This window comes from Gossypium arboreum, chromosome 11 (assembly GCF_025698485.1).
Source record: "Gossypium arboreum isolate Shixiya-1 chromosome 11, ASM2569848v2, whole genome shotgun sequence".
NCBI classification, from domain to species: Eukaryota; Viridiplantae; Streptophyta; class Magnoliopsida; order Malvales; family Malvaceae; genus Gossypium; species Gossypium arboreum.
In genome coordinates this window covers 126,519,233-126,591,321 of record NC_069080.1, presented here as the reverse complement: position 1 = coordinate 126,591,321, position 72,089 = coordinate 126,519,233, and the positions used below count along the sequence as shown (strand labels likewise).

The 72,089-nt window shown below is 33.4% G+C and overlaps 4 protein-coding genes across 10 annotated transcripts in view; all 4 read left to right on the top strand.

Annotated features, from left to right (window-relative positions):
* Nucleotides 1-10,485, top strand: part of LOC108472116 (disease resistance protein RPV1-like) — a 16,156-nt gene extending 5,671 nt beyond the window's left edge. The window contains exon 3 of the mRNA XM_053021386.1: nucleotides 10,371-10,485. Coding sequence (XP_052877346.1) covers nucleotides 10,371-10,485 — 115 coding nt within the window. The remainder of the gene's footprint in view (nucleotides 1-10,370) is intronic.
* A 16,954-nt stretch (nucleotides 10,486-27,439) lies between these two features.
* Nucleotides 27,440-40,181, top strand: LOC108452939 (disease resistance protein RPV1-like). Its single transcript, XM_053022094.1, has 10 exons — nucleotides 27,440-28,156; nucleotides 28,714-29,815; nucleotides 30,002-30,289; nucleotides 31,207-36,486; nucleotides 36,572-37,484; nucleotides 37,737-37,805; nucleotides 38,077-38,167; nucleotides 38,867-38,982; nucleotides 39,545-39,593; nucleotides 39,693-40,181. The coding sequence occupies exons 1-5, from the start codon at nucleotides 27,672-27,674 to the stop codon at nucleotides 37,073-37,075; spliced, it is 7,659 nt and encodes a 2,552-aa protein (XP_052878054.1). The 5' UTR covers nucleotides 27,440-27,671; the 3' UTR covers nucleotides 37,076-37,484; nucleotides 37,737-37,805; nucleotides 38,077-38,167; nucleotides 38,867-38,982; nucleotides 39,545-39,593; nucleotides 39,693-40,181.
* Nucleotides 40,182-43,559: 3,378 nt separating this feature from the next.
* Nucleotides 43,560-47,235, top strand: LOC108452940 (trafficking protein particle complex II-specific subunit 130 homolog). 6 transcript variants are annotated; one of them, XM_017750758.2, is made up of 7 exons: nucleotides 43,560-44,410; nucleotides 44,508-44,598; nucleotides 44,804-44,888; nucleotides 45,586-45,775; nucleotides 46,000-46,237; nucleotides 46,571-46,661; nucleotides 46,774-47,235. In XM_017750758.2, the coding sequence occupies exons 5-7, from the start codon at nucleotides 46,028-46,030 to the stop codon at nucleotides 46,947-46,949; spliced, it is 477 nt and encodes a 158-aa protein (XP_017606247.2). In that variant the 5' UTR covers nucleotides 43,560-44,410; nucleotides 44,508-44,598; nucleotides 44,804-44,888; nucleotides 45,586-45,775; nucleotides 46,000-46,027; the 3' UTR covers nucleotides 46,950-47,235. The 6 variants fall into 6 exon arrangements, 5 of the variants coding, with proteins under 5 accessions (XP_017606247.2, XP_052878057.1, XP_052878059.1 ...); XM_053022097.1 differs by lacking the exon at nucleotides 44,804-44,888; XM_053022099.1 differs by lacking the exon at nucleotides 46,000-46,237.
* A 15,520-nt stretch (nucleotides 47,236-62,755) lies between these two features.
* LOC128284231 (disease resistance protein RPV1-like) lies at nucleotides 62,756-68,473 on the top strand. Of its 2 annotated transcripts, none has more exons than XM_053022096.1 (4): nucleotides 62,756-63,766; nucleotides 64,669-64,981; nucleotides 66,779-66,893; nucleotides 68,232-68,473. In XM_053022096.1, exons 1-2 carry the CDS (start codon nucleotides 63,218-63,220, stop codon nucleotides 64,912-64,914), a joined length of 795 nt encoding a protein of 264 aa, XP_052878056.1. In that variant the 5' UTR covers nucleotides 62,756-63,217; the 3' UTR covers nucleotides 64,915-64,981; nucleotides 66,779-66,893; nucleotides 68,232-68,473. The 2 variants fall into 2 exon arrangements, with proteins under 2 accessions (XP_052878056.1, XP_052878055.1); XM_053022095.1 differs by having other exon boundaries at nucleotides 66,750-66,893.
* Nucleotides 68,474-72,089: the final 3,616 nt, after the last annotated feature.

Genomic DNA, 72,089 nt, shown 5'->3' with positions numbered 1-72,089 from the left:
TCTTCTCCTTGTTTGCGTGATAGGTGGTTGATTCATCTTCCCGTAACTAAAGTTGATATCTTTTAGCATAAACAAGATTTCAGATCCAACGGTCTACTCAGGAGCTCCTCTGTACTCTTCAGTACCGTCAAATAGAGTCCTCTGAAATCTAAATTTATGATTTTCATCTAACCACCGACGATGGCCCATGTAAGAGAACTTCTTCCCATTATACAACCACTTCGAACAAGTTTGCGCAGCACAACAACGACAGGCATAATGTCCTTTAGTACTCCAACACGATAAATTAGCATAAGCCGAGAAATCATAAATTGTCCACAATAACGCTGCGCGTAAATTAAAGTTCTTCTTTCTCAATACATCATATGTCTCAACACCCGACCATAATTGTTTTAACTCTTCAATAAGTGGCTGCAAATAGATGTCAATATCATTTCCGGGACCTTTCTCTCCAGGGATAATCATTGATAAAATAAATGAAGATTGCTTCATGCAAATCTATGGAGGCAAATTGTAAGGAACAAGCACTACAGGCCAAGCATCGTCTGAAGTACTCATGATTTTAAATGGACTAAAGCCATCACCGCTAGCCCAAGCCTCACATTCCGAGGATCGCTTGCAAAGCTTGGAAATTTCTTGTCAAATGATTTCCAAGCTAAAGAATCCAGGATGTCTTAATAATCCATCATCGGTCCGTTGATCATTATGCCACGTCATAGATTCTACTGTCTTTGAGGACATGAAAAGCCTTTGGAGTCTTGGTATCGGGGAAAATATCGCAAGACCTTGATGGCTTCTTTCTTAATCGTGCCCCACCTTCATCCGTATTCACATCTTCGTATTACTATTCATCCAACGAGACTTACATAAACATGACAAGATTGTTGGTTTTTCCGATCACCCCAAGACAACATGCGTCATTTGGGCAACTATGAATTTTATCGTACCCAAGGCCCAAATCTTTTATTAGTCTCTTCATATCTTGACAAGACTGGGGAATTTTTGCAAACGGAAACATCTCTCTTAGAGACTCTAGCAGCATTGTAAAAGAGTTTCCGGTCCACCCTCCCAAACATTTTAAATGAAATAGACGAATGCAGAAGGACAATTTCGAATATTTTGATCCCTCGTAAAGTTCTTCATTCATTTCATTAAGTAAATTGTAGAACTTAGCCGCTTCTTCATTTGGCTCCTCATTAGGTGCACTTGTTCCCGTTTTGCAAAAAACATTTCCACCAATATTACAATCCTCAGATATAATAAAGTCAGGTGGAAACGATTGCTCACCATGACTACGCATATTAAATGCATCCCGCAACATATCTTCCATGTCATCTTGTCTAACATACTTGATGGTAATCGATGATCGGGATAAGTCGGATTAATCGTTGAAGAAGTTCCACTAGATGTACACTCTCCATGGAAAATCCATTTTTATACCCCGAATAAAGACATCAACAATTAGATGTTCGTGAGACAACTTCACGAAAATGCCGTAGATGTTGCCACACTTCTTACACGGGCAAAGAATCATATTCTCTTGGCTTGCATTTTGAAATGCAAAATTTAGAAAAGTTTGTACTCCATTTTGATAGGCATTGCTTACCCTTGACAATTTCATCCAACTCCTATCCATTTTGTAGTTCTTGAAATCTAAAGTTGACAACATATTACAGCTTACTTAAATGTTCTCAATTGATTTAAATCATATCATTATACTAAATATCAAGTCTCTAATGGTATAAACTAATTTAGGCAAGTTGCGGATTTTCGACTATAGATTTATGTATTATGTAAGTTAAGTAAATTTAAGTAAACTAGTTATATATGATATGATATATATTTAAGTATTATGTAAGTTATGTAATTTATGATATGATATATATTTATGTAAATTATATATTTATCTAAGTTATATAAGTTATGTGAGTTATGTAAATTATGATATAAAATATATTTAAGTATTATGTAAGTTATGTAAGTTATATATTTATCTAAGTTATATAAGTTATATAAGTTATGTATGTTATATAAGTTATGTAAGTTATATATGTTACATAAGTTATGTAAATTATGATATCAAATATATTTATGTATTATGTAAGTTTTTATTTCACGATGTGGAAAATCACATGGATAATACATATCAAATATCAAGTATCTACAGGTAAGTAAGGGATTAAATAATATTTAATTAAATAATATTTATAAAAATTATTTTAATTAAATAATATACATGTCGTTCGTTTTTATTTGACAAATCACATGTGCAGTTAAAATAGTCCACACTTAATTTAATTTATGTTTTACAAGTCATCTTTTCTTAAGTACATATTAAAGCACTGTGTGGACATCCGTATTTAGCTTAAAAACTATGATTTAGTTTGAATAAAAAGTTTAACTTAAATGGTAAAACGGACGATAATATTTGTGATAAAACGGAGAATAATATTTGTGATAAAACGGACGAGAATATTTCAATAATAATTTAAATTTAAGTTAAAAACTATATAAAATATTTTATTAAATATTTGTATATTAGATGGGACATATTAAATTGAAACATACAAATTTTTTAAGATTCATCATACGTGGCGTTGTTACACCTAGGGAGGATCCATTATATCTTGCAGCTCGATATAAGGCAACCCGTCAGGTTTCCAGCCTATATACTTTGAATCTTTAAAATATTTAAAATAAGGTTGGAGAGAAGGTCATTTGTTGTTGTAATTTTGATAAAAAGTAGTTATAACTTTTAAAGAAATTTAAAAATATTAAATATTAAAATAAAGCATTATTAATATAAAAAATAGTAATTTGAATATAATAATATAAAAAAGAATCGTAGTTTAATTTTTATAACTAAATTGGAAATAAATTAAGGTTATATAAATATTCAATAGTAAATGAGCTCGATAGAACTTTTTTCAAGTCTTTTGAATTTTTAAGATTCATCATACGTAGCGTTGTTACACCTAGGAGGATCCATTATATCTTGCAATTCGATATAAGGCAACCCGTCAAGTTTCCAAATTTATATACTTTGAATCTTTAAAATATTTAAAATAAGGTTGGAGAGAAGGTCACTATTGTTGTAATTTTGATAAAAAGTAGTTATAACTTTTAAAGAAATTTAAAAATATTAAATATTAAAATAAAACATTATTAATATAAAAAATAGTAATTTGAATATAATAATATCAAAAAGAATCGTAGTTTAATTTTTATAAGTAAATTAGAAATAAATTAAGGTTATATAAATATTCAATAGTAAATGAGCTCGATAGAACTTTTTCAAGTCTTTTGAATTTTTAAGATTCATCATACGTGGCGTTGTTACACCTAGGAGGATCCATTATATCTTGCAATTCGATATAAGGCAACCCGTCAGTTTCCAAATTATATACTTTGAATCTTTAAAATATTTAAAATAAGGTTGGAGAGAAGGTCACTATTGTTGTAATTTTGATAAAAAGTAGTTATAACTTTTAAAGAAATTTAAAAATATTAAATATTAAAATAAAACATTATTAATATAAAAAATAGTAATTTGAATATAATAATATCAAAAAAGAATCGTAGTTTAATTTTTATAAGTAAATTGGAAATAAATTAAGGTTATATAAATAGTCAATAGTAAATGAGCTCGATAGAACTTTTTCAAGTCTTTTGAATTTTTAAGATTCATCATACGTGGCGTTGTTACACCTAGGAGGATCCATTATATCTTGCACTCGATATAAGGCAACCCGTCAGTTTCCAACCTATATACTTTGAATCTTTAAAATATTTAAAATAAGGTTGGAGAGAAAGTCAGCTATTGTTGTAATTTTAATGGACAAGCAAGCTACACGGTAATAAAATTAATTCATACCTATTCATACTTAAGTTGAATCAAATAATAATTAAGTTGAACCAAATATTTAAAATTAATTTGGAAATAAAATAGTTCTACTCCAAATAGAACTAGCAATTAAATCTTTACAAAATCGCAACCCCAAAATATTAAGTTTTCCAAAATCATCATGATAAAACTATTATTGATTAGAATTTTGAAATAAAGCCTACCTTAATAAAACGTGCACGTCTACTCCACTCTCACCAAACAAATGAGGTGGAGTCAAAAAAGTAATATTTGTTAAGTAATTTAAAATGAAAAGCATAGAAATAAGGAAAAATTTTAGCAACGAAACTTGTACGTACCTAGAACAAATGCCAATGGCTGTGGTGTATTTAGTTGCACCAAATATTAATTCAGGTGCTCGATAGTACCTAGAACAGATGTAAGATTATAAGAGTAGCACCAAATATATTTCAGTTTAAGCAAATATAGAAACTTTACCTATATCAGTTTTGCAAGTGCCCACTTGTACCAGGATCAAAGACACTGCCAATGAAGCTATACACCTTAGCAAAATATTGCGAAACTGCACAGTAAACACATAAGTTGGATAGAAACATGAAAACAGACCAAAAGAACATCTAAAAAACAAAAATGGAATCACCATTAGTATGTAAACATGAAAATGCACAGCTTTAAACAAACCAACTTTGCATGTGCAGAATCATACTCCACAAAACTCATAAACATTAACTTCTCCTAACGAATACCAACTTTATGTTTACAGAGGCCTTGATCAAAACTAACATAATCATTGATTTATAACTTATCTAATAAGAATCACAGAATATGCGAGAAAGTACCGAGCATTTAGTTTCAAGAGAACCATGTATTCAAGGAAAAGAGCGAGAAAATGATCAATGTATGCAAAACACGGTCTATATTTCAAAACTGAGTAAAGCTTTCATCTAGTACCAAATACATACATATATAGAGACACAAACACACAGCATACATCTTTCATTACCTAAATCTGCTTCTTGCAAATAAAAGATAAGTAAGCTTCTACATGATTCATACTAGATTGCTAATCCTAGCAGAAAAAATGTATGATTCAGTTTCTAGAGATGTTGAATCTTTCATCATAAACATAAAAAACATAAAAGGAAAAACATGTTGAAAGAAACATAAATGTTAGGGAAGACAATGTTTACCTTGATTGAATTGGAAATATTCTTGAGGGTTTATTTGGAGATGCTTGGGATTAATCTCTAATAATATCGAGAGACTTCCCTACTCATTGCATTTGAAGAATGAAGTCATTTACGGTCGACAAAACAATCAAATGAGTTCTAAAATAAACAATATTTAATGATTGGTATAATATTAATTATATTTGCTAATAACAGGTGGGAATAAACAAATAAAATGATAAAAAAAAAAATAGAAGCTACAAGAATTACTAAAAATAAAGCTACGTCAACAATGGTATCATGAGAACGAAAATTAAAAATCCGAATTAAGTAAAAAACAGAGAAAATATAAAAGAGAAACAAATAAGGGACAAAGGGTGGTTTTGTTGGAATAACTGAAGTTGCTTGGATTTTCCACTAAAAATCATAGTTAAAATTCTAGGAAAGACAAGAAGTAACATCACCCTAATGAAGACCATTGTGAGGAGAAATAGGACCAAGCTCAATACCATTAAAAGACAAGAAGTTACATTGTATACATATTATCATTGCAATTTGGTATAAATATTTCCTATTATCCCAAAGAATGCTAACTATCACAACCAATATTAACATTAACCACGACAAAAATTTTTCTACTCTGCTCAAGCTCATGCTCTCTTCTTGCTGACTTATCCTCAATGCAATTAGAGCAGGAACGTAAAACCTAAGGAAACATTATTGTTGCTCCAATAAATTTGAAAGTCATCCATATATTTGGGATCATAGTAGATCCAATAAGCTTAATCGAGAACGTAAAATTTGGGCTCATCCTTGGAGCCTCTATCTTCCCCTCAATAAGCTTAATGAATGCAACAACAAAGCAAACCACAACGAAAACAACAATGAGAGCTCTTGAAGCGGTACCAAGTCATGCTCAATGAATCAATCCTATCTAACATGCAAAGTGGAGCAAGAAAACAACCATAACAACCAAAACCAATAACTTCCTATGATCCCAAAAACATGTCCTAACCACTTATCGAAAACCCCAATATGACGAACCGAACCGGACATAACATCACCCATAATAATCAAATAAACTATCGGGACACCAAAGATTGTTGACAATTATGCAAATCTCGAGACAAAACCCTAGCAGTTCTCCCCATTGCAATTTGCACAACTTCCCCATAAGATCTAGCTTTACAAGAAACGCAAACCTAATCAACATCTCGACACTAATTTCGCATAAAATCCCAACCAGGTTTATCTAAAAATTCCTAAAACAAGCCCCGAACCTTCATAGTAGCAGCTAAAGCCATGATTCCAGCACCAATAATTGTGGTGGTTAAGTTAAAAACAAGACTAGAAACACTGCACCGGTATTGGGTTTACTTAAAACAAGGGTATAACCATCCAGATCAAACCCATTTCAAACCATTTCAAACAAAAAAAAAGGCAAGTAATACATGAAAAATAAACAAACAAAACCACGTAAGGAAAATAAAACAAAACAAAACAAACGCCCCAAGTACGAAAGTTGAGTTGCTTTAACACGCAAAAACTGAAGGATTAGATTAATTGGTTTAGACCATAGTTGAACTAAATTCAGTGTTCTATAAGGTGACTTTTGGTTTAAGTAATATTTTCAATTCAATAGGTGACCTTACCGCCAGTTCATCATTGATTTATATTTTAAGGAAAGAAAAGAAATCTTGTTGAAGCTTCAAGGACTCAACGAATAAAGTGAAAGAAAAAGCGATATGGCTTAGCGCTACGTAAAGTTTGGGATCGATCGGTGAATAGTTGACGATGAAGAGTTGGCTCTTCCGGTTCGGTTCGATTTAAATCGAGTGAGAGAGAAGTGCTTTGCTACTTTTCATAACATTCTTAAATTGAGCTTTATGCGAATCAACTAACCCCGATTTGTCGATAAAATGAATCGATAGGGCTTTCTTCTTGTATGTTTTTCAGTTGATGATCATTGGGCTAAAACCCTAAATATGAAGCATATCACCGTCGACGAGAGGAAAGGGAAAATAATTAGGGATTTCGGGGATGGGGGAACAGATTAAGGGAAAAAAGGGGACTTGGGAAAAATGTAAGAGATTTCGGGTTTGGGGAATTAGGGGATGATCTGGGGAAAAAGAAAGAGGGGTTTTCTGTTTTAGGGATTTAGGGAAGGAAGAGACGAAATGGGGGAAAATTACTTAGCAAAAATCAAAACTGATTTCGGGTAAAGGGCTTAAACCACAGGAGAGAAAAAACGACGCCGTTTCAAATAAGGAAATTTTGTGGCGTTTTCAGAAACGCGCCGCTAATGAGCCCTTTTGCGGCGTTTTCAGTAAAGCACCACTAACGCCCTTTTATCTACTCTACAAAACGACGCCGTTCTAATACGAGTTGTGGCGTTTATATTAGAAACGCTGCTAAAGCCGCTACTATTCATAGGAAACGATGCCGTTTTACTCTAATGTATATTGAAGTTTTATGGCGTTTTCTAAAAAAACACCGCTATTTCCTATCTTTTGCGGCGTTTTATGTATAAACGCCGCTAATACGTGAATATTTTATAAAAATTGATCAAAATTTAAAACTATATATATTTAGAATTTCTTTTAATTTATATCTAAATAATGTTACTGTGATGTACAAAATATATATTTCAATCTTCAATATATTAGGTTTAGTACAAATTGTAAGAATATCATAAAATTCTAAATATTGGTTCAGTCTTCAATAATAATATACCTTAAACTTTAAACCTCAAACTATAAACTTACACTCTAATTAAACCCTAACTATAGTTAAATTTTATTTTGATTTAATACACATTTTAAAATACATATTATGTATGCATATAAATTAATTAAATAAAAACATGATGCTATTTATTATATCAAAATTAATTAAATATTTTACAAGATCTAGATCAAATTACAGTTCATGTACACAATTGCACACTAAACCACTTTTCATATATATATTTATATATTTTTTAAAATAATAATTTATATATATTTATCTTATATACATTTATCTTATACATTAAAATCCAAAATTATACTCTAAATTTAAAACCCTAAACTTCAGACTCTAAACCCTAAACCTTGGACCACAAACACAAAACCCCTAACCCCAAACGTTAAACCCCAAAACCATTCGGTAACCCCTAAACCAACCATAACTCCTAGACCATAAAGCCCAATGTAGCGACGTAAAAACTTTGGTTTCGGGTTGCTAATTGTGGCGATTAAAAACTTGGAATTTAAAATTTGATTTTAGATTAAACCGGGAGTCGCCACTGATCTTTTTACTAGGTGTGATCGGACACCTATTAAAATTTTTTTCTTTTTAAAAAAACGAGAAAAAGGCCGAGTTAAGTTCTACGTTAAAAAGCCAGAGAAAAATTAGGGTTCGGGAGTCGGTTACGCGCAAGGAAGGTATTAGCACCCTCGCGACGCCCAAAAATTGGTATATCATAAACACGTGTTGTCTTGATGTTCAAAAATACGAATTCAATTTAAAATTCAATCGTGATCCGATAAAAAAAGACGAGAAGTTTGGAATTTTTAATTTTTTTTTTAGAAGGATATACCGTCTTAACACGAGCCGATTGACGTTCACCCAACATAGCGATGAAATCAACGACATGGTGTTAAATTGATATATTGCCTTATGTATTGAAATTAATAAAGCACGAATAAATACTTTAAAATAATGAATGACGGGGAAATATATAAAAATGGGCGGGAACGAAAGATGATAGTCGGAAATACATTAAGGCATATAATTCATACAACACTAATATTACAGACAATGACAATGCGCAATATTAAACGTAATAAGAATTAATCATGAAATAAAAACAGTGAATATATATAAATATATAATAATAGTAAGTATGGTGACGAAAACATAATGTTTAAGATACGTACATGGAAATATATAAGCAATACATATAACTAATACTATCGAAAAATATACATTGTAATATATATAAAAAATATGAATATAATATAATATATGTAATATAATATAAAAATATAATAATATAACATTAAAAAACATAATACATATAAAGTATAGTATTAAAAGAACACATATATAATATGCGAAGAATATATATAATACTAAAGCCTTTGGGTAATATATACACATGAAAAAACTAGCGATAATATTACCTAGATATACACAAATGTATTAAGTATGTACACGTATTTGTAAATATATAAATATATAACAAAGCATGAACTAATATTAATAATAATAATAATTATAATAATATTATTATTAGTGGAATGTAAAAGAAACAAACATAACATTAATAAAATACTATAATAAGATGAATAAAAAACATTAAATATGAAATTATGTATATATATTTATACGTACATAATAAAAATATATACTAATACATGATAGTAATAATAACAATACTAATAATACCAATAATATAAAAATAACAAGGATATTAAATAAATATATAAAATAAACGAAAAGAGGACTAGAATTAAAATAAAAGCGAAGTTGTGGGCAAATTTTAAAATAAAAGACAAACCTGAGGATCTATTTGAATGCGCTTGCAAACAATGGGGTCAAAAAGCAATTTTTCCAAGCCTTTAAAATCTTTCGCTTGGCGAGGACTAAATTATATAACGTAACATATTTTTGGGCCAAATTAAAATAGCGAAGAACCTGATTGGGAATAGCAAAATGCGGAAGGGCCGATCGCGAATTAGCCCTTCCGCTTCAAAAACACGCGACCACTGGCCGGACGGGTTGGTCGACCGACCCGCATCAAAAGCGTCGTTTTACGCTTTAAAGGGGGTCCAAAACAGTGCATTTTGGACCCCTATATAAGCTAATTTTTTGTTTTTTCATTTGAAGCGTAAGAAAGAAAAAAAAAGAAGAGGAGGAGAGAAAAGAGGAGCGGGAAAGAAGAGAGGGGGGAAGCTCGACCACGGGCCGGGCCACGGACGGCTCGGAAGCTTCACAAGCACTGCCAAACCATGCGTGGTAAAAAAATTATTTTTTTTGTATTTTATTTTATGTTTTAAAATATTATTATTTATTTATTTATATATATTTATGGGTATAAAAAAAACAGATTTAAACCGAAAATAGAAATAGAAAAAAAAAATCACCTTAAGGTTTTGATTTCTGATTTTTGACTTGTTGATTCACTGATTTTGGGTATTCGAATCTCTGCCTTTTGATGTTAAAATCGTAGTATCAATTGTTTGCTTTTGTTAAGAAATCGAAAAGAAAAAAGAGACTTTTACATTATTTTCTTGGGTTTTATAACCCTTCTACAAATATTAATTTATTGTTTGCGTGCTTGTCGATTGCAGGTGTGGTGGCGGTGTTGGTGGTGGGGGGTGTCGACGGTATGGGACTGTTGTAGTGGGGTATGGGGTTGCTTCATGGTTGCGGCACAAGTGGGGAGGCAAGTGGGATCTTGAGTAGGCTAAGGTTTCTGAAACCCTAAGTCTGGAGTTTGGGCTTCTGGGCCTGGGTCAAGTGTTGGGTTTTGGGTAGTTGGGCTAAGGTTTGGGTAGGGGTTTTAGTGTATTGAAATGGATCAATCGGGTTTGGGTTGTAAAATGGGTAAATGGGTTTGTAATGGGTTTAATTAAAAATGGGTTTGGTATTAGTGGGCCAAAATTGGCCTACTACAGCTGCCCCTCTTTGCTCATTGTCGTGTAACGGGAATGGAGCAAAGACATAATGAAAGGCCAATTTTGCTTGGTCTTGCTGAGTCTTGACTTCATTGGTGCTCTTCTTGTTCAAATAGTCTCCTTCCAGTCCCTCGCATCTTGCAGCTTTAGTTCATTCTACAGTGACTTCAAAGAGATAGAAACTTGTATCTTCAATCTACTCGTATCTTTAGGGATGTAAGATCTGTCATGATCTGCTCTTCTGCAATTTCAGAGAGATGAGATCTGATATCTTCAATATGTTCCGCTACAATTTCTGGGAAGTGAGGTTTATGGTCTTTTCTTCTGCAACTTCAGAAAGGCAAGATCTTATATCCTCGATCAGCTTCACTGCAACTTCAGGGAGACCAGACTTGCAGCTTTGACCTGCTTCACTGCACTTCAGGGTATCCAAATCTGGTGTCTTTCATCAACTCCAATCTTTATTCTTTGCTTGGCATATGATCCTCTCGCAACATGAGTTGATTTTTGAAACAAAAATAATTAAGAATACCTCAGCGTGACCTAAGGCTCGTCTCACTTCTCGCAGTTTGAGTCAAAATTTGAAACATAAACTAAAAATACTTCAGCGTGTGGCTTGAGGCTCGACTCACCTCTCGCAATATGAGTTGATTTTGAAAAACAAAAGGTATAACTCAACTCTCGCAATATGAGTTGCTTTTTGAAAAACAAATTAAAAGGCTCAACTCACCTCTCGCAATATGAGTTGATTTTTGAAAACCCGGAATTGGAAAGTAGAAATTGAAAATACCTCAATGTGTCCCGTGACTCAACTCACCTCTCGCAATATGAGTTGATTCTTTCAAAAACATAATAATGAAAATAGAAATTGAAAATACCTCGGCGTGACCTGAGGCTCAACTCACCTCTCGCAATATGAGCTGATTTTGAAAAAGTAGAAATTAAAAGGTTCAACCCGCCTCTCACAATATGAGTTGATTTTTTTGAAAAACAAAAATTAAAATTACCTCATCGTATCCTGAGGCTCAACTCACCTCTTGCAATATGAGTTGAAACTAAAACACAAAAATTGAAAATACCTCAGCGTGCCCCAAGGCTCAGCTCACTTCTAGCAATATGAGTTGATTTTGAAAAAACAAAAGGTATAACTCATCTCTCGCAATATGAGTTGATTTTTGAAAAACAGGAATTAAAATGTTTAACCCACCTCTCGCAATATGAGTTGATTTTTTTGAAAAGTAGGAATTAAAAAGCAGAAATTGAAAATAGCTCAGCACGTGAGCCAAGGCTCAACTCATCTCTCGCAATATGAGTTGATTTTTGAAAAACAGAAATTAAAAGGCTTAACTCACCTTTCGCAAGATGAGTCAATTTTCTAAACATAAACTAAAAATACCTCAGCGTGCCCCGAGGCTCAACTCACCTCTCGCAATATGAGTTGATTTTGGAACATAAATTGAAATTACCTCAACGTCTTGAGGCTCAACTCACCTCTCGCAATATGAGCTGATTTTTGAAACAACAGGAATTAAAAAAAACACCTCAGCGTGACCTGAGGCTTGACTCACCTCTCGCAATATGAGTCAATTTTTTTGAAACATAAACTAAAAATACCTCAGCGTGTGACCTGAGGCTCAATTCATTTCTCGCAATATGAATTGGTTTTTGAAGACATGAATTAAAGATACCTCAGAGTACCCAAAACTTATCATCTGGTGGAACTCATGTGTCTTTTCCTTTGATTCAATACAACTATCATCACGTCCTTTGCTCTATTGGATTAACTGTATATGCCATGCATGATGTTATCATGATATGCACATGTTTGTCTTAAATGCCTTTATGCCTACATGATTATGCAGTGTTCCTTAAGCATGTTTGTCGTATGTCTTTTTCATCTCGATTCTTGTGATGGTCCGCATTCATTACTTCGGCTCTTTACTTTCTCTTTATGCCATGTACACGTCTTCGCTCCACGAGTAATTGACGTTTCTCAGATGTCACTCTTTTTCCCCTTGTTGAACTTTGTTATTGCTTTGAGGCTCTTTATCAAATTTTCATCCAGGTAATGCTTATCATTTCTTTTGTTTAGAGCATGTCATTTCACTATTTATAATTAAATAAACACATAATGAGATGCATGAAAATGGTCAGGTAGGGACAAAAAGGATATCTCATACTCCTTTATTTCAAATGTGGCAAACAAAGAAAGTTAACCAATGATAGTACAAATGTGCACAGAAAAGATCGTATTCAACGGATACAAATGCTTTAGATATTCGACACATGAACTCTTTCCGTTCCTCAATCAAGAATCTTTTAGAGTCTGGCTCCTTGCGTAGAAGATTTCGAGCTTTCAGAGATGCTTCAAATACTGTAGTCTCACTATTTTTCGTACAGTTTAAAATGCCTTGCCTTGTAAGCCGAATATTTGCTTCATTAGAACGCCCTCTCGAGTTTCCATCCTAATCTTTTGTGTTTAACCAAAGCGCCCTTTTCGGGTTTTCGCTCTGATCCCCTTTTTCTTTTCTTTTTTTAGATGCCTTTTTTGGGTTTTCATCTCAAGCATAATATTTCTTCACTGCATCTGAGTTCACTGGATTTGGTAGCTCCTTCCCATCCATCTCGGTAAGGATCAAAGCTCCGCCTGAGAATGCCTTTTTTACAACGTATGGTCCTTCCCAATTTGGTGCCCATTTTCCTCGCAGGTCTTTTTGTATTGGGAGAATCTTCCTCAGCACGAGTTCTCCTTTATGGAATTCTCTTGGTCGTACCTTCTTGTCATGGGCTGCGATCATCCTCTTTTGGTACATTTGCCCGTGACAAATTGCCCTTAGACCTTTTTTTTCAATGAGGTTCAACTGATCATATCGAGCTCGAACCCATTCTGCTTCTTCTAACTTTGATTCCATCAATACTCGCAGAGAGGGGATCTCAACCTCGATAGGTAGCACAGCTTCCATTCCATAGACTAGAGAGAAAGGAGTTGCTCCGTAGATGTTCGCAGATGTGCGATATGCAAACAAAGCAAATGGAAGTTTCTCGTGCCAATCTTTATACGCCTCACCATTTTCCCAATGATCCTCTTAATGTTCTTGTTAGTCGCTTCAATGTTCTCGCTCATCTTTGGGCGATAGGGCGAGGAATTATGATGCTTTATTTGGAATTGCTCGTACACTTCTTTCATCATCTTATTGTTCAGATTCGTGGCATTATCTGAAATGATTCTTTCAAAGTAACCATACCGCAAATGATTTCCTTTTCAAAACTTACAAACCGCAATCCTCGTCACATTGGCAAACGAAGCGACTTCTATCCATTTTGTGAAGTAATCGATAACCACAAAATGAATCGATGTCCATTTGATGCTTTTGGAGAAATTGGCCTATAACATCCATGCCCCACATAGAAAAAGGCCACGGAGAAGTCATGACGTGAAGGGGCAAAGGGGCTACATGAATTTTATCGCCATAGATTTGACATTTGTGGCATTTTCTGGCAAAACTAATACAGTCGCTTTCCATCGTCAACCAGTAGTAACCGAGTCTCATAATCTTTCCGCCATATGAAACCATTGGCATGTGTCCCATAGATTCCTTCATGGATATCTTCAAGTATCTTTCTGGCTTCGACATCATCCACACATCTCAAAAGTACTTGATCCTTTCCTCTTTTATACAGGATATCCCCATCAAGAACAAATCCCGCTGCCATTCTTCTGATTGTTCTTTTGTCATTCTCATTCGCTTGTTCGGGATAGCTTTGATTCTTGATATATTCTAAGATATCATGGAACCATGGCCGTCCGTCTGTCTCTTTCTCAATGCTACAACAAAGGTGCGGGGACCTCGATATGCTCATTTTGAGGGCATTATTTCGCTTCTTTACTTGCTTTGAACAGTGAAGCCAAAATGGCGTGGCATCACCAGTTGGTTCTCTTCTCGTGGGAAGTAATGAAAAGTTATTTCTTTGAATTCCTTGATCAATCCACCACTAAATCATTGACTTAATCAATTTTGAGTCCCTCACTTCCCACTCTCCACGGATTTGGTAAATCACTAGGGCTGAGTCCCCGTACACCTCCAAGATCTCGATGTTTCGTTCGATAGCTGCACGAAGCCCCATGATACAGGCCTCATATTCTGCGATATTATTGGTACAGAAGAAGTTCAGTCTTGCGGTGAACAGATAATGATTCCCGTCTGGTGACACCAGGATTACTCCAATTACATGCCCTAGAGCATTTGACGCACCATCAAAGCACATCTTCCATGACTTCTCTTTTGATGACTCGGATTCTATTTCTGTGATACACATTAAGTCTTCGTCTGGGAAATCGAATCTTAAAGACTCATATTCCTCCGTCGTTCGAGTTGCTAAGAAGTCAGCTATTGCGCTCCCTTTTATCGACTTCTGACTTACATAGGCAATGTCATATTCCGAAAGGAGGATCTGCCATCGCGCCATTCTTCCTGATAGTGCCGGCGATTCCATCATGTATTTTATTGGGTCCAGCTTTGAAATTAGCCATGTCGTGTGATACAACATATATTGTCTGAGTCTCCTAGCTACCCAAACCAGAGCGCAACAATATTTCTCAATGGACGAATATTTTGCCTCATATTCATGAACTTTTGCCGAGGTAGTAGATCGCTTTTTCTTTCTTTCCCGACTCGTCGTGTTGCCCCAAAGATGCAACCCATTGAACTTTCGAACACGATCAAATACAATATCAATGGTCTTCCAGAGTTGGCGGTACTAGCACCGGAGGACTAGACAAATATTGTTTTATCTTATCAAAGGTCACTGGCATTCCTCGCTCCATTCTCCGGGTTATGTTTTCGAAGAAGCCGAAAGATTGGGTCGCATTGGTTGGTAAGTTGAGCGATAAATCGGGCGATGTAGTTTAATCTCCCTAAAAATCCTCTAACTTCCTTTTGCGTGCGCGGAGGTGGTAATTCTTGGATGGCTTTTATTTTATCTGGGTCAACTTCGATACCTCTTTCACTGACAATGAAGCCTAGCAACTTTACCGAGGTAGCCCCAAATGTACATTTGGCTGGATTAAGCTTTAGCTGAAACTTTCTCAGCCTCTCGAACAACTTCTTGAGGTTCACTACATGCTCTTCTTCCCCTCGGGATTTAGCAATCATATCATTGATGTAGAACTCTATTTCTTTATGCATCATGTCATGGAATAACGTTACCATAGCCTTCTGATATGTTGCCCCAGCATTCTTTAGCCCGAATGGCATCACCTTGTAGCAGAACGTTCCCCACATTGTTATGAAGGTAGTTTTCTCCATATCCTCAGGGGCCATCTTGATCTGATTATATCCCGAGAATCCATCCATGAAAGAAAACAATGAATGTTTTGCTGTGTTGTCCACCAACGTGTCAATATGTGGCAAGGGAAAGTTATCTTTTGGGCTTGCTCGATTCAGGTCACGGTAATCCACGCACATTCGTACTTTGCCATCCTTCTTGGTACCGAACTATGTTAGCCACCCATTCGGATATTTAGAGGCTTGTAGGAAGCCGACATCAAATTGCTTCTTGACTTCCTCTTTTATTTTCAACAAAGATTTGGTCTTATCCGTCTTAATTTTTGGCTGGATGGGCTTGCATTCGGCTTTAATGGGAGCTTATGGACTACTAAATCTTCATCTAGCCTGCATGTCCCGGTATGACCATGCGAAACGTCTTTGTACTCATGAGTAAAGTGATCAAACTATGTCTGGTACTCTCTGAAATAGAAGTCCCAATCTTCACTTCTTGTTTCCTCTCTTCAGTGCCCAAATTTATTGTTTCCACAGATTCTTCATGAGGTAAAATCTGTTTATCCTCTTGTTCGACCATTCTTAACAATTCAGGAGACGAGACATAATCTTCAAGATTTTCTTCTGACTTCAAATTCTCCTAACCAAACAAATTTTCTCAAAATCAATTTCAAGATTCAGAACGGGCTTATTCATGTCGTCAATATCTGAGCACCTGAAAGTTGAATGGAAAAGGAAGCTATAGAGGGACATCCAAGTATTGGAAACAACAAACAAAATATTATGTTGTGGTAATGAGGCAAATGTAAGGATAGGCTATGAAATGAGAAAATGATTAGTGATAATGCGAAAATCGTGACAAAATGCATCTCCATTGATATTCATGATAAAGAGCGAATGCAAGCTCTTACAAAAGAATTCTATTATATCTAAAGGACACAATAGAAGGTTAATGTTTAGCATTACTCTGAAGACTTATAAACTACAAGAAGCTCCTCGACAGTCCAATTGTTCAACATGAAACCAGGAGGGCAAGGGCGTATCCTCGAGACATCTTTACTTGCACCAGCCCCTTTGTCAATGACATTTATACTGACATTCTGAAAACCCTTTTCAATTAACCCCAGCATGTTTCGTGGATCATCTTGTCCAGGGTACATTATTCCCACAGATGTAAATATTTTTGACAAAGGAGGGTACTCTATTGGTTCCCATTCTGGTTCTCGGCCCAAAGTTCTTGCAATTCTTCTCTCTTGATCCTTCTTCCACTGTCTTTTTCTTTGGCGCATGTCAGGCTGGAACCCCAAATCGTATCGGGCCTTGTGATGCACTGGCTTTAAAGCCCTAACTATACCTTATAGATGTCTCCCTAAACCTCTTCTCGCACGAGCTCCCCTTCCTACGGTCAACTTGACACCCATTCTAGTATTTTTGACGCTTTGGCATCGAATCTGTTTCCTCAATGACGAAAGTGGCATTGACGAATTCAAGGGATCGAAAGGAACATTCCACTGCGTCATTGCTTACTTCCAGGTATGGCGTATCAGCAGAGATAGATGCGACAATGTCTTCTTCGCCCTCGACTGTGACCAAACAGCCATCCATGATAAATTTCACCTTTTGATGGAGGGATGATGGAATTGCTCCAGCAGAATGGATCCAAGGTCTTCCCAAAAGACAGTTATAAGAGGGTGTAATGTCCATAACTTGGAACTCGACATCATAAATGTAAGGGCACACTTCCAAAGGGATTTCAATCTTTCCCATGACTTCGCGCCTCGTCCCGTCGAATGCCCTTACCGTGGAATGACAGGGCCTTAAGTAGGACAAATCCATCGGTATTCTGGAAAGCGTGGCCAATGGCATAACATTTAATGCTGACCCATTATCGATGAGTACGTTTGGTATTATTTATCCCTTACAACGAGTCGTGATATGCAGCGCTTTCACCAAGCCTCTACCATTTGGCGGTATCTCATCGTCACTAAAAGAGATGAAATTGTCCGCATTCAGATTGTTTATCCACCTATCAAGCTTTTCGACTGATATGTTGTTGGCCACATAAGCTTGATTTAACACCCTCAGTAAAGCATTCCGGTGTGGCTCTGAATTCAACAGTAAAGATAGAACTGAGATTCGCGCTGGCTGCTTGCTCAATTGTTCCACCACACTATACTCGCTGTGCTTAATGAATTTCAAGAATTCTTGAGCTTCTTCCTCATTCACAGGCTTTTTAGTTTCTTGCACGGGTGGGATTTCTTGCTCGACTTGGACTTCGTGCATTACTGCTTTCCCTTTTTGTTTCAAGCCGCTACTTTTCTTTATCGGTTCAACTTCTTTAGAATAGCACCGTCCACTGCAGGTAAAATGACCTACTTTCCCAATGTCTTTAGTTGTGGCTTCAAGCTTTTCACCTTCAGGTGTAACAATGTTGATATCGTACTTCCACGGTACTGTTTTATTGTCCTTATAAGGGAAAGGAGATGGTACTTCAATTATCATTTTTGGTTTCACCGGCTCTTTCTTCGCGTCATAATAGATTATTAACGGTCGGTCGGCGCTATATGGGAAACCTGATGATTGATTGTCAGAGGCACATATTTCTCCACTATCGACCTCTTTGGCTTTACAAAAAATCCCAATCTCCTTATTGTCCATCATACTTTGCAGTAAACTTCTGAATTCCTCGCAGGACTGAATGTTATGCTCCCTAATACCATGGAGCTTGCAAAAACTGTGACCTTTTGCATCTTTTCCTTTGGATACTCCGTTAAAACGACAGAGCAACCCTTTCTCACTTAGTATCTCCCAGATTCTCTGCAGAGGTGTTCGTACTTCAGAAACCCATCTTCTATTTTGTTGTTTATCCTCCTCTCCTACTCCGCTCACATTCCCTTCTGTGTGGTTTGGGAATGGATTCCCGGTCGTACTGCCAGTACCATCAAATCGCAAAATGCCCGCATCGATGAGCCCTTGAACTCTCCTTTTGAAAGCGAGACAGTTCTCAGTAGAATGCCCTTGGTTCCCCGCATGGTATGCACAACTAGCGTTTGGATCGTACCATTTCGGGTATGGAGGTTTAAGGGGGGCCATGTAATGGGGAGATATCAATTGTTTCTCCAAAAGTTTTGGGTATAATTCCCCATATGACACAGGGATGGGGTAAATTGCGGTCTCTCGGGATTATGCCTTGCTGGTCTTGGTTCGTTTCTGGGTTGGCTTTGGGCGGGTACCGTGTTTTGTGGGAAAGTGGTGATGGGTCTTTGGTTGTTCGTGGCGTATACGGGGTAGGACGGATGTGGTGCTTGGTAATAAGGGGCTTGAGGGGGATAATAGAAATTCGGGGTGGATAATTTCGAGGTCGGGGTTGGTTAGGATACGAATTAGGAATATAACGACTCCCAGTTCCCACCATGTGGGCCTCTGGCTCTTTCTTCCTTACGGGTGCTGCTTTTCTTGAGCCTTCTGATCCTTCCATTCTACCGCTCTTGACGGCATTCTCTATGAGTTCACCGGATATTACGATATTCGAAAAATCCTTCGTAGCACTTCCCACCAGCTTGTCATAAAATGGTGCTTTCAGAGTATTGATGAAAAGGACTGTTATCTCAGTCTTAGTTAGTGGAGGCTCCACTTGGGCTGAGATATCTCTCCATCTTTGTGCATACTGTCTAAAGAATTCTGCTGGTTTCTTCTCCATCATTTGCAAGGTCATACGGTCTGGCACCATATCCGATACATGCTTATACTGCTCACAAAATGCTGACGCCAAGTCCTTCCAGGATCGAATCTTTTCTCTACTAAGTTGATTGTACCATCGAAGGGCTGACCCTGTTAGACTATCTTGAAAGCAATGTATGAGCAGTTTATCCTCGTTCACATAACCGGTCATTTTTCGGCAAAACATGACCAGGTGCGCCTTTGGACATCTCGTGCCATCGTATTTTTCGAAATCAGGCGCCTTGAACTTCGGAGGGAGAACTAGATCAGGCACCAAGCTGAGCTCTTTGGCACTTAATGCAGAGAAGGCTTCAGTACCCTCATTGCTTTGAGTCTTTCCTCTAAACTCCTATACTTCTCTTGAGCCTCATGATCGTCTGTTCTCGACTTGGCTATTTCCACTGGATCGTCCGTTCTCAACCTGGCTATTTCCGCTGGGTCATCCAAATCTGGAACAATTGGATTGGCAGGATTAGCCCCAGAATTTGATATGAATATTCCTTGCCCTAAATGAGTATGTGGCATCGGCCGTTGCTCGGTCTCGTGGGTTCTCCTTGGGTGTACCTCTTTTGTCTTCTTGTGGCGTGTGGTGGAGTGAAACCGGGGGGATAGAGCGGGTCTTGATTGTGATGAACTCTTGATCGAGATTCCTCAATGTCAGGGCTCTGTATGGGTCCCTTTCCTTTAATTAAAGCTGACATCATCTCCATCATCTTGGCCATTTGATCTCTTTGCTCGAGTGATTCCTCTCGAGATCTCACCATTAGGTCTCTCGTTTCTTGTTGCGATTTGGCCAGCTGCTCTTGTAATTCTTTTTGAGCCCTTTCCAACCTTTCAATTTTTTCATTGAATTCAGCCTCCATTACTCTAGCTTGTCGGCGCATTTTGTACGGATGACGTGGTTCCAGTCTTGTGGTATTACAACTGCGAATTATATATTTTATCTTCAGCGACCGAGTATGGGATATGCAATGTATGAATGAATGCATGAATGACTGTATGAATGTCAAAATGTTAGTTATGCAAATGATGCAAAAAAAATTGGTGTTGATTTTAAGATAGCCCCTATTTAGGCATTTCATTTATCAAAGGAGTTCATTACAAAACACTTTGCCATCTCCTATTCAACTATTGCACAAACTTCCTAGCTATATTTCCATATTTCTTTACTCGCTCTAAGAATTCTGATATGCTCGATCGTTGGCTTGGCGGGAATTGGTAACTGAGATCCTCCGCTTCATCTGATAATTGTACCACGTGCACGGCTACCCTACGAATCTCATTGATCAAATAGTTAAGTTGCATTTCTTTTTCTTGGAGACCCTCTTCGTAAGCATGAATGTCTCTATCATATTGAGTACTCTTTTCTTCCAAATCTTTCAATAGAGTATCTAATTGCTGTTGACGATCTTTCAGCATACCTTCTAAATCCCGTATCCTTTCTTTTAGCTCTTGACGTTCAGATCGACCAGTCATTACCTCAGCAGACATGGCTTCACATTTGGCGTTCTTTTTCCTTAGTTCTATCGTAGCCAACACAACCTTTTCTTCCTCTTTCTTGGCTTTTCCTTTCCAAAACTCCATTCCACCTTTGATGTTACTTATCTCTTCCTTCCACTCTACCGACGACTTACCCAGCCCACTATTCTTTATTATGCCTCTTAATTTCTTATTTTCCAAATGAAGGTCCCTTAAGTCGTTTCTCACGATCTCGGCCTCCCTTTGTACTTTTTCAGTTCTGGACCTTTCAACCTGAACTTCAATCTTCAGCTGATAGTTTTCTTCTTGAAGGGTACTGAGGTCTCTGGACATCTTAGCTTTTTCTCGCTCGAATTCTTGTCTTGCCATTTCAAGCTCAGACGGCATTTCCTCCGAGAAAGGATTCTAAACAGTGCAACTTGTTGACGAGATCTGCTGACTTTTTACCCGTTGCTTCCTCCATAGGTCATAATCTTGGGTTAGGGTTTCAGCATATAAGGGCAATTCCATTAAATGAACTTTCTTCCAAGATTTTGCAGTGTCTCGGACCCTCTTCATATATCCCTCACCCATGAAAGCAAACTCAGATTGCGCTAGCCCTCCGGTGGCGGGTATGAATTGTTGTGCAGAAAATTGTCTTTGGACTAATAGTGGAGCGTATCCAACTCCTCCCCATAACCCGAGTAAATGTACCCAATCTTGGCTTCCACATTTGTATAGTAGGACTGAAGGACGGATCCATGGTGCTCTCCACGTTATATCCTTGGCCTGAAGATTCTGAAAAACTGAGACCCAATGTTCCTCAGTGACCTCTTTTGGCCATTCTTTCTTGAGATAAGCTTCCAACGGGGAGAATGCTTTAGAAAACATATGGAACGGGGTACGCTTTACTTTCCAGAAGTGACTCAACATCCAGACATTTAGTAACTGCGCACATCCAATGAAGCGCCCTTTTCCCATTTTCCTACAACTATTTAGTGATCTGAAGGTCTCGGCTAGGATAGTCGGGACAGGATTGATTCCTTGTTTTAGCCTTTCAAAGAAATCAAATACTGCAACTTCAAGATGTCCGAGGACTTTTGGGAAAATAACCAAACCGTAAATAGCCAAAGCGAATAGATTCACTCTCTTCAATATGTCAGGATGATTCAGAACCAATTCTCGTAGGCTAGACCATGGAATGCAAATGGTTTCATTCTTCTTCTTTATCTGTTTCTCAGCCCATGCATCAGTCACGTCTGTCAGTCTTACTAACTTTTTCTTAAAGGTCATCGGCTTGGGCTCCTTCACATATATTTTGCCGAATTGTGCATTGTCGATGCGGAGTAAAGCAGTATATTCTTCTATGGTTGGAGTCATGTCTTCTTGATTGAAGGTGAAGCACTGATACGCTGGGTCCCAAAATCGAACCATGGCTTGAATCAACTGTTCGTCTACACGGATGGTGATCAGGTGAGCTATATCTCCGTACCTTTCGGTGAAAATGCCCTTAGTATCTGAATCCCACTTGTTCCAAATTTGAACCAAATCTTCGAGGTTATTTTGGCGAACATTCACAGTTATTTGTTCGGGCAAATTGGCAGCACACCCTTCCACAAGACTATCCCCCTTGTCCCTCTGAATTTTTTGAGACCAGTCCCGAACCACGGCATTCTTCTCGGTTATTTGTGTAATTGACTCCTCCATCAGAAACCCGTTTTTTGGCAACCGACCTTTAATCAACACCTTCCTAATATGATGCCTATGATGCATGATGAAAATAAAAATAAAAATAAAAACAAACAAACTTGGTTAGTACACACAACAAATATAATTTGAAAAAGAAACTAAACTACCCAATCCAATTATTTTGCATAAACAGTGTAAATGAAAGGCAAAAGGCATTTTCCCCGTGTACTTATTTTGGTGACTATAAGCGGACAGAGGTTCGGCATGGCTCTAATTGGATAGCTCGTATGGTTCATTATATGCGTCTCGGTTCTAGACAATTTTCGAATTGCTCGTACTATCATCTCGCTAAGATCAAGACGAAGCCTCGGTCATAACCTATCACAGCTCACGAGTTCAATTCGAGGATTACATTTACTTATGCCTATGCGGAGGACAAGTTAACTCACGAAAGCATAAGTCATATGTAACCCGAAAGTATTCACTAGCTTTGTCATGGAGGGACGAGTTAACTCACGAAGGCGTAGCGTTTACTTTCACTTAAATGGACGGAGCCCGGGTAGAGAACTCATGTTATGCGAAAATGCAAGTGCACGGTGTGTGGGAAAAACTCATAAACCTTTACGTTTTATTTAAAAACTAAACCAAAACTAAAATCACAAAAATTTAAAGCTGAAAAACAACCGAATAAAACAAGTTAGAAGAAATATTTCCAACACGATACAAATGCATGAATTTTGAAAACGAGATTTTCGGATCACGACCAAATATTTACTTTGAACAAAGAAATTTGAAAATTTTGACAAAACGTGTTTAATTCGACTCGACTCGCAAGGCTATAGTCCCCAGTGGAGTCGCCAGTTGTAGCGACGTAAAAACTTTGGTTTCGGGTTGCTAATTGTGGCGATTAAAAACTTGGAATTTGAAATTTGATTTTAGATTAAACCGGGAGTCGCCACCGATCTTTTTACTAGGTGTGATCGGACACCTATTAAAATTTTTTTCTTTTTAAAAAAACGAGAAAAAGGCCGAGTTAAGGTCTACGTTAAAAAGCCAGAGAAAAATTAGGGTTCGGGAGTCGGTTACGCGCAAGGAAGGTATTAGCACCCTCGCGACGCCCAAAAATTGGTATCTCATAAACACGTGTTGTCTTGATGTTCAAAAATACGAATTCAATTTAAAATTCAATCGTGATCCGATAAAAAAAGACGAGAAGTTTGGAATTTTTGATTTTTTTTTTAGAAGGATATACCGTCTTAACACAAGCCGATTGACGTTCACCCAACATAGCGATGAAATCAACGACATGGTGTTAAATTGATATATTGCCTTATGTATTGAAATTAATAAAGCACGAATAAATACTTTAAAATAATGAATGACGGGAAATATATAAAATGGTAGGAACGAAAGATGATAGTCGAAATACATTAAGGCATATAATTCATACAACACTAATATTACGACAATGACAATGCGCAATATTAAACGTAATAAGAATTAATCATGAAATAAAAACAGTGAATATATATAAATATATAATAATAGTAAGTATGGTGACGAAAACATAATGTTTAAGATACGCACATGGAAATATATAAGCAATACATATAACTAATACTATCGAAAAATATACATTGTAATATATATAAAAATATGAATATAATATAATATATGTAATATAATATAAAATATAATAATATAACATTAAAAAACATAATACATATAAAGTATAGTATTAAAAGAACACATATATAATATGCGAAGAATATATATAATACTAAAGCCTTTGGGTAATATATACACATGAAAAACTAGCGATAATATTACCTAGATATACACAAATGTATTAAGTATGTACACGTATTTGTAAATATATAAATATATAACAAAGCATGAACTAATATTAATAATAATAATAATTATAATAATATTATTATTAGTGGAATGTAAAAGAAACAAACATAACATTAATAAAATACTATAATAAGATGAATAAAAAACATTAAATATGAAATTATGTATATATATTTATACGTACATAATAAAATATATACTAATACATGATAGTAATAATAACAATACTAATAATACCAATAATATAAAATAACAAGGATATTAAATAAATATATAAAATAAACGAAAAGAGGACTAGAATTAAAATAAAACGAAGTTGTGGGCAAATTTTAAAATAAAAGACAAACCCGAGGATCTATTTGAATGCGCTTGCAAACAGTGGGGGTCAAAAAGCAATTTTTCCAAGTTTTTAAAATCTCAAGCTTGGCGAGGACTAAATTATATAACGTAACATATTTTTGGGCCAAATTAAAAATAGCGAAGAACCCGATTGGGAATAGCAAAAATGCGGAAGGGCCGATCGCATAATTAGCCCTTCCGCTTCAAAAACACGCGACCACGGCGGACGGGTCGGTCGACCGACCCGCATCAAAACGGCGTCGTTTACGCTTTAAAGGGGGTCCAAAACGGTGCGTTTTGGACCCCTATATAAGCCAAATTTTTTTTTTTCATTTGAAGTAGAAGAAAGAAAAAAAAACAGAAGAGGAGGGAGAGAAAAGAGGGAGCGGGGAAAGAAGAGAGGGAGGGGGAGCTCGGCCACAGGGGTCGGCCACCGGACGGCTCCTAAGCTCATGGCCGTTGTTACAGCCACCATCGCACGATGGTAGGAGAGGTAAAAATTATTTTTTGTATTTTATTTTATGTTTTAAAATATTATTATTTATTTATTTATATATATTTATGGGTATAAAAAAAATAGATTTAAACCGAAAATAGAAATAAAAAAAAATCACCTTAGGGTTTTGATTTCTGATTTTTGACTTGTTGATTCACTGATTTTGGGTATTCGAATCTCTGCCTTTTGATGTTAAAATCATAGTATCAATTGTTTGCTTTTTGTTAAGAAATCGAAAAGAAAAAAAGAGACTTTTACATTATTTTCTTCGGGTTTTTATAACCCTTCTACAAATATTAATTTATTGTTTACGCGTGCTTGTCTGATTGCAGGGTGTGGTGGCCGGTGTTGGTGGTGGGGGTGTCAGATGGTATGGGACTGTTGTAGTGGGGGTATGGGGTTGCTTCATGGTTGCGGCACAAGTGGGGAGGCAAGTGGGATGCTGAATAGGCTAAGGTTTCTGAAACCCTAAGTCTGGAGTTTGGGCTTCTGGGCCTGGGTCAAGTGTTGGGTTTTGGGTAGTTAGGCTAAGGTTTGGGTAGGGGTTTTAGTGTATTGAAATGGATCAATCGGGTTTGGGTTGTAAAAGGGGTAAATGGGTTTGTAATGGGTTTAATTAAAAATGGGTTTGGTATTAGTGGGCCAAAATTGGCCTACTACACCCAAACTATAAAGTGTTCTTTAAAAACTGTTAACCCTAAACCATAATATTCGTAGACATATTTTTTGGAATTCGTGTGGCCAATGTTAGTGTAGTACAAATTAAAACACACATGTATATATGTTTATATTCTTATATTAAATAATATGAGTATATACAAAATAGCTTGAATCTTAGTAAAATCCAAATGTTCTTCGATTAATTTCTAGCTAGCTAATAGTATCATTTCCTTAAACCCTTAACCTAAACTTACACCCTAAATATATATTATAATCTTAATATATATTAGAAGTTTAATATATATATATATAACAAGGGACAAAAGTAATTCAAATAGAATCTTAATGCTTACCAAAACTCTAAAATAAATTAATTTTTTATCATTAATCATAACCTCTAATCCCTAATAGCATAACCCCTAAAACATATATATGTACCTATTATTTAAAATAATAATTTATATTTATCTTATTTAGATTTATATTATAAAAAAAATCCAAGATACACAGTTAAGTAGTTTACCATATTTACCTTTAAATTCCAAACCCCAAATCTCAAATCCTAAACTCTAGGCCCTAAACACTAAACCATAACCCATAAACTAAATTACTTTTTTGCGGCGTTTTTCGAAAAGCGCCGCTAAAACACTAGCCTATAGCGGCGTTTTTCCAAAAGCGCCGCTAAAACACCGGCCTATAGCGGCGTTTTTCCAAAAGCGCCGCTAAAACCTCTACCTATAGCAGCGTTTTTCCAGAAGCGCCGCTAAAACCTCGACCTATAGCGGCGTTTTTCCAAAAGCGCCGCTATTGTTCAGTTTGGAAAAGCGCCGCTATTGTTCAGTTTTTAGCGATGTTTGGGCCAAAAACGCCGCTATTGCTCAGTTTTTAGCGGCGTTTGGATAAAAAACGCCGCTATTACTCTGTTTTTTGCGGCGTTTTATTGCAAACGCCGCGAATGTAAAATATTTGCGGCGTTTTTTGTTCAAACGCCACTAAAAACGCCGCTAAAGCCTTATTTTCATAGTCTACCAAACAATATATTATTTCTTTATGTTATCACAAACCATTTACAAGACTGATATTTAAAAAAAAAATATTAGTGCTTCGAGATTTGATTATTTATTTTATTTATTAAAGAAATATGATTTTTTTATAAAAACCATACATCAATATTATCAATTCTAACTTTTTTAACACAGTAAAACGTATTTAATATATAATTTTAAAATTGTTTAATCGAATATGGTACTATCTTAAACTAGTCACTAATATTTTATGCTGCCCGCAAAGTTCACTTTCGGCGGTCTTAAAGATTCCTTTTTTTTTTTTTTTAAATTTTTTCAATGCCCATGTTCCTCACGCCAAACTGGAGAAATTTGATTAATTTCTAAGAAACCTATCAGCGTCATTGACATTAAAAACTGTTCATTTACTCATATTCCAATAATCTTTCATCAAATCCAGCTCAACCCAAATATGTTTTCCTCTAAATCTTCTGCTGCTGCTGATATGATCAAAGCAAGGACATACCATGTTTTCCTTAGCTTCAGAGGCAGGGATACTCGTGATGGTTTCGTGAGTCATCTGTATAAAGATTTGTGTCGAAAGAATATCCAAACTTTTATAGACGATGAGGAGCTTCGAAAAGGAGATGAAATTTCAGGGGCACTGTTGACGGCCATTCAAGCATCCAGGGTTTCAGTCATTGTTTTCTCCAAAGACTACGCTTCTTCCAAATGGTGCTTGGCTGAGCTGGTCAAGATCATGGACTGCAACAAATGGGTTGTTCCTGTATTTTACGGTGTGGACCCAAGAGATGTACGTAACCAAACAGGGAGTTTTGCAGATGCATTTGCAAAGCATGAAGAAAATTTCAAGCATGAGCCAGAAAAGGTGAAAACCTGGAGAAGTGCTTTGACTGCAGCTGGCAAATTATCCGGTTGGGATTCACAAGTCACTCGGTAATTGCAACTCTTTTTCTTTACATTCAATCCTTTTTTTAAATATATGCATATAATGATTTGGAAGCAGAGAGATTAAACAGACTTTTTTTTCAAGAAGTGATTCATTTATACTATCCAGATTCGAGTTGAGGGACAGATACTTGATATGAAAGACTTAACTTTTCCCTTTTTAATTTTTTTTTGTCATATATTGAAGGGCCATAATTTTGTAGGCATAGAGAAAATTTAAGAAGAATCTGTTCTTGAACAATGTTATTGTTTGTTGCGTTTTCTATACCTTCATACCATTCTCTTTAACTCAAAGTTCATGACACCTTCAAACCATTCTCTCATGTATAAGATCTATTGATATATTTATTTTCAAAAAAAAAGTTATAATTTGAGGATTTAAAAAGCGCTGTAGATAGTGAAATTTGAATTCTAGATCTGTATTTGGATGTCTTCCTTTTATAAGTCACCCTATGAATCAATTGAGTTAACTTTATCATTTTTATTTATTTACTTCTCTTTCCTTTTTATTTCTCCTGTAATTTGTTTCTTCTTTTAATATATAGGCCTGACTCAACTCTGGTAGATAAAATTATCGAAGATATAGTGAAGAAATTGAATTGTGGAACCTCAAGCGCTAATTTAAAGGGTTTAGTTGGAATTAAAAGGCGGATGCAGGAAGTTTTGTCATTATTTCAGGACGGATTCCCAGATTTTCGAATGCTAGGCATTTGGGGTATGGGAGGTATAGGCAAAACTACACTTGCCGACGCCATTTATCACCATGTTTCAAATGGTTTCCAAAGATGCTGCTTTCTTGCAAACGTGAGAGAACATGATGAACAAAGAGAATTATTAAAATTGCGTACGGAATTTCTTTCAACTATATTAGAAGATGAAAATTTATATATCTCAACGCCAACAACCGGATCAGGCTTTATTAAGGACAGGCTTTCCAAGAAGAAGGTTCTGATAGTTTGTGATGACGTGTCAAAGTTAAGCCAACTTGAGTTTTTATTTGGAGGAATCGATCAGTTTGGCCCTGGAAGTCGAGTCATTGTTACCACTAGAAATAAACAAGTGCTTATCCAGGGTGGCATGGATCTGGATCTCATTTATGAAGTGAAGAAATTAAATTCTTATGAATCTGTTCAGCTCTTTTGTCAACGTGCCTTCAAAAGTTATAATCCTATAGAATATCAGTTGAAGCTATCAGAGATGGTTTTAAGTGTTGCTGATGGAAACCCTTTAGCTATTACACTTATAGGATCCTCTCTGTGTGGCAAGACCAGAAGCTACCGGGAAAGTGAAGTAAAGAAATTAAATAAAGTTCCTAAACAGGGCATTCAAGAAGTGTTGAAATGGAGTTTTGATGGACTAGATTGTGAAGAGAAAGAAATGTTTCTTGACATTGCTTGTTTCTTTAAAGGGAAGGACCGAGACTATGTAACAAGTTTTATGGATGCTTGTTATGTCTCTGCACATTCGGGGATTGAGAACCTCATTGATAAATCTCTTATATCTGTTTCAGAAAATCAGATAGCAATGCATGATTTATTGCAACAGATGGGTTGGAATATTGTACACGATGAATCACCTTTAAAGCCTGAAAAACGCAGTAGGCTGTGGATTCCTGAGGACAGCTATGATGTGCTCTCAAAAAACAATGTAAGGGCCCTGTTCATTTCCTTCACTTATGTTACTATCACTCTTCATTTTCTCTGGACATATCCATGTCCGACAATCATGTTTGATTCTTATTCGAACACATATTTGTATAAAATACATACATGTATATGATAAGAGTTCATGTTTTGCCTGTATCTTGACTCCATATACTGCTCTTGGGTTTAGGGAACGGGAAGGCTCACAGGCATTGTACTTAATATGTCCAAACTTCCAAAGTTGGAATTGGAACTGACAGCCTTGATGAAGATGCGAAAGCTTAGATTTCTCAAATTCTATCATTCTTGTGGAAGAATCTTACTTTCTAAAGGGCTTCTATCATTTCCTGAGGAGCTAAGGTACCTTTTCTGGGAGGGATACCCTTTGAGATCTTTGCCCACCAAGTTTGATCTAAGGTACCTAGTTGAACTTGATATGAGCAAGAGCCATCTTGAACAACTCTGGGAGGGAAAACAGGTACTCTTTTTTCTTTTGATATAAATCTATGGTGTTTTGTAGATTTATGCAAGCATGTTTCCATTTCCATTATGCATAATGAATGATAAAATTTTTTAATATCTTTAATATGTATGCTTAAATCAATAATTAAATAATTGGTTGACCAAATTCAATGATAAAAATTCTATTTCTATAATAACATATGGAAATTTCTTAATCAAAAGATAAAAACTATAAAATAGTAATAGATAATGTATTATTTAATATATCATTGAAAATGTTGAAATAGAGAAAGATAAAATAAACTCTTTGTTTAGATTAAATATATGTAATAAACATGATTAGATTTATAATAAATGGTTTTTCCAAAAGTTAATATATGCAATAATTGCTGATTAAGAAAGAACAAATATAATTAGAGTCTTCTATTCAGATTATTATTTTGTTCAAATTTAGTTGTTGAATTTAATATTTTTATTTAAACTATTTCAAATATCAATTAACTTTCGGTTTAATTTATCAACATTCTAAACTATATGAAAAGTCAATAATGTTAAAGAAACAACTTACGATACACAAACTGTAATTTATTAATAACATTCGATAATTTTTAACTAAAATATAATTATAAAATAATAACAATAAAATAATAATTAATTTATAATTTAAACGCATATAGACAAATAATGAGCCTACCGAGGGAACACCGTAATTTAAACTTCCATGTCAAATTGAGCTTGAATTTTAAAAGGAAAACAAAATTTGAGCGATGAGTTGGAATGGAGCTCAAACTTGTTGGTTCCACTACTCAAATATACCATTTTGAAGATAGTTTAATGTTTGGTTGCACTTTTTTTATATTGTGGTCACATCTGTAGCATTATAGTTCTTCAATGTACACAAATTTATCAAACACTATGTTCTGATGCATGCAGGATTTAGTAAATTTGAAGGTTATCACACTCAGATATTCCTGGAACCTTGTAAGAATCCCGGACCTCTCAAATGCCAGAAATCTTGAAGTGATAAACCTTTCCGGGTGTTCTAACTTGCGTGAGCTTCCTTCATCCCTTCAACATCTTGAGAAGCTAACTATTTTGTATTTCTGCGATTGCGAAAATCTTAGATCTCTGCCTAGCTTTTACAAAGCCACAGCCCTCACCAACCTTCATCTTAGTGGCTGCTCAAATCTGTGTTGTTTTCCAGAAATCATGGGCACCATGGAGGAACTATATGAACTTGATTTAAGCGAAACGGCTTTGAAAGAATTACCATCCTCAATTGGCAATCTTACTGGTCTTTACTATTGGAGAATGGCCAACTGTAAAAACCTTGTTTGCCTTCCTGATAGCTTTTATAAATTGAAATCTCTTAAGACATTCGATCTTGAAGGTTGCTCGAGATTGGAGATTTTCCCAGAAGTCATGGACACCATGAAGGAACTGTATGAACTTGATTTAAGTGGAACAGCTTTGAAGGAATTATCATCCTCATTTGGAAATCTTATTGGTCTTAAGAAATTGAGACTTAAAAACTGTGAAAACCTTGTCTGCCTTCCTGACAACTTTTATAAATTGAAATCTCTTAAGACACTCGATCTTGAAGGTTGCTCGAGATTGGAGATTTTCCCAGAAGTCATGGACAACATGGAGGAACTGGATGAACTTGATTTAAGAGGAACGGCTTTGAAGGAATTACCATTCTCAATTGGCAATCTTATTGGTATTAAGTATTTGAGAATGAAAAACTGTAAAAACCTTGTTTGCCTTCCTGACAGTTTTTATAAATTAAAATCTCTTAAGACATTCGATCTTGAAGGTTGCTCGAGATTAGAGATTTTCCCAGAAGTCATGGACACCATGGAGGAACTGTATGAACTTAGTTTAAGTGGAACGGCTTTGAAGGAATTACCACTCTCAATTGGCAATCTTATTGGTCTTGAGTATTTGGTAATGAAAAACTGTAAAAACCTTGTTTGCCTTCCTGATAGTTTTTATAAATTGAAATCTCTTAAGACATTCAATCTTGAAGGTTGCTTGAGATTGGAGATTTTCCCAGAAGTCATGGACACCATGAAGAGGTTGACGGGTCTTGGTTTAAGCTATACGGCTTTGAAGGAATTACCATCCTCAATTGGCAATCTTATTGGTCTTAAGGTTTTGAGAATGCAATACTGTAGAAACCTTGTTTGCCTTCCTGACAGCTTTTATAAATTGAAAGCTCTTAAGACATTCAATCTTGAAGGTTGCTCGAGATTGGAGATTTTCCCAGAAGTCATGGACACTATGAAGGAACTGTATGAACTTGATTTAAGCAGAACGGCTTTGAAGGAATTACCATCCTCAGTTGGCAATCTTATTGGTATTAAGTATTTGAGAATGGAAAATTGTAAAAACCTTGTTTGCCTTCCTGACAGCTTTTATAAATTGAAAGCTCTTAAGACATTTGATCTTGAAGGTTGTTCGAGATTAGAGATTTTCCCAGAAGTCATGGACACTATGAAGGAACTGTATGAACTTGATTTAAGCAGAACGGCTTTGAAGGAATTACCATCCTCAGTTGGCAATCTTATTGGTCTTAAGTATTTGAGAATGGAAAATTGTAAAAACCTTGTTTGCCTTCCTGACAGCTTTTATAAATTGAAATCTCTTAAGAGTTTATATCTTCAAGGTTGCTCGAGATTGGAGATTTTCCCAGAAGTCATGGACACCATGGAGGGACTGTATAAACTTGATTTAAGCGGAACAGCTTTGAAGGAATTACCATCCTCAATTGATAATCTTATTGGTCTTCAATATTTGAGCTTGAAGGACTGTAACAACCTTGTTTGCCTTCCTGACAGCTTTTATAAATTGAAATCTCTTCTGATATTCAATCTTGAAGGTTGCTTGAGATTGGAGATTTTTCGAGAAGTCATGGACATCGTGGAGAGGTTGAAGTTGCTTGATTTAAACGGAACGGCTTTGAAGGAATTACCATCCTCAATTGACAATCTTATTGGTCTTAAGCATTTGGAAATGAAAAACTGTAAAAACCTTGTTTGCCTTCCTGACAGCTTTTATAAGTTGAAATCTCTTGAGGGATTCTATCTTAAAGGTTGCTCGAGATTGGAGATTTTTCCAGAAGTCATGGACACCATGGAGAGGTTGACGGTTCTTGGTTTAAGTGGAACAGCTTTGAAAGAATTACCATCCTCAATTGGCAATCTTATTGGTCTTAAATATTTGAGAATGAAAAATTGTAAAAACCTTGTTTGCCTTCCTGACAGCTTTTATAAATTGAAATCTCTTAAGACATTTGATCTTGAAGGTTGCTCGAGACTGGAGATTTTTCCAGAAGTCATGGACACCATGGAGGAACTGTATGAACTTGATTTAAGTAGAACGGCTTTGAAGGGATTACCATCCTCAATTGGCAATCTTATTGGTCTTAAGGGTTTGAGATTGAAAAACTGTAAAAGCCTTATTTGCATTCCTGACAGCTTTTATAAATTGAAATCTCTTAAGACATTCCATCTTTGTGGTTGCTCGAGATTGGAGATTTTCCCAGAAGTCATGGACACCATGGAGGAACTGTATAAACTTGATTTAAGCGGAACGGCTTTGAAGGAATTACCATCCTCAATTGGCAATCTTATTGGTCTTGAGTATTTGAGAATGAAAAACTGTAAAAGCCTTGTTTGCCTTCCTGACAGCTTTTATAATTTGAAATCTCTTGAGATATTCGATCTTGAAGGTTGCTCGAGATTGGAGATTTTCCCAGAAGTCATGGACACCATAGAGGAACTGTATGAACTTGATTTAAGCGGAACGGCTTTGAAGGAATTACCATCCTCAATTGACAATCTTATTGGTCTTCAGTATTTGAGAATGAAAAACTGTAACAACCTTGTTTGCCTTCCTGACAGCTTTTATAAATTGAAATCTCTTAAGACATTCGATCTTGAAGGTTGCTCGAGATTGGAGATTTTCCCAGAAGTCATGGACACCATGGAGGAACTGTATAAACTTGATTTAAGCGGAACACCTTTGAAGGAATTACCATCCTCAATTGACAATCTTATTGGTCTTAAGAAATTGAGACTTAAAAATTGTGAAAAACTTGTCTGCCTTCCTGACAGCTTTTATAAATTGAAATCTCTTAAGACGTTCGATCTTGAAGGTTGTTCGAGATTGGAGATTTTCTTAGAAATCATGGACACCATGGAGAGGTTGACGGTTCTTGATTTAAGTGAAGCGGCTTTGAAGGAATTACCATCCTCAATTGACAACCTTATTGGTATTAAGTATTTGAGAATGAAAAACTGTAAAAATCTTGTTTGCCTTCCTGACAGCTTTTATAAATTGAAATCTCTTAAGAGGTTCGATCTTGAAGGTAGCTTGAGATTGGAGATTTTCCCAGAAGTCATGGACACTATGGAGGAACTGTATGAACTTGATTTAAGCGGAACAGCTTTGAAGGAATTACCATCCTCAATTGACAATCTTATTGGTCTTCAGTATTTGAGAATGAAAAATTGTAACAACCTTGTTTGCCTTCCTGACAGCTTTTATAAATTGAAATCTCTTAAGACATTCGATCTTGAAGGTTGCTCGAGATTGGAGATTTTCCCAGAAGTCATGGACACTATGGAGGAACTGTATGAACTCGATTTAAGAGGAACCGCTTTGAAGGAATTACCATCCTCAATTGACAATCTTATTGGTCTTCAGTATTTGAGCTTGAAGGACTGTGAAAACCTTGTTTGCCTTCCTGACAGTTTTTATAAATTGAAATCTCTTGAGACATTCGATCTTGAAGGTTGCTCGAGATTGGAGATTTTCCCAGAAGTCATGGACACCATGGAAGAACTGTATGAACTTGATTTAAGTAGAACGGCTTTGAAGGAATTACCATCATCAGTTGGCAATCTTATTGGTCTTGAGTATTTGAGAATGAAAAACTGTAAAAACCTTGTTTGCCTTCCTGATAGCTTTTATAAATTGAAATCTCTTAAGACATTCGATCTTGAAGGTTGCTCGAGATTGGAGATTTTCCCAGAAATCATGGACACCATGGAGGAACTGTATGAACTTGATTTAAGCAGAACGAGTTTGAAGGAATTACCATCCTCAATTGGCAATCTTATTGGTCTTAAGGGTTTGAGATTGAAATACTGTGAAAACTTTATTTGCCTTCCTGACAACCTTTATAAATTGAAATCTCTTATGACATTCCATCTTTGTGGTTGCTCGAGATTGGAGATTTTCCCAGAAGTTATGGACACCATGGGGGAACTGTATGACCTTGATTTAAGCGGAACGGCATTGAAGGAATTACCATCCTCAATTGGCAATCTTATTGGTCTTAAGTATTTGAGAATGAAAAACTGTAAAAACCTTGTTTGCCTTCGTGACGGTTTTTATAAATTGAAATCTCTTAAGACATTCAATCTTGAAGGTTGCTCGAGATTGGAGATTTTCCCAGAAGTCATGAACACCATGGAGGAACTGTATGAACTTGATTTAAGCGGAACGGCTTTGAAGGAATTACCGTCCTCAATTGACAATCTTATTGGTCTTAAGGAATTGAGATTTAAAAACTGTGAAAACATTGTCTGCCTTCCTGACAGCTTTTATAAATTTAAATCTCTTTTATGTCTTAGTCTTTGTGGTTGTTCAAATCTAGTCGTAAAAAACTTGTTTACTTCGGTTGGAGGCAGACCAGTGAATCAGAAAGATCTCCATGGGTTATCCTCTTTGAAGAAGTTAGATTTATCTAAAAGCAATCTTGAGAACTTCCCCACAACCATCAAACAATTTCCTTGCTTGGAAGAGTTAATCATGAGGAAATGCAAGAGACTGAAATCACTACCAGAGCTTCCACCAAGCCTGGTATATTTAGATGCAGATGACTGTACTTCATTAGAGGATGTCTCAAGCATTAAGAAGCATTTTGAGCAAGCACTGTTTTGTGAGGATGGATCGAATCGATGGTTGAAGTTGATATTTACCAATTGCTTCCAACTGAATGAGAACTGTACGGAGAATGATACTTCAGTGGAGGAAGTTTCAAGCATTAAGAAGCTTTTGAAGCAAGCAGTGTTTTGTAAATCCTTGGGTTGGCTATTTACCAACTGCTTCCAACTGGATCAGAAAGCTGTAAGCAGTGCTGAAACACCAAAGTTGGAGATGCCATTTGAGCAATTGGTCACTGTACTAAAAGATTATCATCAGGTCAGCTTCTTCTTCTTCTTCTTCTTCCTCTTCCAGATAGCTATATGCCGAATAATCAATCATGTTTTTAATAATAATCAAACAGGCACGCCCAGAAAGCAAAAAAGGAACTAGGATTGTAACATGCGTCCCTGGAAGTGAAATCCCGGAATGGTTTGATTTCAAAAGCTTAGGATCTTCCATAAACATCCAATTGCCTTCAGAGTGGTGTTCTAATAATAGCAGGATAAACTTTCCATGTTTCGTTGCTTCCGTTGTTGTTTCATTCCCAGACTCTTATAATGGTAAGGAATTGGGCATTAGATGTAAATGTCATCTGAAATCCTGTAATGACGACTCTCATTACCTGAGTTGTTATGCCTCCATTGGGTTTAAAAGCGGATTGTCAGATAAATTGTTAGATCACTTGTTCCTCTTATATGGTGGTGAAGAAGTTAGGGGGTTTGTTAAAAGTGAGGCATCAAACGAGCGTTTTTACAATGAGGCTTCCTTTAGTTTCTACCTTGATGATGGGGAGACTCTTCATAAGTGGATTTGGTCCGAATGCAAGGTAAAACAGTGCGGGGTTCATCTATTGTTTGCAAATTAACGCTTCGTTTGGTTCAATGCAATGGCAAAGCCATTACAGGACGGTTCCAATTTCCACAGTAAAGCAGAGGTTTGGTTCGTTGGAATGCTTAAAATGCCAAATGGCGATTACAGCTTCATTGCGAAAATCGTTGAATAGCCATTCAGGGGAGGAGGTGCCGAATTGGCTATTCCAACCTTTCCACCGAATGACCTTCTTTTCCCTTCCAAAAACACCCTCAGACTGTAATTTCTCAACGGTTTCACTTTTTATTTTTCCTTAGCCATCAACAATCTCACGCTCAAATCAACCTGAAAGGAAGCAAATCAACTTGAAGGCCAAAGACCCACACTTAGTTTACCACTCCTAAGCGATTCCAACCTATCACTGGAATCGCCTGGTGCTCAGTAAGGCCCTGCTTGTTTTGATGGTAAGTTTTTTTTTTTTTTTTCTCGAATAGAGAAGTAAATCAATGGCTTATGGTGGTATTCATTCAGGAAGTTATCCATTATCTACATGATCCAAAAACAAGGTTGATAAATTGAAACTTTCAGGTTTCATTTTCCTTTTCAAGGTTGCCATCTTATTTTACTTAACATTTGTAATTGAAAAAGGTTGAATTTTTTTTCTAGGTTCAAAGCGAAGTAGCTTTTTCATTAGGTCATGGGTTTTCAATTTGCAGAACTCCCTATGTTAAATGCTCACAAAAGCTGGGTGAACAACCACTGGGCATTTCCAGAGTTGTCGAGAAGTGGGTCTCCTTTAAAAGATTGAGTTCAATTCATCAAAATTTTAGGAGCCATTTTATTTTTTCCTATATAAATTATGGCTATTGTTCCTTCTGCAACCATGGAAGACTTTTGCTACTCATCAATAACACCATTTACAGCTTGAACCAAACTTACTTTATTCTAGGCATCACTTTTGATTGTAATCAATTTCTTTTTCTGGGCTTAATTTATATGCAGTTTTAGTTGTAATGATTCTTAGGTTTGATTGACTGTATGATTAATTTGGTGCAGCGGATACAATATGGCAAGACAAAGTCAGATTGTATCGCCAAAAATGATGGAAACTTTGTTCCCAGAAAAAAGAAGAAGCAAGAAGAAAAAGGTGACAATCTTGCGTTTTAGTTCTTTGAATTGCTATATGCATAATGCATAGTCCTTATTGACTTAAAGAAAATGGTTTCTCCTGTATTTCATTTTGTTATCGTGTGAATGTAATTATTGCAATTAACGTGTTTATATTTTTCATCATTAGTCTGGTACCCTTTTGACCATAAGAAAAACAGGGGTGTAACAGAAGATAGTTTTTAAATGCATGGTGCCTTTTTGGTTAGAAGTTAGAACTTGTATATTTTAGTTTGCCTCTTTGGTTAGAAGTTAGAACTTGGATGTTTTAGTTTTCTTTTTCTTTTTAATTACACATTTCTATATGACTACCTATTTGTTAATTTCTGTAGGAATAAATGCCTTCACTGAAACATTGGGTTCTTGTTCAATGGTGCTATTCTGGGGCCAGATATTTTAACTTTTGGAATATTGTTTGTATAGAAAACAGTCTGTATAGAGTTAACTTTTTTTTTTTGGGAAGGGGGCAGGGAACTTAAATTTTGCGTCTTCCTCTGGTTCTCTAACGCTGAAAGATTCATTGAATGATTATTTGTTGTGCTTCTACTGATTCAACCTATTTGTTCAAGATGCTATAATTTAAGCTGTGTCAGAGAAAAAAAGTATTTCATTTAAGCTATAGAGTTACTTTTGGAATATAATGCAGTCTATATTTCATTTAAGCTATATTTATTCCTAGGTAGTCATCCTTTGGTATTTGAGGTTCTCAGCAAAGAGAGACTTCGCAGTCTTTACAACTGTAAGAGAGGCAGATATCATAAATGACAACTCTTACAAAGCAAATACCCTTTACTGGTATGTGTATTATACTGTTAACTTTGTAAAATATGAAAGCAGTGACCCTAGAATGCCCCACTTCCACTCTTTAGTTTAACCGAGCTAGCATGTTTCAGTTGGATATAGTTACAGGTCGTTCATTGCTGGTCTTTGAATCCTGAACTCTTTCAAGTATATTAGTTGGATATGGTTTTCGATGGTAATGATGATGGGTTGTTCATTGCTGTTCTTCCAATCCTGAATTTTTTGTTATCACTTATTAACCCTTTGGAATGATCAGCATCGGAAGTCTTCGTCTCTTGCCAAAGACACAGATGTATGGGATATAGCTGCGTACAGTTGTTTACACCTATGAATTGATGGTCTCACCGTCTATGCTAATTTATGAAGTAATAAGCTAGTTGTACTCCTATTTCAAATAAGTCGGACTCTGCTTTGACTCAGGATATATATTGGCTCCACTCATATGAACCTCTTTATTTGCTCGATTTTTCATGTTATATTCACTGTTCAAACATACGGCCTCTGATGCTGCCTGCTAAAATATGTTAATAATAATCGGTATATGATGTTTTGGCAGGATTGATACTGGCGGGTGTATTACTAACAATGTTGATACTGTGGTTACGGTACTTTTTTATTGACTCTCAAGCACATTTCATTAGTCCATCATTAACCTATTTCTTTCATTTTATTTTCTCCTTCTCGACTCACCAGATCTTTCTCAGTTACAGGCAAACCAACGAACTCAAATTGACCATGCTCGATGCGATAATGAAGTCAATCCAGAGAGTTCAGTTCAGGCTGCCTATTGTGAGGGAACAAAAGGTGGCGGTAACGATTTTGTCAAGTGCTGCTACAACAAACGCAGGAGGATATCTGTGAATAGGAGGTAAGGATACCCACAGATTCTGCCATCAGATGGGAGTTGTGCCATGGTGAAACCGAAATGGTGTTTTTCTTTTTTTGGATGCTATCAACTCATGAACACAGCTGCAGGGCATCTGAGTTTTCTTCATGGATGTGTAAATTTCTTGCACAGAACATCTCAAAATCAGATAAGTTGTGTTTATATCAAGTATAAACTTGGGAAATTATACCTTATAGGATGAAGGATGCAGATCTCATATTGATTACCCTTTTGTCCATAAATTCCCTTGTTTCATGTTCTTTTTGATGGGTTTGGCAATTAAGATATATCATAAGTTCAACTGGAAGCTGCACTTCTCTCTCTGTCTCCAGGCTTCAAAATTTACCATAACTTCATTTGAAGAAGTAAAAACAGGTATGTTGACATGAATACCTTTTCATTCAAGCGAAACATAACTTCTCTCTTTCTACAAATTTTATTAACTAATTAATTTAAAATCAATTCCAATACATAATAATACATTAATCAGCCTTCAATTGAAAAAGTTAGAATATAGGGACATGCCATTTTTTAATTGCTATAATATAATAAATTTGGTCATAACTTTTATATTTTATATCAATTTCACCTTGATTTTATACAAAAATTATAAAAAATATAATATATACAGAAAATTATAAATATAGACAAAACTTTAAATACATAAAAATACATTGAATTTATTAAAATAAAAATTTTAAAAATTCCAAAAATATCTTCAATATCTACTTTGAACTCAATTATTTTTATTCAAATTATTTTTATGCAAATTTTAAAGTTATACATTAACTTTGATTCAATGTACAATCATACACATGTAATTTAGGTTGTGGTTCAAACTTTAATTTTAATTCGATCATCTGATTTGAAATAAATATATCAATTTATTTTTATATTGTATAATTAGGGAGAGGTCTACTTACACAATGTAAAAAACTAAAGTAATCTTATTAAAATTTAATAACAATAATCAACTATATGCAAAAATTCATTAAGGATATTTTGGTCATTTAAGTCTTTTTTCTTATACTATTACAACATTTATTCCATTCAACCAAACACAAAAATGATATTACAGCTCTATTTCATTCTATTCAACCAAACAATTGAATTACTGATTACAACTCTATTCCATTACAACTCTATTCTATTACAGTCCTATTCAATTACAACCTTATTCCATTACAATGAACCAAACATACCCTAAGGATTCAAAGTATAACCGCTGAATGATGCTTCAACCTCATTTGGCTATCTTATCTGTATTGAATTTCAAACCCTAAATATGTTTATTTTTCGCTCTAAATTTTATATCTTCTTTTTTCATTTCTATCATTGTTTAAACACAAATAGAAATTTAATGCATGTGTAAATTGATTTAAATATAAATAACCTTAATTATTCATTTAGCATTTGAATTTGTCACTTTTCTTCTAGTTGGTTTTATGGTTTTTTAATCCTAAGTTAGTACTGAATTTTCATTCCGTTGAGGGTTTTAGTTACTTTTTAAATCTTAATTTTATGATTGTTCAAAATTTTTTCATTTTAAAGCTTAATTTTTAAAAAAGTGGAAAATATTTTTTTATTGTTGTAATAGAAATAATGTTAATGAAACTAAAATTATCAACTATAAAAGATAAAATTATAATCTCATGAATTTTATCATTTAAAAAAATAAGTTTCAATAAAAGAATATAAGTAATAACATAATCGAAATTTTAGTTAACCAGAAATAACCAAACACATAAACTGAACAAACAAACCATAATCCTGTGGTTGATAGAAATATAATCCAAAAACAATGTCCAAGTTCATGATTAAAGCTATATCGAAATTGTTCACAACCATAAATTGTTCAAGTTACTACTAATATTAAAACAACCAAGCTAATCTTGTGTAAAACTTTGAATCCAAAAATATATATAAATTACATAATAAGGATAAATATTATATATTTAAAAAATGAATTTACCTTTAAAAATGGATTTACAGCAAATATCAATTGGATTTATAAATTAAAATTTTGATTTATTTTGTAATTTTTTAAAAATTCAATTAGTAAATTTAATCAAAAGATTATCTATTTCTTTTGTTATTATAAATTTAATCTAAGATCAACTCGTCAAAACTCAATATAGGACAATTTTTTGTTCAATAGATAAAAGAAGTCATAATGAGTTAGATTTAAAAATTATGATATCAATATATGTGATAGAGTTTTTAGTATAAATAATATTATTGATTACATTCACATCATAAATCTACTTCAAAATTATCACTGAATTTTTAAAATTGTCATTAGATCCCCAAACCGTTATATGCTATTATTGGAGTAACAAGAGTTTGATGTGACATGTTAATTTGCCAAATACTAATCAATAGATTTTCTTTTTTTTGAGTAAATTATAAAAATAGTCACTTTTATTTACTTTAAATTATAAATTAGTCACTTATGTTTGAAATGTTACATTTTAGTCACTTACGTTATCGTTTTGTTACGAAATGATCACTCTACCGTTAAATTCCATTACTTCCCTAATGACAGTCCAAATGTATTATAAATGCCAACTTAGTTGTCTTGCATGGCAGTCCAAATTAAATTTATTTAATTAAAAGCCTATTTTTATCCCAGCAATTGAACATTCAAATTGATATTTAAAGCTCATTTAGACTGCCACGTAGGACTATTATTAAAGAGGTAATGGAGTTTAACAATAGAGTAATCACTTCGTTAAAAAATAATAACATAAGTGACTAAAATGTAACATTTCAAACATAAATAATTAAAATATAATCCGAGACAAACAAAAACCTTTTGTTTTATTTCTTTTATCTTTCCTTTCTTTTCTTATTTCCTTTTCATTATCTAATTATATCCTTTCTTTATTTTTCCTCTCTCTTTTATATTTACTTTATAATTTCCATTTCATTATTCAATTAATTATTTTATTTCATTTTCCTCTCTTCTTTTGATTTCATCATTTCTCTTTTGTTTCATGAAAAAGCTAATACGTTTTGTTGACCATTTCAATGTCATCTATTAATTGAATCAAAAGCAAGATCTTGGGTTTATGTGTTTTCATCGTCCAACGGGCAAAGAGCATTTTATTCTAAGTCTTTCAATTTATTTGGCTGAATTTTCTTGCTCATGTTCCCATTATAAAGCTATAAGCCTTTGCATTTGATGTAAAGTAGCGGTAACTTTCTACGAAAAAAAAAAGAAGAAGTAAATGTTAAGCATAATTGACATTAAAAACACTTGATTTTCTTATAATCGAATAATCCTCTCATCAGATCTTGCGGAACACCAATATGTTTTCCGCTAACTCCTCTATGGTGAAAGCAACGAGGTACGATGTTTTTCTCAACTTTAGAGGCGAGGATACTCGTCATGGTTTCACAAGTCATCTCTACAAAGATTTGTGCCTAAAGAAGATTGAAACTTTCATAGACAATGAGGAGCTTCCGAGAGGAGATGAAATTTCAGGGGCACTATTAACAGTCATCAAAGAATCAAGGGTTTCAGTAATTGTTTTCTCCAAAGACTACGTTTCTTCCAAATGGTGCTTGGAGGAGCTGGTGAAGATCATGGACTACTCTTCCTGTTTTTTATGGTGTAGATCCCTCGAATGTACGAAAACAAACAAGGAGTTTTGCAGATGCATTTGCTAAGCATAAAGAAATTTTAGAGCATGATGTTGAAAGGGTGAAGTCCTGGAGAACTGCTTTGATTGCTACTACTGCCAATTTATCCGGTCCTTGTTACAACTAGAAATAAACAAGTGCTTATACAGAATGGCATTGATCTTATTTATGAAATGGAGAAATTTGATGAAGATGAATCAGTTCAGCTATTCTGTCAATGTGCCTTCAAAAGCAATTATCCCACGAGATATCAGGTGGAGCTATCGAAGATGGTTACAAATGGAAACCCCTTGGTTACAAAAGTTATTGGATCATCACTATTAGAATTGACTATTAGAATTGAGCGACCTGAATCCTTACTAAAATAAAATAAAGTGTAACGTATAATTTAACACAAATATTTATTTACTTCAGTGGTTAAGTGTTATAGGTATGTGCATGAGGTTTCAAGTTAAGTTCAAATTTTACCTTTAGCAAATTTAGGTTATTTCTAGGTTATCTACTTCAGTGGTTAAGTGTTATAAGTATACCTTTGTCAAGGTTCTATGTTCGAATTCTTGCATGGGTATGAATTTTTGATTTTTAGGTTATCTACTTCGGTTAAGTGTTATATGTTTGTCAAGGTTCTATGTTCGAATTCTTGCATGGGTATGAATTTTTGCGCAGTGGAATGATAAGAGTTCGGTGTTTCTAGGATTCTGAGCTACAAAAAGGATGGACAGGCTCGGTTGGTACGGAAAACTCTGGTGATGCTGCAAAAGATTGTTCTCCGGCTGCTAATAAACACTTTGAGCAGTTGTGTCTTGTAAGCGGTAAAATAGAGTTTCCCCTCAATTTTGTGGATTCATGTTCGTCCTATTGATGATAAGCTTGCAAGAGGGTCATCTTCAGGTCAGGAAAAAAAAGCACAAGAAAGTTATGATGGTTTAAGTTTTTAGAGTTTTCAGCATCTGATAGATCATTTATGTTATGTTGCATGCTGTGGCAGGGGCCCCTGAGAAACAAAGTATTGTGGACAGAATGAGGACAATAGCTTTGAAGCTTGAGTTTGGGATATCAAAGAACCAGATCTATGACACGTAGTGCCTCTCCTTATATATATATTTTAGTTTTTCTATACATTTGAGTATGAATTCTCTTTCTCTCACTCACTCACATTCACAAAACACCCACCAGCATCTATATAAGCTCTCAACATAGTCTCTCATATCTTGTTTATCTGGCTTTTTACTGGTTTTGTATTTGAATTCTTAACTTTATTATGTGATCTACTCTAATGTACAGAACCATAGCTCTGCATTTCACTGATCCTTTCCATGTGAGCACAAGAGTCGCCAATCAATGCAATGATAGTACTTTGCTTTTGCAGGTTGTATGTCCTTGGTTTCAAACACATTTGTGTATGTATGCTTCTTTTGGAACATGTTAATGAAGTGAACATAATTTATAAATATAAGAGCTTAAACTCCTCATGTCTTGATTTTCTTAGATATTGGAGATTGCATTGAACAGTTTATTAAGTGACTATAATTTATAAATAATTTTATTGAAAGTAGTATTACTTTTGTCTGATTTTGTCTGATCTACTTTTGATGCTTATCTTCAGTTGTCAGATGACATGCTTGACCTTGATGTATAGCATCCACAAATGTGATAAGCTTATACCTTTTAATGGCATTAATCAACCAGTGACTATACCACTTCATATGAAATAATCTGGCAGTGCATGTTGAATTAAAAATTTATTGTATGTGGTAAAGTAGATGTATGTGTTGCACGTGAATAGGAGAGGTTGTTTCAATCTTACCATTCATGTTTTATGCTGAAAACTACATTCTCATTCTTTTCTTTTATGCTTTGCAAAAGTTTTTTCATTAATAAAATAGAAAACCCCAGCAATGTCTCTGGAGAATACAATGCTAATGAAAGAAACAAAACAATAGGATCATCACATCAACCACACCAATTTATCTTCCGCCAAACAATCACAATTCTTACATATTTTAGCTCATCAACCGGCAGATCATATTTTGCATGGAGCTCATGTTGGTTCATGTCATTTCCAGGTAACTCTACACTCCCAAGCGAATGCCACATTGTCTGTTTACGATGCTTGGCTTGACCTTCACGATGGATTTACACATGCTGGACAAGGTAATGGAAGACCTATTTCTGCATTCTTTCCACTCGTCATATCTCCAAGTTCAAGAGCTGGACTCCTATTCTGTTTATGCTTGGAGAAGAGAACTGCTGAAGGTACCGACTTTTCCTTTTTTTATCGTATGAGGGTATATGGCTGTAGGCTTCTATTTCTTTGACTCTTGTTTATTCAAATTAAATTCATCGAACTCTATATGTTATACCCTCTCAGAGAAGCTGTACCCTCTCACATTGTCTCATGAAAATCAATCAATCTCTTGCTTTACAGAGGTACCACTAGAAAACATATTAAACATAAGATATGAAATTTCTGGTGACAGGACCATTGGGGCACACCCACCTGTGGCTATGAAATCGAATGAAAATGATGAGGATACTAGTAAGAATTTAGTCTTCAGGAGTGCTCTTTTTCTGCGGCAGCCTGTCCTTAGTCCATGCCTGGCTGTAGGATTTCTACCTCTTCCTTCCGATAGTATTCGAGTTGGGCAACTTGTTACCATGAAATGGAGGGTTGAAAGGTTGAAAGACATTGAGGAGAAAAGAGTTCCTCAAAACAATGTAAGTTAAAACAATCTTATCATTCACCAATTCAGTCGGGTATAAGCATGAACCCATGCACCAGAAGTCGAGTTAAATTTTGGCATATTACTAGTTAAAAAAGACCCACATCACCCAAGGCTTAACATAATTGATTCATTTAGTCACACCTAAGAGGTTGCATTTAACAGATTTGGGGTTCGGATCCTAACAACTGCAATCCTTCCCTCTTTCCCCAGACTCTGGCCTGCTTTGTAGAAGGAAAATTCTTAGAGAAGCTATTAGTGAATACTGTGCAACGCTTCTACTTTTTGTTTACATTCAGCTACTACAAATTATGTTTTATAATGACAGGACAAGATGTTATATGAAATCAATGCAAATTCTGATAAATGGATGATTGCTGGGAGGAAAAGAGGGCATGTTTCTCTTGACATGAAGCAAGGTTTACGAACAACTTCCCTATTTACCTTTTAATACCGATTCCTGTGCTTTGCAGCTAAGCAGAAAGCATTAATATTTCATTTCTGTTGCTTGAAATTGTCATTTCTTTCCAGGTTCAAGGATAGTTATTTCCATATTATGCATGCCCCTTGTTGCTGGATACATCCACCCTCCTCATCTTGGGCTTCCGGGTATCGATGAAGTGAGTATAAGCTGCAGTCCTGCCGGATGTCACCTGGTTTGCGTCTTGCCTCCTGCTCCTAGTTCATCCTTCTGTGTTCCAGCATGATTTTCCTGGCTTCTCTAATCAGGTCATAATTTTCGGCTTTCAAAGTAGATTCCATTCAGCGAAAATCTAAGTCCGAGATAAAATTCATGTCTCTGTTTTGATTTTGCTCAATTTTTGCAAGTTTTCAACTTTTGGAAGAAAAAAAATCAAGAGAACTTAGTTGATTTAGATCAGAATAGATAGTTCCTTCAATGCCTTCAATATCAGTACATATACAAAGAACTGTGTAATAGCTGTGGACAACACATTATGCATATCAATGCGATTCAATTCCATTTTGAGTTCATATTCTCATCATGTTTTTTTTTTTTCCAAAGTCATGTATATTACATGACTTTTAATTTTTATTAAAGCACTTATGTCCAATGTTTATGCGGGGCACATTTTTTTGGCGTATGCATGGGAATATGATTCTCCAAGAATTTTTCAAATATATAGAATGTAACGGCCCTAACTCGAATCCATCACCGAAATAGAGTTACGGAGCATTACTAGAGTTACCGATTTATTTATCAGATATTTTATTTCATCTAACGTTCATATTTAGAACCAATTAAAATCAAACATATTGTCCCCTAAACGTACTTATTTTTCTCGACATGTTTTACTTGAATTTATTATTCGTCTCAATATACTTAATTTCCTTGTATCAACGTATCAAAGATAATCACATATTTACATGTCATGATAAATATTATTCTCTTGCCATTTCTTCATAAACATAAATCAAGTAATTCAATATATCGATATTTCATGCATTTAAAAATACAATTCAAGTTACACTAACTTACCTCGTTGCTTGTTCATGTTTATAATTTCATTAATCCGATATCTTTTCTTTTCCACATTCAAGTCTCGTATTCGAGTCATTTGGATCTTTATAAATAAATTTGATCGTCGTTTTCATTTATTTCATGTTGTAATACATTCAATTAATGTTCTAAATAAAATTACCATTTTACCCCTAAACTTTTAATTAATGACGATTTTATCCTTAGGCTCTAAAAAATAAAATTCTTGCAATTTAATTTTTATTTTCAGCCGTTATTCTCATACAAATTGATAACAAACCATGAATTCTATAAAATATCAGAATTTTCCATAATTTCAACACTTTTCAATTTAATCCTTAAAACATGTTTTTTTCCCGATCTTAAACTAAATTAATAATTTTATTCAATTTTGCAATTTTAAATAATAAAATAATCCATTTCATGCAAATTGGTCATTTCTAACATTTTTATAAAATTGCCCATAAAGTTTTACTTTTATTCAATTTAGTCTCTGAGCCTAAAACATACAAATTAGCCATGCTAGCTGAATATTCATACATATTTTCCTCCTCCTCCTCTCCATTCCACATCCTTAATTTATATAACATGCTACAAATAACATTATTAATAATTTCACTATTTACTTATATGTATATTCAAAACTGTCCATTTGAGTCATAGTCACTAAATTATTTATATCTTGAGATACAGAAATCAAAATAAAGATCCGCTAATTTTCCATGAAACTAGACTTACATATATTCTTACCATAAAATTTTCAGAATTTTTGGTTTAGCCAATAAGTATAGTTTATTCTTTAAAGTTACCTCTGTTCTGCTGTCTGACAGTTCTGACCATTCTTCACTAAAAATTAATTATCTCCTCGTACAAGATTCAAATGATGTTCCAGTTTGTTCCTCTTGAAATTAGACTCATCCATGATTCTAAAAATATAAATTTAAGCCCTTAATTATTTTTCTCCAATTTTTTATGATTTTCCAAAGTCAGAACAGGGGAACCCGAAATCATTCTAACCTTGTGTCATAAATTTTATTATATCTCACAATTTACAATTCCATTGCTTACACCATTTCTTCTATGAAAAACTAGAGTAAATTTAATTTCATATTTTATTCAACCTCTAATTTAATTTACACAATTTTTGAAGATTTTCTAAAGTTTGACTACTACTGTTGTTTAAAACTGTTTTAGTGCAACATATTGGTTACCAAGTTTATAACACCCTTATTTCTATTCTCTACCATATTTCCCATCATTTTCTCTTATTTTCCTTCACTAATATATCAAAAACATAGAGCCTTATATAAGAAAACTCTACCTTAACATCATTTTCATGCTTTTGATATTACCTTACATGAAAACTCTACTTAAAATATATTGAAATCTTAAAGTTCTTAGCTTGTCCTATTGATTTCAATCTTTAACCTGATTTTTCTCTCTCCTTCAGCTTCTGTTTCTTGAATCCAACTTGATATTCTAACTCCCCTTAGTCTTCTTAACAATTTTCTCTCTTGGTAGCTATGAAAATTCTTTTGATTTCTAGGTGAAAATGGTGAATTTTTTGTGGAAGGACTAAATTATAAAGAAAGGAAAGTTTCTTCTTCTCTTTTCTTTCTAACGTGGGATGCATGGAAATAGATGGTGTTGTTCCCTTTTCTTTTTTTTCCACACACACACATATATATATTATATACTAAATAAAATAATAAAATAATAATAAATATCTTATTAAATATTAATAAAATAATATTTTTCTAATTAAATAATTATAAAATATCATCAACATCATCATTACTTTCTAGCTTTCTCTCTCTTCCAATTGGCCATTTTACCCTTCGTGATCTTTTAAAATTCCATCATTGAGTCATCACTTAATTTGATAAATTTATTATTTGGTCCCTCATAATTCTTTACCTATTCAATTTAGTCCTAATTCATCAATTTTTCTTAGTTTCTATATCATTCCACCCATAAAATATTTGCACTATTGGTCTTTTAACTTTTTTATATTTACACTTCAACCCCGTAAATTTTGAGTATTTACTCTTGGGCAACAAAACTTTTTTCACTTTTACAATTTAGTCATTTCTTGAATTAATATGTCATAATATACTTCCCAATGACATAACTCAAATTTCATCTTCTTGTCACTTTATTTCCTTATTTTACTATATCAAGGATAATATTTTATTGTAGAAATTTTCGGGGTGTTACATAGAAAAATTTGAAAAAGATTGAAAATGCCTGTGTTAGACATATACTTGTATTTGATATTTCAAATCCACTTATACTTGTATATGATACTAAAATTTGAGTCCAAGCAACCAGATGTTCATCATCCCAAACCTATTCTTGTTTAATAAATTGCAAACTAGTTTTTATCATTTCATAGGAGAATACTACTAAACATTTGCTTAAACTGGGCATTGAAATTTCATTATAATTTTTTTTTTTTAAAACGAGAGAGATATCTCATTGAAAGAGCATTTGAATGTCCATGATGTTATCTTACAAATTTTATATTCATATATCGCCTGAAGCTTCATTAGTTCTTCCACCTACTGTATGAATTTACATATAACACGATATTATCATTATTTATAAATAATCACAATTAAGCAAAGGCTGTGGAGCTAACTTTGAAAGTTTGACAGGATTACTAGGATGCTCCACTATTAAAATGTTCTAGACAGTATGACTTGAAAGTTTAGAATACGAATACTGTTAAAAGAGTACACTTCTTAATATTTCTTAAAATATTAGTCTTCCTTCTTGATTAAACAAAAAATACATCAGCATACAAATAACAATGTGAGAGTAAGTTTCATATAATGTTTGTAACTCCCCTGGTTAGGTTGAACAATGTCATTTTAGTCCTTCTCAATTGTTAAGTATTCAATTTAAGCCTTTTCAAACAAAATTTTTACTTTTACCCTCCCAAACTTCTAAAATTTTATTTCATCCCCAATACCAAATTCGTAGTTTCTCCCCTTGGTTATAAATGTGTTCTCTAATCTCTCTCCCCCACCATATCCTTTACTTCAGCATGTTGACCCCATTTCCTTTATAACCACTTTTTGATAACTTCATTCAAAGATCTATAAGTAAAGGTTTGAATGTTTCATTCGGAACCTTTCCTTCTTTTAGCAAATTTAAAATTTTAAAAATTCTCTTTTTAACTTTTTCTTTGCAATCGTTACAATCACTACATATTTCATCATCCTTAACAATTTATCCCTTGTCACAACTAATTACTACCACATTTGTGGCAATGTTAGTAATCCCATATGTTAAGGAATACATAGTATAAAGAATTTAAATAAGAAATTATTTACAATTTGAGTAATTGAGTTAGGTGCTTAACCCACTAGATAATTGAGCTCATTTATGACATTTTTTGCGCAACTATTCATTGCCTTTATAAGACTCAATTCAATTTTTCATTTTTATCATTAAGTGCTAGGAATGAACTTCTACTCAAAGTTCTAAGATAAATTTAAGGAAAAAATCTTAAAAACTAAAGCTCGGTCTCATAATTAAATCTGGGTTTGGAAGTACGTTTACGTGTAGAAAAGGTTAGAGCACCCCTACAATGTCTATCTAGAGATAGTCCTATAGAGCTCAAATTTGGATTTGAGAGTATGGTTACGTGTAACGAAGGTTAAAGCACTCTTACAATGTCTATCTAAAGATATTTCTATAGAGCTTGAAGTTTAGGGTTTCTAACAGGGGCAAATTTAGGAGGGCTGGCAGGGGCCCGGCCCCCCTAAAATGTAAAATTTCTATTTAGACCCTTGAGATTTTTTTAAAATTTTAAATTAGTAAAGATAAATTTACACTTTGGCCCCCTCTAAGATTATACAAAATTCAATTTAATCCTTTAAAAATTATAAAGTTATAGACTATAAAAAATTAAAATTTCATTTTGCCCCCTACAAAATTGTTCTGGCTTCACCCCTAGTTTCTAATTTGAAAATTTTAATCTCTAACTCCAAAAAATCTAATATAATATACTATAGAAAACTAAAGCTAAAAATTCATGACTAAAAGCTAATACTAAAGCAAATAAATCTTCCAAAATTATCATCTAAAACTCAAGATTTTAAAAACTCAGGAAAAACTAAAATTTGAGGCTTATAACTGTCTAACAAAATTAACTCTTTGAGATCTAAATTTTAGACTAAACTCAAATTAAATCCAATAAAAATCTAATACATAAATTCTAAGTCTAAAATGAAATAAATTCAATTGTTAACCTGAAATAGCTGTTAGTAAACTAAAAACTTGAGTATGAAAAGAAGTGACTGTAAAAGTAGATATTTTGTAATAACTCAAAAATAAGAAAAAATTATACTAAACCTTACTTAATAAGATAGAATCCATTATATTTCAACTGATCCTAATTCCATTACACCATAGAAAGATTCTCAAGCACATATCACTAATCCATTAATTCTTCACTCATTCAATATTGTTTCTTTTTTCTTATGATGTCTTCAATTAGCAACAAATTCTTTCAACAAAAGTAGTTCTTAATCTGCTGACCGATTGCCTTTTGTCAAAATATCTCGTCTTCCCAAACCAAAGTCTAATTAAGAGCAGCCCAAAATCACCATCTTACCCCATCTCATAAGAAATATCATCATTCTTATCAGTGAAGCGATCAATCGAGATTTTGCCCTTATGGTCGAATTCATTCTTCAATTTTGATCCCTCGAATGTTGCCTCAGTATCCTTTAGCAGGAGAAGAGCAGAAGCAAGAAGTCTTTCAAAACTTGTCAATCTCCATTTTAACTTCATAATGAATGCAATGCAGCAAACATTTCTTCTTGTGAGAGTTATAAAAAATGTGGTAATCAAAATGTATTCAAAAGATCATTAATCAAAGTGGTATGAGAAATGAAAAGGGAAACAAACAGGAGGTTACATGTCTCAAAAGAATGAATTTCTCAACAAAAGGATTATGAAAAAGGTATCAAAGTTTAATGTCAACCTTCCAAGTGATGAACATTCAGATGATCTCATTAAATCAAAGTTATCTTTCAAAATTCTGACTTATCGATATATTCAAATTTCAAAGAGAAAGCAAACACAGTCCAAAACAGCATGTCCAACGAGGATCCAAGTAGCGCAGATTAAAAAGCTTAAACACAGAAAAGAAGCAAACAAGCAGCAGCATGGTTAAAACAGACAGCACCCAATCTGAAAATAAAAAACACTAAGTGCCATGATTTTGACTGTAAATGAAAATCAAGGGGTTTCACACCCATCGCATCTTCATCACTAATTTTTTTTTTTTTTTTGGGTCATGAGGCAACCAACCTTCTCTTCCTGCAACTCACTCTGCTACTAGGGATTATTATCCAATTGAGTCATCACCAATGTGCTGTGATGGCCACATAAGGGAGGAATCAGAATTTCATCCTTTAGTCAAAAAGTATATATTGTTTTATTTTATTTTATTCTTTAATACCGAATTTTTGTTTCCATTCTATTTGCTTACCCAAATTTCAAGCTTTGACTGCTTTACCCACCATTATAAATAAGCCTTCTCTCTTCTCATTCTCTCTTCCCAAATATCTTCTTAAACATATTTCTCAATCCTCTTAGCCTCACGCAGGTATGCTTATATACATACATACGTTACATAAGAAACTAAATTCTTTAAATGATTGAAATGATTGACCACGCATGCATGCATGTTCTTACCATTAGCATTCTACGGCGCAGAAAGAATCATAGTTGTTTTGTACATAAATTTGATAGTCTCGTATGTTTGGAAAAATTGTAATTTTTAGAAATTTTGATGCATATTCTTAATTGGTGGAGGAAAAGAAAAACTTAGATTCTACATTGGTTAAATACCAAGTGTGAGATGTGTATATATATATATATATATATATGAGAAATCACTTGAAAATAATTGAATGATTAAGTTTGAAATTTTGTCTCGCGTGTAGGGCCTGATGGGGTGCACCTGCACGGCATGGACACTACAAAATGTCCAAACTGGTAGGGCCCAAAATGGGTCTATAAATATTTTAGCTCAACACGAGATTTATTTTTCTTAACAAATATATAAAATCTGATTAAAAAGGAGACATATCCTGATTTTATTTGATTCCAATCAATTTGATTTGATTTTAATCAAATGAATTTAATTGCTCCTTAATGCAGATTTTGTATCATCCATGTTGAATGCCTATAAAAGACTAAGACTTCTTCAGAATTTTTTTCAAAATTACACTTTCTCACGCCAAGTTTATTTTGCTCCTCAAAATTCTTCTCTTTTTCTCTTTACATTTTTCAATGTTTCTGTGATTAAAAAAAAACAATATTTGTTCGTTGATCACTACAGATGTGCTACCACTTCAATCATCGTGTTGTTGTATCCTGGGAAACAGTTGACCAACGTTTCTTCAAATATTGGAGGAGCGGCCGAATCTGTCTTAAGAAAATTGTGTAAAATAAGCCTCAACATCTAGTAAAACTCGATATCTGATAATTTAAATATAAATTATTCAATTTATATTTTATTTTATATATAAATATTTATTTATTTATATTTATATGGTTGTTCGCTGACATGTTTTGTCCAATATCATCCATGTTTATTTTTTTTTCTCTTAAATTCTTTAAATCTTTGATATATATATAATATATGATTTGTTTTTTCGTTTGTCACACTATTAGTTTTGATTTTGAAAGAAGATTCTACTATGTAATACGTGTATATAATTGACTGAACCAGGTATTGTTGGGGTTGTAAGGCAAAGAACAAAAAGAGCTTCAACTGGTAAAATATGGCCATCTCTCTCTCTCTCTCTCTCTCTACACACACATACTTATATATAATACGCATTTTTTAAATGGGTTTGTAGATTCTGCTCTTTTTAATGGATGGATTTCTTGAGTTTTCTTGGGTTAGTTCAACATGTTGTAGGCATCATATAAAATTCCCTCTTAAATGGAAAGGCAGGGAAAATTTTTACCGGAAACAGGAGGTTGAGAATGAATTTCTCAACAAAAGAGTTATGAAAAAGTATCAAAAGTTTAATCCCAACGTGATAAATATTCAAATAATCTCATTAAATCATTCAAAAATCTGCCTCATGGATATATTTAAACTTCTGTGCTATGTCTTAAGCCCTACATTAATGCTTCTAGTTTTTCAGCTTAATCTTTTTTAATGCAGTTTTAAGTATTGATTGTGGGTGAGGAGAAAGTGTTGCAAAATTTTAGACTCATTTTCTAGATTTAGTTTAAAAAATAAGTTTAAAATTTTATTTAAGCCCGTCAGATAAAAATGCTAGAATCAAGTTCAGCTCGGTTTGTTTGTATTAAATTTTTATATGAAAATAAAATTAAAAATATAATATATTAAAACACTAAAAATATTAAAATAAATATTTTATAGTTAAATAACATTAAATTAATTACAAAGTAGCAAGTAAATGCCTCTAAAATAGTAGCAAAATTAATAATAAAATAAAAGTTATATAATATCCAAACAATAACAACAATAGTAGTAAAATGACAGTAAAATAACAACAAAATAATAGTAAACAAAATTATTTTGTTATATCCAAACTAATACCAACCCAACCCATTTCATTAATAAAATATGAGCAATTAACCAACCAACAAAACTACTTGTTACAAATAACATATTGTTGTTGCATCAAAACATATAAATGTTGACTAATCTAGCTAACATTGAACTTGATAAAATGAAATGGTTGAATAATTGAATAATGAGATTATTCAATAATACACATTAAATGCTAAAATTACGCATTGAATTTCTGGTAGGACATCTATGATTAAAAAAGTCTTTGTGATTGTTCTAGAAGAAATAAAATAAAAGATACAATAGAGCTAGGACATTTATTATATGAGGTTTATCGAATGCTAAATGCAGAGGTATATGAAAAAAAATTAGGCAAATCGGGTCGAATTAAGCCCATTTAAAAAATAAACTTTATTTTTTGTTTAAACTCATTTTTTAAACTTATATTTTTACTTAAACTCTCTCAATTTTTTTAGTAAACTTTAAGATTTAATTTTACTCATTGGATCTCATCAATTTCGTTTGCACCTCATTTCATCACAATCTTCAAATTCATTAGAGAAAAAGAAATAGTTGATTTACCAAAAAATGGAACATGTTTAAAACAATTATTTTCTCCAAAAAGGTAGTTGTGTTCTGGTGGTTGAGATGGTTTTAGAAAGTTGATTATATATATATATATATATCGAATTTAGATTTAAACAAAGTATAAAGAAGATGATTTCAAATATTTTATTTGCGTGTGAAATAGGAGAGGATGTGAAAAGAAGAAACCTTAGGTAGGAGGAATGTATTGAGTTAAAAAGAATGGTAAATTATACCAATTCTCACTAACTTGGATAAAATAATAAAATAGTTACAATACTCTCAACTTATTCACTAAAATTTTAAAAAATAACAACAGTAACCAACTAACATGAAAGGTCTTAATTTTTGAGGAAAAACGGACGGTGTGGGCAGAAAAAAAGAAGAAAGGAGTAAATTGGGATTAATTGAGAATTTTAGGGAAAAGGGTTGGAGGACGATTGAAATTTTCAGGGTCTTTGTTGAACAATTGCTCTAAGGTTTGACGATTAAAATTTAGGAGAAAAGCGACCGGGAGAAAAAAAAAAACAACAAAAGGGAGAATGATTGAAGAGAAAATTGAAAAAATTTAAGATGTTTTCTCCCAACAAATCCAACAATGTAAGAAACCCATATTTGAATACCTTCGATATTGGATAGACATGTTACTAGCTTTCCAAATAGCAATCTTTTCAAAAGTTTCAATTGGAAGTACAAAGTGTTTGTTCGGAGGATTACAATGCCCACCACCTTCCACCGTGAACCCATAATTTGGAGCACAAAAATTAGTGGCGGTGACAATGATAGATATTCTGGGTATACAACTCTGCAAGTCGTCCATACACCTTAAATCGAAATAAGCACCGCAGATCTATCCACGTTGAAACAAAGCCTCACTTAAACCCACAATTGCCATACCATAACCAGCCTTGACAAGATCTCCATACCCACAAGCACTGCTGACGGCGTTGCGAGGATCCAATGTGGCGTAGTAAGTGGTGCATGTGGAGTGCCAGACGGTGGACTGTGGCCTCTATGGGGAAGAAGAGAAGGTGCCTATTTTACTAAATTGGTCCAAAAAATTTTAATATTTATAAAAATGACCCAGGTTCAAAAACAATCACTAAAATAACTTGAAATGAACAGTAGAATGAGATTTTGGCCTGTCAATGGCCGGCACCAACTCGTATTTTGCACCCATGATTGCTTGATGATTGTGTCAAGCTTTAAAAAATTAATTTTTTTAGTTTTGGCCTGTCAATGGCCGGCACTAAGGTATTTTTTTAAAAAAATCGTATCATACTAGTATACAAAAATACCAGTATTTAAAAAAAAATTTTGGTGCTGGCCTGTCAATGCCGGCACCAGTATTTAAAAAAAAAATCAAATTTTTTTGGTGTTAGCCTGTCAATAGTCGGCACTGAATCGAGTTTTTAAAAAAAAATTTGGTCTTGGCTTTCAATTCTTAAGCACTAGAATCGACTTTTAAAATAAAATTTAGTCTTTGGCTTTGTCAATGGCCGACACCAAGATTTTTAAAAAAATTTAAAATTTTTTAGTGTGGGCCTGTCAATGGCCAGCACCAGAATACAAGTTTTTAAAAAAAAAAATTTGGGTGGTTTGGGTTCTGATAGTGTAAACAAAATGAGAACAAAAAAATTGAGAGAGCCATCAAAATGAGAGTGTTTTGTAGTATATCATCAAATGAGTTTTTTGTAGTGGATTGTAGATGAGAGTTTTTGTAGTGTACAACCGAATTTCGGGGTTGAATTATATACTGTCATGTTTTAACGAAGTTGAATTATATACTATCATGTCCACCCTAAAGGTTATGCCATTAAGAGTTGGATGATTATTTGCGCCATAGATTGTTAATCGAGTTGACCAATGCAGATAAACATTATCTTTGGTGTAATGGTGTTTATTCCGCAACTAAGTTGTGGTTTGAACCGATTGGTAGAGTGATCGGCGGTCGTCGGCGGTGAACAGTGATTGTCGGAGAGGTCTGGAGGTGCTCGGTGGTCGTCGGTGATCGTTGATGGTCGTCGAAATAGCCTATTTACAATGGAGGACCATTTGGCTTCAAGGGCAAAATTAAAAAAAAAATATGAAATGAAAAAAAAAAAGTATGAAATGGCGGCCAATTTGGCTTGTGACACAGGCCTGACACAGGCACATAGATGAGTCTTGTCAACCTTTTTTTTAATTTAATTTAATTTAATTTAATTTCAATTATTTCATTTCTTTTTTTTTCAATTCATTTCATATTATTTTTTCATATTATTATTTTCTTTTCATATTATTTTTCATTTTAGTTTTTATACTATTTTTCATATTATTTTTTCAATTCATTTAATATTATTTTTTCATATTATTTTTTCAATTCATTTTATATTTTATTCAATTAATTAGAAGTGGTCTTAATATCGGGTATTTACATTTTTTCATCTATTTTTAAATTTTTAAAATTTTATTTTTGTCAATTTAAATTTAAAATTCGTTAATTTTTTTCATATTTTCATATTTTCTAATTTTTTTTGGGGTTTTTTTTAGGCCTGACACCACATTTATCAGGCTTGATAAAAGTCATTTAGAGGTCACTTAGATTTTTAAAAAGCAAGCTGAAGTCGACTATTGCCAAACCATTGTCAGGCCTATACTTAGGTGATGCAGGCCTATCCTGCAGATTAGTCTTGTCAAACTTTTTTTTTCATTTCTTTTCATTTTCATTTCATTTTAATTTTATTTCATTTCAACTTCATTTTTTTAAAAAAACTCGTATTCTAGTGCTGGCCATTGACAGGCCAGCACCAAATTTTTTTAAAAATTCGTATTTTGGTGCCGGCCATTGACAAGCAAGAATAAAAAAAAAAATCTGATTTTTTTTTACTTGGTGCCGGTCATTGGCAGGCCAGTCAATTGCCAGCACCAGTATTTAAAAAAAATTCAATTTTTCTTTTGTGCTAGCCTATCAATGGCCGGCACCAGTATTAAAAAAAATTTAAATTTTTTTGGTGCTGACCAGTCAATGGCCGGCACCAGTATTTAAAAAAAATTCAAATTTTTTTTGTGTTGGCCTGTCAATAGCCGGCACCAGAATACGAGTTTTTTTAAAAAAAAATTTGTTGCTGGCCTATCAATGGCCGGCACAAGAATACGAGTTTTTTTAAAAAAAATTGTGCTGGCCTGTCAATGGTCGGCACCAGTATTTAAAAAAAATTAATTTTTTTTGGTACTGGCCTGTCAATGGCCGACACTAGTATTAAAAAAATTTCAATTTTTTTTTAGTGCTGGCCTATCAATGGCCGGCACCAGAATACGAGGTTTTTTTTTAAAAAATTTTGATGCTGGCCTATTAATGGCTGGCACCAAAATACGAGTTTTTAAAAAAAACTTTTGGTGCTGGCCAGAAATCAAGTTATTTATGTGTATAATTTATTTCTTTTAAGGACTATATTTAAGTTGTACAATTTACTTATTTTACGAACTTCCATATCTTATTATTTTTGTGCATATATCATCAATACGTATTATTAATCCAAAATTAATTTATTTCATATAAAATTATTTTATACATTGCCTATTTCAAAATTCTTTTACACATACATACATATATTAAAACATATGCTTGATTTATAAGCGTCACTCAATTCATACATGTTATACCTATAGTTTTTGCATACATAATTATTATATACTATTAATCTCATGCTATTTTTTACAAATAATTATTTCTATGTACATATGCATGTTTTGTAAATTTATTATCATGTATTTTATTATTCTTTTATATTTTATATAAACTATCATGTATATTGTTAATTTTAAATGAGCTTGTGTTTAAAATATTTTGCATGTTATTCTATTCAAATGTTTTAATACTTATTTCAATAATTATATATTCCTAGTTTTTATGCAAATTAATCTACTCATATAGTATGTATATTATGTGTTCATTAATTCATAATTATTATAAAATTGTCTTATACTACATCTTTTGCTAATTTCCGCTTTATTTTGTACATGTTTTGTGGGTTGTTTTACATTTATTGTTGTGGTATATTATTTAGTCACTGTTTTATCAATTGCTCTCTATTCATGATTAAGAATTTGGTTATATTTTACTTAGAATAGTTGTACATAATTGTTGGATTTATTAAATTGAGGCTTATTGTATCATATTATTTCTTGTTCATTAATCCTTTTCTATGCAAATGTTTTGATACAATGCATTAAGTGTTCTACCTATTTTAAAACAAATAAACGTGTTTTGAGCTAATTTTCAATTTTCCTTATTATTCAAAAATTCTGAAATAAGGCAATATCCAATATTTGGGAATTCGAGAAATCGTGCTCAATCGTGCTGGGTATGATTTTTTCGGTGAACTAAAATATTTGGATAACCTTTTATAATTTTAGTGTACTAGTTTTTGAAAGTCAAAAATCAATCATATTTTTGAAGGTATAAAGGATCGTATCCAATCGTGCCGGGTATGATGCTGCATATCTTTGAAAAGATAGAACTTTGACAGTTAACTTGAACTATTCACACATTTTAAAGAATCATGCTTTGAAAGATTTTTTTTCTTCAAATCTTTGATATAAGGATAGCATCGAATCAATTTGGTACCAATTTTTGGGCGTAATGAAGGTGTTCACCCTTCCTCATGCGTAACCGACTCCCGAATCCATTTGTTTTTTATTTTACGTGAACCAAAATTATTTTTAATGAAACAAAACAATTTAGTAGGTGGCCCAATCACACCTAAACCGAGAGATTGGTGGCGACTCCATATTTTTGTTTTAAAAAGTCGATTCTCGTTTTTCTCTAAAAAAAATAGTTTCGACAAGCACCAATTTTTTTTTTAAAACTCGTATTCTGGTGCCGGCCATTGATAGGCCAACACCAAAAAAAATTGAATTTTTTTTAAATACTTGTGCCGGCTATTGACAGGCCAGCACCAATTTTTTTTTAAATACTGATATTTTTGTATACCAGTATGATATGATTTTAAAAAAAATACCTTGGTGCTAGTCATTGACAGGCCAAAACTAAAAAAATCAAAATTTTAAAGCCTGACACAATCATCAGGCAATCATGGGTGCAAAATGCGAGTTGATGCCGGCCATTGACAGACCAAAACCCCATTTTGCTGTTCATTTTAGGTCATTTTGGTGATTATTTTTGAAATTGGGCTATTTTTATAAATATTAAAATTTTTTGGGCTAATTTGGTAAAATAGCCAGAGAAGGTGGAAGAAGAGTAATGGGAAGAGTAGTGGGAAGTGACAGTAAATATGAGTGAGAGAAGAAGAGTTACTGTTGCAGTTATAGAAAATGGGTTTTCATACTAGCGTTAAAAATGTTTGTTCAAATAGGAAGCATAGAAAGAGATGTATAATTATTTTCGATGTGGATTGTCATTGAATTTGAATTTTTTATTAAATTATTCTAAAATAGATAAAAAAATTAATGTTTGTCAACTATGCTGACGTAGAATCTACATGAATTGTAATGTGAATGACATGTCAATATTTAATTAATTTTAATATATATTTTAAATAATTTTAATAATTTTAAAAATTATTATAATATTTTTATTTTAAAAATTTTAAAAATTAATTAAATACTAACGTGTCACCATATGCATGTCATATCAACAAAGTTAAAAAAATATTAACTTTTTATTTATTTTGGAGTGATTTAAAAAAGAATACAAATTTAAAAGCAAAAAAAAATGAAATGCTAAAATATATTTTTTAATCTATAGAGATCTCTCACGCTAAACTAAAGCTATAAGCTTTTGTAGTTAATGTATAGGATAAAGTAGTATCGAACCCCAAATGATGGTTTGATAGTTAAGGTGTTCATCGCTTCAAATATAATTTAGATTCGAGTCACAGTAATCACGTTAGGGTGTTACTCTCGTCTTGTAATTTAAAAAAAAAAGAGGGGAAATATGGGTAACTTTCTAAAAAACAACCAAATATAAACCTAATCTTCATTTTCAAAAGATGTAAAAATCTTTCATCAAATCTGGTTGAACCCAAAATAAAAATATAATGTTTAAATAAAACTAACAGGGGCAAAATTAGGAATAAAATTAAAGAGGTGAGATATTAAAATAAAATTATTATGAAATAAATTAATTCATTAATCAAAAAATATATATTTGGTATAATAATTTATTTAGCCTTTCAATTTTAAAAAATCATTTTAATTTTTATTTACTTTTTCATTTATTTTAACTCTTAAACTTACATTATTTTTAAATCACTCAAAATAGATGAAAAAATTAGCATTTGTTAATTATGCTAATGTGACAAGATCCATGTGATAGTCCATGTATGCCACATAAACAATTAATTATTTTTTAAAAATAAAAATATTTTAAAATTTTAATTTTAAAATTTAATTAATTCCTAAATGTAATATCTGCGTGATAATCTATATGTATATCACATCTGTAAATATTGAAGTGATTTGACAAATATTATAAATTTAAGGATTAAAAGAGATGAAAAAATAAATAAGAAACTAAAATGACTTTTTTATAAAGTTAGAGGTTAAATAAATCATTATACCTATATATTTTTAAACTTTTGAATTAAACTTTTAACTTTATTTTTAATTAATTTTATTTTTAAATATCTTTTGAAATAAAAAAATGATATAAAATTTAAAAAAATTGTATAAAATTTTTTTCCTTAGAGAGCGAAGAGTAGGCATTTCACGTTGTTTATGGTGGGCCCATTGAATTGACCAAACAGGGCGTGAATTTGGTGGAGAAGTCATACAATTATTTTCAATGTGAATGTCCCACAAGCTTTTGCAGTTTAAACTTTTAAAGTAATACTCAGCCTACAAGTTTCACGCTTTTGCAGTTTAAAGTAGTACTCAGCCTACAAGTCTCTAAAAGAGAGAAGCAAATGCAAGGCCAATTCACTTAAAATAGCTTTACTCATAATCCAAAAATCTCTCATCAAATCCGGTGGAACACCAATATGCTTGCTTCAACATCTTCTTTTTCTTCAGCTGCTGCTGCTGATATGATCAAAACAAGGACATACGATGTTTTTATTAGCTTCAGAGGAGAGGATACTCGTGATGGTTTCGTAAGTCATCTGTATAAAGATTTGTGTCGAAAGAATATCGACACTTTTGTAGACAGCGAGAAGCTTCAAAGAAGGTTTTGGTAGTTTGTGATGATGTGTCAAAGTTAAGCCAACTCGAGTATTTATTCGGAGGAAAACAATCGACTCGGCCCTGGAAGTCGAGTCATCGTTACAACTAGGGATAAACAAGTGCTTATCCAGTATGGCATTGATCTCATTTATGAAATGGAGGAATTAGATGACGATGAATCTATTAAGCTCTTTTGTCAACGTGCCTTCAAAAGCAATCATCCCACAGAATTTCATCAGTTGAAGCTATCACAGATGGTTTTAAGTTTTGCTAATGGAAACCCTTTAGCTATTAAAGTTATCGGATCCTCTCTTTGTGGCAAGACACAAAGCTACCAGGAAAGTGAAGCAAAGAAACTAAAGCAAGTTCCTAAGCCGGACATTCAAAAACTGTTGAAATGGAGTTTTGATGGACTAGAATGTGAAGAGAAAGAAATGTTTCTTGACATTGCTTGTTTCTTTAAAGGGGAGGATCGAGACTTTGTAACAAGGATTATGGAAGCTTGTTATCTTTCTGCATATTCAAGAATTGAGAACCTCATTGATAAATCTCTTATATATGTTTCAGAAAATGAGATAAAAATGCATGATTTATTGCAACAGATGGGTTGGGATATCGTTTACAACGAATCACCTTCAGAGCCTGAAAGACGCAGTAGGCTGTGGATTCCTGATGACATCTATGACGTGCTAATAGAAAACAGTGTAAGAGCCTTATTCATTTCCTTCACTTACGTTACTCTTGCTCTTCTTTTTTTTTTTTTAGCATGACAAATAGGGTGAGTATTTGATTGAGTCGAGTCGAATCGAGTAAAAAATTTTTAATTAGTCAAGTTGATGAATCATATTTTAACAACTGAACTTAATTTAAATTTTTTTCGAATCAAATCAAGTTAAGTCAAAAAATTTTAAGTCAAATAGAGTCGAGTTAAGAATCCTATTATTTATACTCAATGTTGATTCATATAGACACATTATTTTTACTAATAGACGAAATATAAATTATTTAACTACATAAACAATATAATGATTTTGCATTTAGTGAGTAAACATTTATCAAAACAACGTAGTTCTACCTTTTGACTTTTAACTTTAGAAAAGATAAATATTTATGAAAATGACATAATTTTGCCTTTTCTTATTCAAATTTTCGAATAACTCGAATTGTATAATTCATATTTGGGTCAAATTGAAAATTTTGATTTTTTTATTTGGGTTAAAAAATCTCTTTTATTAAAAATTTACTTAAATTAATTTATAAGCGCATAGCTAGTCAGACCTACGGGGAAGGATTAGGAGATTTCACTCTGATCTAAGTCTAATAGCGACTTGCAAATTTCTTGGAAATATCTGCTGAATCTGATGCCTTCGAGAATTCAACCCTATTCTCAGATAGAGATAGTATGCGTTGCTCCGACAATGTACTATGCCATCATGCTTCGGATTCGACAATTGAGTCGAGAGTGAAATGTCACATTTGTTAGGATACTTGTTAAAATGTTATTGGATACATATACTATCTCACAATTATCTTGAATTTGAATAACATAATTCTTATTTTGCATTTTTCTTGGCACCTTATTCTGGCATACTGCTATTGATTTTAGGGGACAAAAACACTCAAAGGCATGCTACTTGACATGTCTAGAATTCCAAAATTGGAATTAAAAGCAGAAGCCTTTGTGAAGATGCGAAAACTTAAATTCCTCAAGTTCTATCTTCCTTCTACGTTTGGAAGGGTTCAAATGAAACCCAAAATCCTCCTACCTCAAGGGCTTTTATCACTTCCAAATGAGTTAAGGTACCTTTATTGGGAGGGATACCCTTTGAAAACTTTACCTAACCAGTTTTGATCCAAGGAACCTAGTTGATCTTGATATGAGAGATAGCAATGTCAAACAACTCTGGGAGGGAAAACAGGTACTCATTTTACTTTCTTTCTTTCTTTATATATGTTAGAATTGAACATCGATATAATTGCAATGAATCGCAAAGAAAAGAAGAAAAATAAAATACACATATTTTACATGGAAACTCTTTTGGGGAAAAAAACTTCGAGAAGAGGAGAAGAAAATTTACTATGTCGAATTCAAATAATACACGAGAGGAGTATAGACTACGTCTATTATATGTTTATAAAATCATATTCTAATCAAAGTCAAATAGACGTAATGCAGTAAGGTTAAAATACCTTATTCTAATCAACATCAAATAGAGGAAGTAAACTTTTATACGGATTCCACTTCGACCCTCGACCTTCGCCCTCACAGATTCCCCTACCTTGCCACTATATTTATTTTAACATGAATTTGGATCACACCTCTAACCATATATATATATACCTCGTTGTCTATGATGTTTTGTAGATTGATGTAAGCATTTTTGAAACTAATTCCATTGTCATTTATTGATTCTCTATAAAGTTTCCTCTACATGTTTGTTATGTTTTCATAATAACTTAGGAAAAAGACCATTTCCAATATAACTAGTGTTTAAGTTATTTTTCATTAAAAAAAGGAGTTGTAACATTAATATATTAGGACTATGTTTGTAAAAAAACTTAATGTTTGAGCTTGAGTTATTGAGCAAGTTAAATTTGAATATCCTAATACTTAATTTATTAGCTATCATTTAATTTCTTTATCATATATCTATCTATATAAGGTCAACTAAAAATTATTAAAAGTGGTTGACCACATCCTTCCAAATTAAAATATTTAATTTTATTAACATATCTTACTATTTTGATGTACATAGAGTAATTTTTCTATTAAAATTTTGATTTGATAGTTTTAATTATTGGGCTCTTTATATTTTAAAACTGTTTCAAACATTTTATTATATATAATAACTTTTTATCTTTGCAATGCACAAGCTTACTATGTATATAAGTTAATTATAATAAGTAAATTTAAATAATTTACTTTGTGTATTAGTATAAGGGATTTAAACTTGTTATAAACTAAATCATTATAAAGTCATGTTGGCAATGCAATATGTTGAATATCAACATCAATTTATTGAAAAATATGTTTTGTTAGTGTTTATTGTTGTACAAAGTTTAGCCAATGTCTTTAGTTCTTCAGTACTAAGTTTATCCTTTAAGTATTTTGTTAGTAGGGCAATGAATCTCATATTAATTAGGAACAAAAAGAAAAGGGATTATGAGTCTATATAAGGACCATATCCAACATTGCTTAGAAAAAACAAAGGAAGGGAGACTTTTGGTCTATATAATGACCTATGTTATAAAACTTATTTGCACCAACCAAATATTGGATTTTCTGTGACAACCCGAATTAGGGCCTAATCGGAATAGTGGTTTCGTGACCACAAATCCGAGATAGAAATAATTATTTTATAATTATTTTGAGGTTTATGATATGATTTCATGATTTCGTGAAAATTTCATCATGAAATTCTATGCATTGAGCGCTTAAGTTGAGATTAGGGACTAAACCGAATAAATTGCAAAACTCGTGTTTTAAAAGTTTTTAGTATGAAATTTCTTTGAGATATTAATTAGGAGGTCTTAAATAGCAATTTGACCAATTCCTAAGTTATGGAAAAAAGTTGGACATGGAGGGAATTTTTGGAAAGTTTAGTAGTAAGGGCATTTTGGTCATTTGTATATTAAATGAAATAAAATGGGAAAAATAACACAAAAATTGGTCATCACCTTCACTAGTTGCTGCCGAAATTTGCTCTCCTCCATAGCTAGGGTTTCTTCAACTTTCAAGCTTCATAATCAAGAAAGGCGTGGAATCGATCTCGAACGGGGGAAGGAAAAAGTTTTGGAGTAAATTGCAAAATTCCCATATTTTGCACCGAGGTAAGTTTGTATGTAAATAATACGTTAATTTCATTTACATTCTTATATTTCAGCCTATTATATATATATTAACTGATGTTGAAGCATAAATCGACTATTGGAAGAATGGAAATAGTAATAGAGAGAGAAATCCGGTTGAACATTCGGAAAGATCAAATAAAATAGATAGAGCGTAGCTAGGTCACATGTATGGTGCTGAGTGCACATCATGTGTACAAGAAAGCTACGAGATACTATGTAGTGGCTAGGTCACATGTGTGATACGGGATGTATCCCATGTAGACAAGAGAGCTACGGGAGAGATAAATGTAGCTAGGTCGCATGTGTGATTCCAAGTGAAGGACACCATGTAGACAAGAGAGCTACGAGATAAATTGGCTAGGTCGCATGGGTGGTATTAGGTGTTCTCCATGTGTACAAGAGAGCCAAATTAAATGAAATGTGAAGGTGGGGCTGTGTGCTGAAACCATCAAGTATCGAGAATTGATCCGAATTGTTCAACGGGATGGGTTTGTGGTGACATTGTAATCATGGGCCTATACTTGTGATGTATGAAAAGTGGTGAAAATGATTTGTGATATATATAAGTTAAAATGAGGTTAATACAAAGAAAGTGTGAAAGAGTGAATTAGCACTAAAACTGTTTTGGGACAGTAGCAGTGACATGATTTTTAAAAATCACCAAAAATAGTAGGAATTTAATTAGAGGCTAAATCAGATGTGAAATTAAAGCTTAATGAGTCTATTTTCATATAAAAGAAACAGAGCAAGTAAAGGAATTCTATATTTTGAGATATTTATAATTGTGTGTGACTTGCTCAGAATAACTATGTGATCCCCTGTTCCAACTTTGAAAAATCATTAAAAATTGTAAAAAACAAATTAAGAAATATAGTTTATATGCATAAATTCCTTATTGAGTCTAGTTTTGAAACAGATTTCATGGTCATTTGAATTGTGTACTGGGAGAAATTCAATTCGTAGTGAACAGAGGTCAGATCAGTCGAGCTGTGTAACAGAGGAAATTTTAACTAATAAACTATACTAATTGGCTGAACCAAAAATTCTAGAAAAAAAAATAGTAAGAATTTTTATGAGTCTAGATTCAGGTAAATTTACGGATTTGAATTTCGAGTTTCGTAACTCGAGTTATGATTTATTTAGTGATCATGACGCGGGAGGGACAGCTTGATCAAATTGAAGTAAATAATAAAATTCAAATAAACATATATGATATAATTGAGTTATGTTGTAAACATATTAGATTCTTTATTTGTTATTTATATACTTACTTACTAAGCTATAAGCTTACTTTCTTTTCTCTCTTTTGTCTTATAGTGTCATCCGGCTAGCTCAGGAGTTAGAGATCGTTGAAGATCCGCTCGCACTATCAATACTTTTGGTATTTGAACTCAACATTTTGAATTATGGCATGTATAGTAGACTTAGTTATTTTGTTACGTGTCATAATTGCCTAGGTTTAAAATGTTAATTATAGTATCAAACTAATCATTTTGTACGAAGCCTTTGAAATTGGCTTGTATTGTTAATGGCATATGTTATAATGATTCATGATCAAATTGCACGTCATATTTTTGTCTCAGTTTTATTTAATAGTATGTATTATAATTTGTTAATATCTCGTACCCTATTCCGGTGACGGATACAGGTAAGGGGTGTTACATTTTCTATTTGGCTTCTTTAAATTCATCTTCTTTTTCTTATTTTGGAGTATTGAGAGGTGTAGGTAAATATTAATTTAGTGATGTCGTGGGCTATCGTGCATATTAGAAAATATACTTTCATAGCTACTTGAAGATTATCTTTAGTTGTTTAGTTGTTGGAAGGAAATGTGGTAGTGTGGAATTGCATGTCTAAGAAAGGTTCTGGTTAAGGAAACGGCTGGTACTTAAGAGTGTTCGTTGTGACCTATCTCTTTTTACTAGGAACCTACCTGATGCATTGTTCGTGAACTACTTTAACTATTCTAATATTTAATTGTGAGACATTTGTTGACAAGATGACAGACCCACAAGTTGTTAACAAATGAATAATCTTAATAACAATTATAATACATGGTCAACTTGCATAATGTCTTGTATGCAAGGACAAGACTTATGAGAGGTTGTTAATGGTAGTGAAGTGATGCAACCAAAAGTTGAGGTTGCAAGTGGCACACTAGGAAAATGGAAAATAAAAGCTGGTAAAACAATGTTCGCCTTAAAGACAACCATTTAAGAAGATGTGTTTGAACACATATGTGATGCTAAAATCCTAAAGGAAGCTTAGGATATGTTCACCAAGTTATTCTCTAAAAGGAATTATGCGAAGCTCTAACTTCTAAGTTACCAATAACACATGTTAGTAACACAATAGTTTCCCCTCAACATAATAAGATCAAGGTAGCACTTCAAAATGTCTACCATTTGCTAGGTATGAGAAAAAAATCTTGTTTCAGTAGCACAACTAACATCTACAGGTCATGTTGTTTTGTTTGGTCCATAAGATGTGAAAGTATACCACAATATTGAGAATATAAAAGAGCTAATAATGAAAGGACAGAGATTAAAGTCAGTCTATGTGATGTCCACAGAAACTGTATATGTTGACAAGACAAGAAATAATAAGACGATAGACTTGTGACTCATGCAACTAAGTCACATCAGTTGTTCTAAGATAGATGTGATGGCGATGAGATCAATGTTCAAAGGACTCCCAAAACTTGAAGTGAGAAAAAACACAATATATGTAGGTTGTCAATATAGAAAATCACATCAATTGTTGTATGAAGAGTTCAAATTTAAAGTGAAAGAACTATTAGAGTTAATCCACTTAACGTGTTTAGGCATGTTAAACAAGCCTTCATGAGTGGATGAAGTACATGGTGACCTTCATTGATGATTGTTCCAGTTATTTAATGAAGAAAAATTTGAGGATCTTTCAAAGTTCAAAGAGTTTAAAGGGGTTGTGGAAGTAGAGGTTGTTAAAAGAGTCTGTTGTCTACACATTGGTGACAAGGGAGAGTACATCTCAAATGAGTTTTTAGGTTTCATTCAAGAATGTCAGATATGCCATCAATTCACATGTGCTAACACTCCACAATAAAATGGTGTGACGGAATGGAAGAGTAGGCACTTGGCCGAAATATGTCAAAGTATGTTTCATGCAAAGAATGTTCTGAGTCTTTTTATGGCAGAAACTGTTGGTTTAGCAAAGACTTAAATGAAATATAGAACTAAAGATGAAATGAAGGGATGATTTAATTGATTAACAAAACAACCCTTATATACAAGTCCCAAGTAACAACCTCAACAAGAAATAAATTCAAATTGCTACTAACAAGCTAACAACTCCTACTTCTACTAACAAGCTAACAACTCCTACTTCTACTAACAAGCTAACAAATCCTCATAAGACTTAGTCTTATTATTTTAAAAATAGTTACAGCCTTGAGATACTAACATTCTCCTCCTAACTCAAGTGCTGCAGACGCTAAGTTTATTCTTAAGAAACTCAAAACTACTAACGTGAACAATTTAGTAAAAATATCCGTCATCTGATCTCTGATTTGCAATTAACCAGTTTCTTTAATATTCATCTTCTATGAATTCCTTCTCGACTAGTGTAGCTTCAAGAGTTGCCTCTAATTGTTTGCTAGCATGCAATGCCATCTAAATCAAAATTCGATAATTCAAAATCATCAGAAGCTACTCCAAAAAAGTCATGAGAGTGGCCAGAGCGCTTATCAGCATGTTCACCTTCCAACTAAATTCTTAAACTCAACAACATCTACAGATGTCAATTCTTTCGCATATGAAGCTTCTTCAATCGGCTTTTGATTTTAAAAACATAACCCACTATTCTCTTCTAAAAGTTACACATTACTCTTGATCTCCTGAGATAGATTCTTTTTCCGTAGCTTATCAGCATGTTCTTTAGATATTTCATGTGCAAAAGATGATAGTTTATCAGAAAGAGATGTCACCTGCTGTTCCAAGAGAGTTACCTTTACATGCAACTCCTCATTCTCAAAACTGTAGCGACGTAAAAATTTGGTTTCGTCACTAATTGTGGCGATTTATATTAAAAAAAATTTGAAAACTGAAGTTTGATTTTGCAATAAAAAAGGGGAGTCGCCACCGATCTTTTTTATAGGTGTGATCGGACACCTAATAAATTTATTTTTTAAAACAAAAAGAAGGCCGAGTTTAGGTCTACGTCAAAATCCAGAGAAAAAATTAGGGTTCGGGAGTCGGTTACGCGCGAGGAAGGTATTAGCACCCTCGCGACGCCCAAAATTGGTATCTTATAAACACGTGTTATTTGGATTTTCAAAAATACGAGTACAATGTAATATTTAGTCGTGATCCGATTGAAAAAGACAAGAAATTTTAGTTTTTTTTGGTTTTTTTTAGAAGGGTATACCGTTTTAACATGAGTCGACAAAATCCATCCAACATAGCGATGAAATTTACGACTTAAAGTTCAATCGATATATTGCCTTGATTATTAATTAAAGCATAAAAAATATTTATGAAGTAAGAATTTAAAATAAATTAAAGATGCAAAAAACGATATTATTAATGAAAAATGTTAACATAGAATACTAGAGCATTAGAGAAACAATTACAATGATATTTACAAAAGAAATAAAAATAAAGACAAATCATGAACAAATACAAAATACACTTAGTCATAATAATATAAGATAATATGTACATAAGATAACATGCAAAAATATAATATATGACATATATACATGATGTATGAAAATATAATGCCTAAAAGACATATATGTGCTATAATACTAAATATATACATACTAGATACATGTACACATAATATAAATGAACATATGCAATATATTAGGAATACTATAAACATGGAAATTAAATTAAAATCAAAGTTTTGGGACAGATTTAAAAAAGAAAATAAAAGAAAGGACCGGATTACAAAATGCGCGCAACATGGGAGGACCAAAATAGCAATATCCCCAGTCATTAAAACGCTGCGCTTGGCCAGGGACTAAATTGAGAAGCGCGACAAAGTTCAGGGCCAATTCATAAATACATATAAACCTAATTTAAAACATCAAAAATGCGGAAGGACCTATTGCGCAAATAACCCCTAAGAGTAAAAACGCGCGGATCCTTGTCCAGAGCGGGTCAGATCGGGTCGGGTAAGGCTTAAACGACG

Excerpts from the sequence above, each read along its gene's own strand:
- LOC108452940 (XM_053022097.1), top strand. The coding sequence starts at position 46,028 with ATGAAATCGAATGAAAATGATGAGGATACTAGTAAGAATTTAGTCTTC. Across the intron at positions 46,238-46,570 it reads AAAGAGTTCCTCAAAACAAT|GACAAGATGTTATATGAAAT; the intron begins GTAAGTTAAAAC and ends TTATAATGACAG. Across the intron at positions 46,662-46,773 it reads TTCTCTTGACATGAAGCAAG|GTTCAAGGATAGTTATTTCC; the intron begins GTTTACGAACAA and ends ATTTCTTTCCAG.
- LOC128284231 (XM_053022096.1), top strand. The coding sequence starts at position 63,218 with ATGGAGGAATTAGATGACGATGAATCTATTAAGCTCTTTTGTCAACGT. Across the intron at positions 63,767-64,668 it reads ACGTGCTAATAGAAAACAGT|GGGACAAAAACACTCAAAGG; the intron begins GTAAGAGCCTTA and ends TATTGATTTTAG.
- LOC108452939 (XM_053022094.1), top strand. The coding sequence starts at position 27,672 with ATGTTTTCCTCTAAATCTTCTGCTGCTGCTGATATGATCAAAGCAAGG. Across the intron at positions 28,157-28,713 it reads TGGGATTCACAAGTCACTCG|GCCTGACTCAACTCTGGTAG; the intron begins GTAATTGCAACT and ends TTTAATATATAG. Across the intron at positions 30,290-31,206 it reads AACTCTGGGAGGGAAAACAG|GATTTAGTAAATTTGAAGGT; the intron begins GTACTCTTTTTT and ends TGATGCATGCAG.